The sequence below is a fragment of the Apteryx mantelli genome, chromosome 18 (assembly GCF_036417845.1).
Source record: "Apteryx mantelli isolate bAptMan1 chromosome 18, bAptMan1.hap1, whole genome shotgun sequence".
NCBI lineage: Eukaryota > Metazoa > Chordata > Aves > Apterygiformes > Apterygidae > Apteryx > Apteryx mantelli.
This window is the reverse complement of record NC_089995.1, coordinates 13160733-13231906: the sequence shown is the minus strand read 5'-3', so window position 1 is coordinate 13231906 and position 71174 is coordinate 13160733. Positions and strand designations below refer to the sequence as shown.

General features: G+C 47.5%; 1 protein-coding gene across 1 annotated transcript; it reads right to left on the bottom strand.

Annotated features, from left to right (window-relative positions):
• Positions 1 to 54580: 54580 nt before the first annotated feature.
• On the bottom strand, positions 54581 to 70841 carry RBM38 (RNA binding motif protein 38). The gene is made up of 4 exons (XM_013951435.2): positions 70501 to 70841; positions 69722 to 69845; positions 69056 to 69110; positions 54581 to 56021 (listed from the first exon to the last, which is right to left on the bottom strand). The coding sequence occupies exons 1-4, from the start codon at positions 70666 to 70668 to the stop codon at positions 55721 to 55723; spliced, it is 648 nt and encodes a 215-aa protein (XP_013806889.1). The 5' UTR covers positions 70669 to 70841; the 3' UTR covers positions 54581 to 55720.
• Positions 70842 to 71174: the final 333 nt, after the last annotated feature.

Here is a 71174-nt window from a genome sequence, read left to right as displayed (position 1 = left end):
GCTGCACAAACATGCAGCAATGAACATTTTGTTAGCCTTGGGACTGGATAACGGAGGTCAGTTCTTCACTGATGATTTTAGCGACAATTGTTTCCTGTTTCCAAACTTTGAGGCTTGTAAATTGGAGACATAATGTGCTTATACAGGAGAGTGCAATATATTTCCATGCTCACTGTTTTCAAAAATGCAATTGAAATGAAAATAGTAACAAAGATGTATAAATTACCAAGAAGATACGTAACCAACCATTTGCACGAACCTTCACCATGATTGTGCTTATAATAGTAACTGTGTACACAGAACATGGGGAAACCACCTGCTCTGAGATCGAGGCCGTATTCTTTATGTGCTCGAAAGGTGCTGAGCTCTGAGAAGGCAGGTTCACAGCCCTCCCCAGCTCCCTCTCCCTGCCTGATAACTGATGGCCCAAGGATGCACCTGCCAAGAGAGTTTAGCGCTTACAGTGCAATTTGCTGCAGCCGCTCTCCAATCCACCCCTTGTCCCCCTGATGCTCCAAACCACTTTCGAAAGACCAGAGCACAGTATAAGCTGTGGTGAACAGCTCTGTGCGTTGGAGTTAGGATCAGGCTCTGTCGTCCCCGGGGATTACATGCTTTCTTACGGGAGTTTTACAAATGGGAAAGGCTGACGCGAAATGGAAAAGCTAGCTCCAAAAATGTAATACTCGCGTACAGTCATCTTTGCTGATATCCCTGCTTGTGAGCCCAGATAAAACTAAAAGACCTAATTCTCTCCTCAGGTGCACGTTATCTAAGAACCCCTGATTCTGAGACTTTTATATGTCTACAGGGAAAACGCTGTGATATTTGTAAGGCTATATTAGTATTAAATAAAGAAACACTAACACCTGGACACCTTTTCCATCAAGACCATCTCACTCTAGGATGCCTGGTTTGTTTTTAATTTATCCTTAATAAGGAAATGTTGAAAAGGTCTGATTCTGGCTTTGCATGAAAGGCAGCGAAACTGTATATGTACATAGTTGTTTACAATGTGACAGAATGGCAATTTAAAAACCAAATGTATGTTGCTATTGAGTATGGCTTTTTTAGAAAAAACTGGTGCATAAATGTGTTTACAATGGTAATTATTCACACACATTTGGAAAGGAAAAAAAAAAAGAATGCTGAAAATATGAAGTGTTGTAAAAGGGATAGTGCCACAAGTCTAGAAGGTGATGCAGTGTAGGTGAAGTCATTTCAGAAATCCTTTTAATGTTAAGCTTATGAAGGTAAATTTTAATTTGCTTTTGGAAGAAAGATTGAGGTAAACCACGGGGTGATTGCCAAGCAAATGGTTCAGAAAGGAAGTAATGTGCATATGTTGACATTTCCTGTTTTTACATCAATTTTTCTTAAATAACTTATGAAATAGCCTTGAGTGGAATAATTGCATTTAATAGTGTGGTATGAAGACAATCATTTCTAGCATCTCAGAAGGGCTGCCCTGCATTGTACCTCTCTTCTGTTGTGCTAGATCATCCCCTTTGATCTGTGCCCAACAAATGCTTTTATTTTGTTTTTGAGAAAACAAGAAGCCTGTTGTCCAGGCGGAAACTGGGCAGCGTCTTGTACCTGCCATGCATGCAACCTTTTCCAGCTAGGGAGGTGAAATGTGAGTTGGACTTTGACCGCCTACATGTGGCCACCCACTTGAGGTGGCTCAGTCATCTGCCATGTCTCCCCAATGTGCAGATCTCATCTCTCTCTCCCATGGAGCACAACTGCAATTCATGAGTTCATTTCTGCTGCCCCTACCTGAGAATTAGATCCATGAAGCAGGTCTGGAAGGAGAGGAGGTTGGTAGGTTGATCATGAAGGAATATCTTCCTCCCTGGACCCTGCCAGGTGTTCCTCCATGCGGTCCTCATTGCTGCTTGCTGGATATCGTCCATCTCTCTGCTCCGGAGAGATTCCCTGGTTTTTCCTGTTGAGAATCTAGGTATCGCTCCTGAGCATCTCTCACATCAGCATCCTTTAGCCCTGCAAATAATGTAAATAATGTTCTGCTGTCTTCTTTTCAAGTACCATTTGAACACATGGTTTATATGGAGATGCTGATGGACAGCAACATCTGCTGCTCCCAGTCAGCTCATACACTCGTATTTGGATTGTAATTACTCCATTGACTGTGATCTGTGTCCTGTGTTTGCCCACTATCTGTTTCTGTCAGGTCTGCGTCTCCTACAAACTACCCATTATATAGTGATAATAATTAAATCTCGCCTCCACCAGGCAGGTCTGAGCAGGGGCTGCAGGGCCTGCCTTGTCCGTGCAGCTGCTAAAGAAGATGCAACTCATAATGATGCCTTAATCACCTGCCTGCTAGACAATGCACGGGACCACCTATTTGTTTCAAACAAGCTATTTTAGCAGCTGTCAGATGCTAATGGCTTTCAGCTGCTGACAACCTGTGCCCTATGCAAACCAGGGGACATAGCATGGAAATGTGCATAAATATTCATGTGCGACTAACAAAACCAAAAGTGTAAGTATGGTTATCAGCGTGCTTGCATGAATATATTGTAGCCTGCCCTGTTGTGTTGGTTTTAGTGTGATGAATGCAATGCAAGCAAATGTTTTGAAGTAATGTTGTCCTTTTACTTTTGTGAGGAAAAATCCACTGAAGGCAGTGGGGTTGCAGAAGTGTGTGAATAAGAGCAGAATTTGTGCCCCTGCATAATGTAGGCAGTTCTAGGTTGGCATCGGTGTGTGTTGTGGATGACGTATTGGGACTTTTTATTGAAAGAAAGGAGTTTCTTTGTTTAATCATTCTGTTTGCATTTCTGTTCCGAACCTTCATATGAAAAACTGAAAAGCTCTCACCAGACCTTTGCTAAATGCTCAAGGAAGACAAGAATGCAGTGACTGAGCTCAGGGTTTTGGTTTTTAAATTAATTCCCTATTTTCAAGAACAGGAAAGTATCTGATATGGTTAAGACTTGATAATTGCCCACTATTCTAGCACCCTGAAACAGCTTTGATATCAAAATAGAAATGTGAGTGCCTTAGACAGACTGCTTTAAAATTAATGCATGGGATTATTTTAAAAATATTTTATTTGTAATGTACTTTTATTTTCTCTACCAGATTCTGGATAGCCATGTTGAGAGGACACGTTCAGATTATAGCACACAATTTGGATAAAGAATATTCTGTAAGAATAGAATCAGTGGAAAGGCTGACTGTCCTTGTGAAACCTTTCCTTGGCAGGCAACTTTAAGGTAAGTAAGAAGCCAGTGATATGCATTTGCTCATGTTTCTCTACCATTATCAATAAGTTGCACGAATATGCAAAATCTCTAAAGTGGTTTTAATCAGTCTTCTTTAAAAGTAATCAGTCTTTTGGGAGACAAGGAAAGCTGTCTTCATACATCCGTTACGTTTTTCACCTCTACTGCCTTGAGTGAGTTTGCCATTAAAATTCAATAAAAAGTTGCCATCTTTAGGATTGCATAGAAGGTGCTGAGCTGGACAGGGATTAAAGGATCAATCCTGCAACCAGTTTGAACACAGCTAATTGTACTTATGAGAGCTTCAGTAGGAAAAAAATCACACTATGATTTAGCTGTGGTCTGATTCTCATCTGCACAGACTTAGCTATATTCAGCTAGAAAAGTCTAGGATTCAGTCTTCACTGGCACTGACCACATGAGAAAGGTTTCTTGTGTATGTGTGAACAAGGCACGCTCTGTGAGGACATCAAGTTGATTAGCTTCATCTAAATCTGAAAATATTGGTAATAAAATTGTTATAAATTGATGCTAGTATCCTAATTCCCTTGTATAACTACCCATATAGCCTGGGTTTGTATATTTTAGTGGGGTAGAGGTTTTGTGGAAATGGAGTTAATTCAGTGTTTCAGATATATAAGCATATTTTAATTAGAAATTGTCATAAGAGTTACACAAAAGTATTCAAGTACTCTATAACTTTGTATGAATAAAATATTAAATGATACAGGTGCTGTTCATGAACCATCAAAGACTTTCCCACTGCCACACTGTTTTATTAAAATGAAAAGAAGAAGAGAAAAGAAAAAAACAGAGCCATGTGCTAATCCTTTCCTTTGTTGCTTAAGGGAAATTTCAGTATAAAGTAGCAATTTCCATATCATTTGAATAGCAGTTGCAACCCATTGATGTTTAAAGTAAAATGTGCAACTACTATAATCAGCAAAACATATGCAAATGTCTTGTCTTTCTTTAAATGTAGTTTCCTCCTTGCAGTCTCAATTAGATTTAGAGGGGAAAACTTGATCAGATAATTAAAAATATACAAGCTATTCTTTCATTTCTTTCATAGTAATAGCTTGTTAAAAAGCAAGCTGTTGTTGCAGTGAGCGTGGCTAGATGCAGTGGCAGTGTGAGCGAGGGGCTGTGCAGTAAAACAGCCAGATGTCCCTTCCTGAACGCCAGAACATGCCATGCAGGTAGCCTTCGCTTGCAGGTGACAAAGGGACTCATCTACCCACCCGCCTGTTTCACTAATAGTTCTGTAGCTCTTTGGGACAAGAATGGCATTTTAGGTCTGTTTATGCCCAACAGCATTCCAGTGCAATTCCGTGCACACTTTTGTAAATAAGCAGTAACAAAAATAAATGGCATTTAGCATTTAGATCCCAGACCAGTGATTTGTTTTGTGTAGGGTACGGTGTAGCAGGTTAGACAAAATCTCGCTCAACTCTCTGAGCAATGCGGTAGCCGTTTTGGGTGTCTGGTATTATTCCTCAGAGGGCTTTTTAGCTCTAAAAAGCTGTAATGGTATGAAGAAAGAGTTTACTTTCTCTCTCATGTTTCCAAATTAAACAATGGACACATGTTGACAGTGCTTTTCTCTGTTTGGTATATCTAAGCTACTGGCATAATGACTAGAGCTGGCTAGGGATTTCTGTCAGAATGATTTCTGACTGAAACTGCCCTTCTTGGAAAACGGAAAAACTTCCATGAAAAGACTTTGGTTTTCCTCAAAATAAAAATTAAATTTCTGTTAGAGCAATGCAATTGATAACACCATGGCAGTCCACCTGGATAAAAGGCTCTTACCAATTTCTCTTACATGTCTGCTGATAAAATCCCTCTTGGGTCCAGGTCCGGGGAGCTGTGCCTGAGCTGGGGCAAGGCAGCGGGGTGCGGGGGACCCGGCCCTCTGCCTCCTCCTCGGGTCCTGCTGTCAAGCAGAAGAGGTTGCAAGATGAGAGGTCCAGGAGCTTCCCCGTCTTCTTGGAAGTCTCTTCTAATTATTTTTTCCTGGATGGAGAAAGAACATGAAATAGATGTGGCCTCCTAAACACGTTACTGACAGGATGAAAAAACATGGCTTGCTTCCCCTAAAACACTTTCTGGAAATCCCTTTGAAAAAAGCTGTGTATACGTATATACACACACATACATAATATATATATTTTTCCTAATCACGAGGCATCTTATGGAAAAGGATTTCCATCCTGTGGTCAGCTGAGGTAATAATACACTCCTGCTGGGACTCTTTTATAGCAAAATGTAATGTTTTAATAACAGTGCCTTTTAATAATGCTAATCTATTTAAGGCACTTGTGAAGGTAAGTGTTGGAGACCTCACAAAATCTGCTTGCATTTCTACTTGGGCATGTCCACCTATTAGCAGGTAACAAATATTTCAGGATTAGCCCTCTTCAAAAGGCCATTTTCAGAACAAAACAGAATTGGAAGAGGTATAATGTAAACTATTTAGGACAGAATATACAGTCTTGACTGAATATACAGTATGATGGTCTCAGGAGCCATGTACAGGAGCCCAGATTCAGAATGCAGCCATAGCAGAAGAGAGCCTACTGCTCCTGAACTTTTGGGAAAATTTGCATCCAGAGCCAAATTTTGTTGCTTGGACTGTTTTTTATTCCAGGATGATTCTTAGGCTTCGTACAATGTGATCATAACTTCATGAATGTACTTGTTCTTCAGGACAAATTTTGAAACATGCCCTAATCTAGAAATAGTAAAGTGCTGCAGGGTTAAGTGCTTGAGTTCACTGGAAAATCCATGCACTGTAATGGGAAAGATTTTTTTAAACCTATTAAAAGCAAAACAGATCTGTAAAGGTCACTTTAAATATTAAGTGCGGTGACTGGAGGGCAGAGAAAGCTGTGTGAGCTGGCAGAGTTAAGAGCTGCTGGTAACCAGGATCTAGTGTGGGTTGTGTCTCAGGTGCCCTCTAAATGACCTCTATCTTACAAGCATACAAATACAGGTGAGACTATAAAAAAGGGATAACCTCATTCTTATTTATACCTATTATTTTATTTATTCTGGTTATACAGTGTGATGCCACCACTGATTACACTGAGGGTGTTCTGATTCATGTCACTTAAGTGAGAGCAAGACCATACTTGCATATTTAGAAGGAGCTTTAAATAAGATCTCAAATCAAATACTTAAGATATGTACAAGAACTTTAGAGGTTCTTTTGTGTGGGTGTGGGGGGAGGCATATAACAAAAGATGCTGGGTGTACCCTTAGTAATGCCAAGAAGCTTATTTTCAGAAGCGTCTGAGTCTCAGTGAAAATCAGTGATTGCTAGCTATATTTTATCCAAAGTTTATACAACTGCTGCTGAAATCAAGCTGTATTCTTTTTTAGGAATAATAAACAAATTTTAGCATTTAGGTGAAGAATGAGGCACCATATATATGACTTATCTGACATAGTCTTAGGTAGGTTTTAAAAAGCAAAAGCAGTCTAAGCTTATGCTTTAAATGTTAGTGCAAAGAAAGTAGAAAAGAAGAAAAATTTGTGAACTCTCTATAGCATTTGGTAAAAATTGTTTTCACAGAAACTTGCTTCCCAAATTTTGCACATGGGCCTTGTTCTATTCTTAACTGAAGTCATTGGGAGTTTCTGCCATTGTTTCTACTGCAACACAATTGGATTTTTTATTCCTTATGTGGAAATACAAATCCTGGACCTTAATAACAAGAACTTAAGGAGAAAAATACTTTGTCTTTTTATTAAAAAAAAAAAAAAAAAAGTCATCAGAACTACTGGTTAGTTAAAAGCATTAAAAAATACTCCAGGTAGAACTTCCTAAAATAAAACAAATCTCTTATTTTGCTTTTTAGATCTTCCTGGAGAGGGCTGTGTTTATACCATTTACTTTAAGTGCGAGAACTTTATGTCAGATGGAGCCATTAGCAGCTCTCCAGGGAGCAAACAGTGAAGTGCCCAGCAAAGCTCTGGGTCACTGTGAAGAAATACAGTTTCTACACTTTCGTATTTCACCACAGGAAGAAAGCGATGAGGAGGAATTAGCAAGAGATAGGGAGGAGAGCAACTGCTAAGGCAGCGGCAGAGGAACCGGCTGGGCTCTGCTCGCCCCTTCGGGCTGCCCGCTCAGCAGCCGATGAGGCCAGCGGGCCAGGCTCCAGGGCCCTTGCATTCCCCCAAAATCAAACTTTGAGATTTTAAATATGTTTGCCTCGGAGGTTTTGGCTTGGTGCTTTGTTAGACATAACCCTGAAATGTGAATTATCCTGAAGTCTTTTTAGCGTTTGAGAGAGTTCGGAGACCTGGGGCCCTTCTCCAGTTTTCAGCTATTCTGTTAATAGCACTACGTGCATGGATTTGAATTTCTTCTTCAAAAGTTTTGGGAGTTCAGGCATGTTCCCACGCCTGTGTTTAAGCCGAATTTAGGGGCTTTGCTGGGCTTGTTGGTGAAGGTGCTGGTTTGGGGGTATTTGTGATGGAGGGATGAACATCGCTTTTTCTTCAGTTTATTGTATTGGTTCCCTGCTCCATTTTGGACTAATGACTAATTAATTGGTGCCTTTGAAAAACTTTGCTTCTTTACTCTGATTCTTTGGACCAAATAACGCTAGCTGGTGAACTGTGCTTGTTTCTGTGAAGCAGTGTTTGAATGTTTCTGAAACTGCCTCGGCAAACGTCCGCTTGCTCGTATTAAGTTGAGGTTTGTGCACACACTTGCCTGTGTTTTAATTTCAAGAAGTTTGCCCTGCGCAAACGAACACAGTGCCTCTGTGAGCTCTCGTGTGTCCTACAGTCCTGAGGATACGGGGCCGGGGACCGTCCTCCCTGCGGCTGCAGTGTCCACCCTGGAGAGGAGTGTCTGTGCGAGTGCCGGTCCCCTCTTCTTCAGCGCTTCGAACCGCGCCAAGGGAAGAACATGCGGGTGCTTTGTAGAGAGCTGGCTGACCAAACGGCCTGTTTCTTTTTCCTTTTATTACCAGTTGTTAAAAAATATCTGTAGGACGCTATCGAGCATGCTTTTGTTGCGTTACTTTCCACATAAAGGGCTGCTGGGGTCACCAAAGTGAGATGCTGTGATCACGGAGGAGCGATGGAGCTGCTCGCCAGGTCGGGAGCAGCGGGGAGGTGTCCCACGCGCTGGTGACTTCCAGCCACGCAGAGGGGCGCTGGCGACGCGGGGCCTCTCCTGGGCACGGGCTGGGCCGGGAGGCATCACGGGAGGCTCCCTCTTGGCTTGCGGTGGGCTCTTCTCGTCACTTCCGCCTGGTTCCCTTTGACTGACCAGCCCTTAGCAATGTTCCAAAGCTCTGTCTGCGGCTGCTGGTATTGTGAAATGATCCAGCAGGCAGCAGAAAAAATAAGTTGTTACCAGGCAGGTTTCAGTAAAGGGCAGGGCTGGAGAAATCATTAAGTGGTGGCAGCCAGGGCAGGAAACCCCACCGAGGGTGGAAATTCTCAGCCCGGTGCTCCAGAGCGAAGGGCCAGAATTTCCTCTGCCCGAGTGTCCGGCAGGAATTCCCCTGGGAGTGCTGCAATCCCAGCGCACTCGGGGGAACAGGGGTCCCGAAGGAAGTGACCGAGTTCCCAGGGCCTCGGAGCAGGGTTTTCACCTGCCTGAAACTCTGATTGTTTCTATGGACAAATATGGTGTGTTTTTTCTTGTTTTTTTCTGCGGTTCACAAGCTGGTGACATCAGGCTGCCAGCCTTCAGCAGCAGCATCCCAGAAATAATGGTTAATCACAAGTTTATTAGCTTATAGCCTAAGGCAAACCTGAAATCATTAACAGTCCATTTGTTGGGCTAATGACTCTTTTTTACTAGATGTATAATTTAATATATGGTAACTTTCATGTTTAATTATGCTCTTCAAAGCTTCTTTTGAAGGAATTTATTTTTCAGCAGGCATTTATTTAAAAGTTTTGGGAGCTGGATGGCTTTGTTCGCATGCTACTCTGTGTTTAAAAACTAGATAGTTTATTTGAGAAGACTTTAGTTTAGATAGGGGTATTTCCTCCTTTGCTTGTTCTTTCAATATTTTTACGAGTGCTTTAAAAATGAATAATGATGAATTACCAACGTGTTTAAAGTGCCATCATTTTATTTCTCATAACTTGCTACATTGTTTTGGCTGAGACATAAATCCAAAGTCCTGATCAACAGGGCCCATTGTTCTGGCAGTTTTCAAGTGAATGCAAATCTTGATCTCAGTGTCCTGGCCTCCTTCCAGCCTGGTTCACATTTACTCAACTGCCAGTCCCACTTCTGTTCTTACCAGCCTCAGTGGGAACAGAGACAGACCACTGTAAAGTGCTGTTAATCCCACGTGCCATTTGCATGCAGCACTTGTAAAGCATTCTGGGATCAGTTTGGATGAAAGAGGCTATGCATGTAAGATGTTTTTCATTGGCATCCCAAAACCATTACTCTATCAATGAAAGAAGATTATGACTTTTTCAATCAAGATTTTTTTTTGAGTTAGACAGTTGATTGAGAAGGGTAATAAAAGGGTGATTTTCTCTATGTGAGCTCTAGTGTCCCCTTCATGGAGATTAAAAATTTCCCAATACTGTTTTCAGCTTCACAGAGCAAGCAAAAGAAAATCTCCTGCTTGGATTTACTCGTACTGTTGCGATCCACTAATAGGATCGCCATACACTTTCGACTTAACGAGCACTGGGAGAGGATAATCCTGTTTATTCGGTCATCCAAAACACTGATGATCTGAGATAATCAGAGGGCTGAGAGCAGGGGAGGAGGGACGCGTGAGGTTCTCTTTGCCCGGATGGTTCATCTGGTTAGATGCTTAGTACTGGGGAATCAGCTGATCTGATTACTGCAGCCCAGACAGCATGGGAGAGCACCTCAAACACCCCTCACAACTCAAGCCACGTAGAAGCCCACCTAGTGTTTGGCAGAGTCTGATCCAGGTGTTGTGCTTCTCTTGAAGAATTCTAAATTGATCTTCTTGTGCCAGATTTATTATAGAAAGACTCAGCTAAGTGTCCAACTGGCCAGCTCAGATACTTTTCACCAAACGCTTTCGCTAGGAGGTGGTAGTGATTGTGTGGTAAATCTGTATCCTTACAACTGCTGAAGTTTTTGCTAGACATGAGGGACGCTGTTTTTTCTTAGGACACTGGATATTTGTACACTGGCGTTAGATCACTGTGAATGTAGGAGCACATTCTGCAAATCTAAAAATATATAATCTGTAAAATAATTTCCCTAGTGATCTAGAGATATGCCTTGAAACTGGGTTTCACAAAATCTCTTGAGAGAAGGCATGTTATTTGTATTTCAAAAGATTTTCCTTTTCTGTTCTTGTGATCATTAGAGCTTTGACACTTTATATTGTATCCTAGTCACTTGCCCATTAATTTATTGGCTAGGGTTACTGTGAAAGGCTATGTATTAACTTCTGTTTCGTCTCAGTCAACATGTTTATTTACCAGTCAACACTTTCCCGTCACAGACATTTTTGTATTTGTAATATTAACTCTTATACCTGACACATGATCTGTGGATTAACTGAAATAGTGATGTTGACCTGTAAGTCTTATCATATGATCTCTGAGCTGTCATAGTCCAGATGACAGGTTTATGGAGTTTGGGAAGCCAGTAGCGATGGCTGAGCACTGGTCTTTATAGCTAATGCACTGCAGCTAGGTGCAGAGACCAGCTCCTCACCATGGTGACACTGACAATATTGAACACATGTAAAATGATTCATAGGCTCCAGTATAATGCTTACTTTAATTAATATTTTACAAGATACTAGCTTTACTTAACCTTCCAAATGTGAATGGATATGGGGAGACAATCCAAAGAACAGAATATTGCCACGTAAAATTATAGGTACTCATGTTTGTGTGCTTATTTTTGAAATGAAAAAAAAAAAGTTTTTTCTTCCCTCTCTGCTGGCAGGTGTTCAGGGCCTGGCAAGTGGCTCTTGTGTGTTTTTTGTGTGCATAGTTGAAAGATGTGCTCCGTAAAGTGGTGTTCTAGCTTTCCTGTCTTCTTCCCTTCCTTTGCATTCAAATACAGTCGGTATTGCAGGACTGGGTTCCTCCTGAAAGTCCTTTAGGATACCTTGTGCAGAAAACGTGGTATGGTAGCACAGCCCGGACTGAAGGTGTACAGCATCACTATCTGCTGTAGGCAAGCAGTGTTGCACCCCAACCATCAGACCCTCCAGACTCAAGATTTAGCCTTATTTCCCTGAAGCACTTGCATGTTTCTGGCAAGTAACACCAGATTCTTTACTAGAGCTGGCAGGAAATAAATATGTAGTACAGTGGTTGCAGACACTTGGGGCTCTGTGGAACTTTTCCAAAGGGACAGCAAGAGGTAGCTAAGATAAACAAGCCTCTGTCAGTGGCTGTAGGTGGTTTTGCAAATGCATTAAAACCCTTGTCGGGTTTGCAAACTGAAAACAACTGATCTCAGTCCGTGGGTTAAGCAGCTTTGCTAGGCGATAGTAGTTCTTAAATCAGCCCCCAGGGAGCAGTAAAGCGGCACAGGCTCAATTTGGTTTCATGAGTCACTTCACCCACAAGGCTGGGTTTCCCCCTCGCATCACTCCTCTGGAATGGCTGTATCTGCTGGCCTGTAGATCCTGGCTGGCTGGAGTCCAGTCCTCTTCTCCGGACAGCCCGCTCGCACTGTCCTCTTTTCGTCTTACTGGAGAGATCCTGGTAGAGGTGGCTGCCCTTGATCTTCCTTCCAGCCAGCAGGTCCCTGTGAGCAGCCTGCTGCAGGACCGAGTGCCCCGCTGCCTGCTTGCTGGCCGAGCCTCCCCCTTCTTGCACATCCAAAGCTGCCACTGACACACAACCTAATAACATAATCTGCACCGCTGCTTTTGTGACACCAGAATCAGCATCTGGATGGAGAGACCTGGCTGAAATTGGCTGTTGCTGGAGACGTTGATCAGGGAATGCCATGCCTCCAAGAGGTCTCATCTTTTTTAACACACTGCAGCCTGCTTATTTGGACTCCTAATGCTATGGGAAATCCAAACAGCCGTGGCAGGAAAGTGTTCCTGAAACACTTCTGTATGAAATTAGCCCCAAGACTGTATTTCAGAAGTGGACCACTGTGATCAGTCCATTCCAGATTTCCATGCACTTTAACTGGCATTCATTGCACCTAAGAATAAATCTACAGGCCACAAAAAAAAAAGTTTCACCTGACAGAGAATGCAGCAACCCATCTACCTAGATGGTGGTCACACCATTCTTAAAATGATCATATCCTGGTATTTTCCCTTTGGCTATGTCCTAGCAATGTGAGACATCATTTCACATTCATAGCCATGACCTCTTATAGCAATGACATGAATGACCAACAAGGAGGAGGCTTGTGAGTGCATAAATGTGTAACTCACTGAAGAAAAGCTGTGTTACTCCATACTCATGTTTATATATAAATCTCACTTCTACAACTAAGAGTTCCCTTTGTAATTTTTTCCAGCCATAACTGTAAGCAAGCAAACACTATCAGATCCTTTAAACTCACCAGCCTTCTTCTGCAACACGGGAAAAAACAGCCCATCATTACTGCTGTTTGTCATATGGTTCAATGAAGTGCACATTAGTGCCTGTCTCAACCCCTTTTATATAAAATTGATAGCAAAGGAAAAATCCTGCATGAATAAAATAATAAACTCATCTTCACATTAGCACAAAATACCGTTATGTTGCTGAAAAGGTCTGGATTCAATCCAGTGTGCTTTTCCCCGTGTGTTTTGTTTTTGCATTTTTTTCAGCTTGGACGGTGGTTATATTAGTTTCACTGCCGTTCATAATCTATCTCTAGTTGTGGTTTTTTTAATTTCCAAATCTGGAATATAGCATGATATTACAAATTTTGGCTTGTGGCAGCTTGAGGAATATGTTTGTTTGTTTAGACAAAAGCTCTTTCCTTCCAAGTCTATTTTAAATACCGTGGAAATGTTTCTCTTAGTCCTGAGGTTTTGTTTGCCATTGTTAGTTATTAAAAACCTATGCTCAAGGTCAGCAGTGACCTAACCATCCTTTTCAGGAAGCATCGTGGTGTCCAGCTAGTGGCACCAGGGGAGTGAGGGGGGCACAGCGGAGGAAGGGTCCCCTTCCACCAGGTGTTGTAGCAAGCAGCGGATATCAAGGAGGGAGTGGCAGCAATGTGGAGGAGGAGAAGAAGCAAAGTGGCATAGTTTGGGGGTGGCTTCGGGAGGTCATGAAGGGGAAGATGGAGCGGACAGGGAGTTTCAGGGGTGAGAAGTTATTCTAGGTGATTTGAAAGGCTTCTTTTTCTCTGAAATGCGTGTTTTGAACTTGCAGAAGTAACCATGAGGTAGGAGTTGAAACTCCAAACTGTGCAACATTGAAGACTGGCCTGGCCCAATATCAGTGGACATCCTCTGGTGAGTTTTGTTCCTTCCTCTTTCTCTCATGGTTGGGAATATACTATGATTTAAAACCACTGTATCATTAACTGCCCAGTTATACAAAGCAGACAACTGAGTGATTGACCTCATCTGCTAGAACAAGTGGTTGAAGGTTGGCCAAAGTTCAAATCAATCAAAAGGTCGAGCTTGTTTAAGGCTGATTGTCAGAGCAATGAATGATAAGAGAGGGGATGGCTCAGGAAACTCATTCCCAGCTGTTGGAACAGAGCCAACCCGGCTACAGGAAAAACACCAAATAACAGAAATCCTGAAAAGCAGTGACAGCTATAAAACTGAGGGCTGATCTTTTTCTAGTCGAAGATAGTGAGCTGGAGGGAATTGCCACCACATTCAGCAGAAGAAAACTGGACCCCGGTGAGTAGAACTGTGGGAAGTTCTCCTGCCAAGACTTGGCCTGTTAGAGTTAAGTCATTGTTTCTTTAATTTGGTGAGGTTTTTGCCAGATGGTGGAATGGACTGTTAGAGGAGAATGTGATTTTCTCATCAAAAGATTTCTCCTTTTGAAGAAGGAGAGAAAGAGGTTGTATTTGTAATTAAGTCTGCTTATAGCACAGTGGCTCTCTGAAACAGCAGATATCTGGTGGCATCTCTATAGGCATAGATATAGTGGTTAAATAGAGATGCACAAAACTTCTGATTAGTTAAGAAAGTTGCAAAGGAAGCTCGATTTACCCAACAACCAGATTTAAGAGGATAGTTATCCCCTTCAGGAGGTATAGGAGGTAAGAGGAACCTTGTATCCTGCTCAGTTGTGACTGGAACACCTTTTTCCCACACCGTTGATGGCAGAATTTTTTCTTCCCAGTTTTCTTTTGGACACTAGTGCAGAGGAGAACACGGACTCTGTAGAAAACTTACCTTCCGGTTACATGCAGGGCTGCTCAGCACCTCCAGCAGCAGCTCTCTGGGGGTTCGTTCCACAGTTTGCACTGGCTGGTTCTCCCAGGATCTAATGACTTTATTTAAAACAAACAAACAAAAAAAAGGAGAAAGAGTGAGGACTTCTTATTGCATGTCCCTGACTTTTGAATTATGATGGAGTCCGACTTTCTAACTGGGGACTTAGAAAGCCCATTAGCCTCCATGGCATACAGCCATGCTTTCATAAGCTTGCAAGGGATGGACTTTTATATATACTTTTTTTATCAGAGGAAACATTCTCCAAGGGGTCACTGCAGAAAAAATCTCTGGCCCTTTCTGGCAGGATTCGCTGTTATTTACACAGCCCAGATATTCCCTGCTCCAGCTCTTATGTGTGACCCATGATCACAAAATATCCAGGGCAAAATGAGGCTCTTTTGACTCAGGGCTGAATCTGACCCTTTTCTCGTATGGAGAAGATTTGAATAATTCTATTGACTGATGAAGAAAGGTGATACTCTGGATGAGGAAAGGTGGTCCAGGCTGCTGGCCTTCACATTAAAAGGAAGGAAGGATTGTGGATCAAGCAACAGATCTGCTGTTTTGTGGGATCACCGTTGCATGTTAGACCAGATGGGAAGGGGGTGAGAAGACCTGCAGGGAGGATACAGCAGCTTGGGGCTGCACTGCTGGATGAACAGCAATTAATTTACAATATGGTGCCTTAGTCGTAACTAACTGAAAGTAAACAGAGTAACTGAATATAAAATGGCTCCTTCTATGCTCAGTTCTGTAAAAGCACAAATGCAATGCAGGTAATATGCATTTTTTGATATTCTGGGCCTGTTAATGTTCATGGTGGTGCTCTCACTTTGGAGCAATATAGTGGCCCCAGATTTGCCAAGCCAGTAGCCCTTGCACATTGGCTGAACCCTAAAATATTGCCATGACAATAAGAAATACAGAGTCTCCCTTGGGAAGGCAGGAGGCATCCCACACTGGGGACTGGTGAAGATGAGGCAGAGGTTCCTTGCAGTCTAGCTGCAGAGTGCATCTCCGTCATGCCCAAACTGCTCAGCACAGGAGTCAGGAGGGTGTCTGCTTATCATCGTCGTACTCCCTCCAGCCTCAGACGTTAGATCTGCTCTGCTTTATCCTTGCCTTCATCTCCACTGTTGGCAAAACCAGCATCAGCAGCGACACTGCAACAGAGAATCTTTTTTTCTGAGCTCTGATTCACACAAACCAGATGTGCCTGTGTTTTTTTCAAGCTCATTTGAATATATGCAATGCACTTTTAGCTTTGAAAAATCATCAGTTACCAGATGTCTCTTAAATTGCTGTACATTAGTCAGAGGTTAAAACTGTGTCAAAACAGTCACTGATAAGATTTATATTACACTTAAAACACACTATGCTTTCCTCTAGCTCTTTCCACTGAAAAGTTCCCTCATGGAAATTTCATGGCTCACGAAAGATTTGCCACCCACCCATCGCTATGGTTTCAATCCCAGCTTTAGTGATAAATGCTTTTAATAATTAACAATCCCAGTGGCTCTGCACCTCTTTCTGATAGATCTCATCTCTCTGGCATTAAAAAAAAAATAAAAAAGTCTCACTGTAACTGGAAGAGTCTGAAGGGCTGTATTCTGGTGGAAAATACCCACAGTGGTACAGTCTGGATCCAAATCTAGATCTTCTCCTGTGATTGAAGTTGTTTGTATGCAGAGTTTTGGCTTGGGCTCAGTTTTGAGCTCAAAATAGCAGGAGGAGCAGAGATACTTGCAGACTTCCTATGGTAAAGGAGGGTCGCGGGGCCCTACAGGGCTGGGAAGGAGGAAAAATGGGCAGGTTCCACCGCGAATTCCTTCTCGAGCTCTGCTCTCAGGAGTATCTTCCAGACTCTCTACTGGTTGCCAGAAGTACTGAGTGGCCATTTTGGGATAAAGCAACACTGAGAGTTAATTTAGAGATGTTTGGAGAAAAGCTTAATAAAACCGACTAATAAGGTTTGACATGCTGAAGATTAGAGAGATCCATTCTGAACATCTGCCCTGACTCAGAGGTAAGAGGCTAAATAGACACAGGCGCTGTCTCGCCGCCAGGATGCCCTCCTCTGGGTTGGCCGATGTGGCACGGCCCCAACACCGCCGTGCTACACGGACGGCAGTTTCTGAACTGCTGCAGCTTGCAGCTTGTGACGGCAAATCAGCGTGGATAAACTGGCACTGACTGTTTGCCTTTAAAAAAAAAAAAAAAAGGGCCAGCTATAAACTGTAAACTGTTGTGTTTCTGGAGCCACCCTGCGAGCGGCTCAGGCCCCTGTGCAGCAGGCGTTCGGCAGGCAGCCGGCGGTGGTAACTTCAGCAGTTGTCCCAGCATAAATCATCCTGTCCCTAAGCCCCGTCCCTCGTGCTCGGAAGGTGCCCCAGGCCGCGATCCGCGCTGTGCCGGAGGCGTGATCCCGCCGGCCCCTCCGGCCAGCTCCTCCCAGCTCCTCCGTCGTCGGCTGACACTGCCGAGCTCAATTTCTGCCTGATTCCGTTTGTTGCGGGCATAAGGGCCCCAGGGCACAGCTGCTGATTGCTTTGGGCTTTTAGCTTCTGTTTTTTTTTGTTTTTTCACTTTTTGTCATAGGACCAGCCCAGAATAGAATCATGAGATCGGTGTTTATAACTTCCAAATAATCTATACACTGTTTTTAGTGCTGACACTGTATATGAAAGGCTGTCACCACTGTACTCATGTTTCCATGTGACACTCAAGCTTACTGTTTTCTCCCATTTCATAACTAATAAGTGAAATGAGCTTGACAGCCTTGGCTTAAGCTTTAGCTTGTTGGTTCCCATGTCACAGCTAGGCTTTGTTAGCTGCAAATTCTTGTTCAGCAGAAGAGAATTACAGTACCAGCGTCCTGTGCAAAGTTTTGCATTCTTGACCAAAGTTAGATAAAGCCAGCTGAAACTGTGATGTTTAAAATAGCCTATCTATCATTCTCACCAAAAATACCTAGAGTGGAAGTATGTCCCTTATTTGCATCCAAGCACAGAACAGTTGAGCTCCTCTGAAGAAAAGAATAAACACATTTTAAATGCTCCACTCTTTTTAATCTGGGCAGCTCTTCCTCTCCCTATATATGTGTGTGCATGCGTGTGTGTCTACTGATATATGTATATATGTATATGTATCTACCTTTAAAAGAAAGAATGATTGGTTTCCAAGGTGTAGGAAAACTAACTTAATTAATTGATATGAAGAAAAAATGTTCAGCTCTCTCACAGGAGTCAGCTCAGAGTTGCAGCCTGAGTGCAGATGGCACTTTGATATTATCACAGTTTTGCAATGAATATGTGCTGTATATCCTGCTATTAATCCTGCGATGGAAGTCAGCTCTTCATAACACCTGGTGCCAAGGCAAAGGCATTTGCCTGAACCTAGCAAGAATGACATGATTTCAGTTAAAACATATGCAGCCTCACGGTCTGGAGCTGTGGATATTCTGGCTTGATAAGTGAACTCTAGGCACTTTCTCCAAATTGTGCAGAGATCCTGCCTCCTTGTGTCACATCACTGCTCCGAAGCCCTGCTCTGGGATGCCCAGCTGGGTCCATTTCAGCTCAGCTATTTATCCGAGCTCCGTTTTTCTGTGCGCGTTGGGGACTGCTCCTCCTCTCCGGGCACACAGAAAGAGGATTTGTTTTTAGACAATGTTTTTAGTTATAGTTTCCAGCAGGATGAGCTATCTCACATCGCAGCTTGGATGAGGGAGGAACAGCATGTGAAATACAGCAGCTTCTGAGGTCAAATGAGGAGCAAGTGCCTCTGGAGCCGGGAGCGCCGGGTTGCTCCGCCAGTGCCCAGCACGTCAGCTCTCCCGTGGAGGCCCCGGGTTTTATCAGGGCACTGCTATTTACTGCGCCTCCTGACTCTGGCTACGCAGGGAATGTGACTGCTGTAAAAACTGAATTCAAGTGTAAACTCCCAAGGTTTTTGTCCACTTTGAGAATTTTGTGCAAAAAGGCCCTGTTCTGTCTTTTTATGAATTTTCTAGAAATGGGATGAAAAACTTAAATACTTTGTTTTTCTGGAGGAGCTTTTTGGGTAAAAGTTAACTAATTCTATGTTTTTAGATCTGAAGGGACCCTTAGCCTGACCTCTGGTATATAACACAGAGTATTGAATTTCAGGCACTTACTCCCACAGTCTGTCCAAGCACTTCTGGCTGGCCACAGTGCTTTCCTAAGGGAAAAAAAATGTTCTAAAAAAAATAAAATAGACTGTCCCCCTTTTTTTTCCCAATCATTTCAGCATTGTAGAAATGTTTCTTATTCCTAATAACATGCTGGTAGCTAGAAGTCACTTGGATTTTCAAGAAGGTCTTATGCAAAGATTTACTCTCTGAGGCTCTCTCTGCCATCCCCTTAGTTTGCCCGAATTGCATCCTGCCTGGTGCTAGTGTCCTCTCCTGGACGGGTGATAGGGAAAGGTTGTGCAATTTCTTCCTCCACTTCCTTCGTATCAGGGCTTTGTCTGCCCCTGCTGTGAAACTTAGTTTCCAGTCTATGATTTTTTAAAGGCCACAAGTAGGGATCCTTGTCCCAAGCATTGTTTTACCATACCGGAGCACAGTGATTCCTACCCTGCAGCAGACTATAAGGGAAAGCAAACAGAAGCCTCTGAAAGATATGTGAAAAGAAGTCTTACAAAGTTGGGCCTATGCCCTTTCATAGTACAGTTTTGTTTTTTAAGGTCAGGCTGAGAGATAAGTTAAATAAGCTAAAGGATTAGAGGGGCAAGAGGTATTCATTTTTGGAACATAAGGAAGGGGCGGTCTGGAGGTGGGGACCATTAACCCAGCTCAGCAGCAACTGGGTTAATCTGACCATGCCCTACATTTGGGTGGGAAACTGTCATCTCAAAACATGTATTTATTATTCCACACAGATGCTGGCAATGACATATGAGCTGTCACTGTTTTTCTTTGCCTTGCAGTAGTGCCATGAAGCAAACTGTTGTGCTAGGCACTTCACCAGTGCAGGACCAAAGCTGTCCCTACCCCAAAGATGTTTCAGACTCACAGGGTAGTTACTTATCATTTTATATTAATTTCCTTTTTTTTTTCAGTACCCAGATAAACCCCAGATAATATCAATTCTCTCCCAGACTCTCAAAATATAATGCCAAATGATTTCAGGTAACCTTCTGAGATAAGAGACCTAAGATAGGCCAGTCTGCACTGACCAGCCTGAGGTAATGGAAGATTGGCCAGATTCATGTGGGGGATGCAAAGATCTGGAAAGCTGTAGCATGACCTTTCTAAAATGACACAGTTGAAGATATTCTGGAGATTATCCTCCAAAAACCCAGTGGTCAAGGGCATAATGACTCTTAAATAGCGGTCAAATGTCTGCTTATTATCAATCACCTATTGCCAGTTGAACTGCATTAGTGAAAGTTTCGTGATAAAAGCTGCCTTATCATCCGGAACTGAGATATCCAATCTAATGTGCTCCAGCAATACTTCAGGAAATGCTCCTTTTAGCCAGCAAAAGAGACGATGTGTTGCTTTCATGCCACTGAATTAGACTGAGTCAAATGGTAAGCCAATCATTTAAGAAAGCAGCAATTTCTTTCACCTTTTGGTATTAAAGGACTGCTTTATCCATGTGCAGGAAAGGATTCTGGCTGCATTGCGAGAGTTTAGAGTCCGGGCAAATACACCTAGCTAACCATTCGCATTTGCTTAGGCTGATGGCCACCGCACTGCATCAGCACTGTGCACCCTGAAGGGAGAACACAAGGGAGACTGGATACCCCTCTGCCTTAATCACTTAGCTCCCTGGAGAAAACTGGTTGAAAATGGTCTTTAAAATTGTTGATTAAGACTTTTACAGATTTATTACCTGTGGTTTTGTTCCCTGTTTGGCTGCCTGCTCCCCCTCCATCTGCCAGCTCTGTAATCCACCTCCTCTTATCTCAGCTCCACCTCTTGCTCATTTTCATTTTATTGCCTAGCTAATCTCATCCTCCTGCTTTTCCTGATGCTGCTCCCCCCCCCCAATCTGTGGAGATTAAATCACTGCTCCTTTTGTTTGGTGCCACTCAAAATTCCCTCATTTCACTCGGGCTTTGGGATGCTTCCAGGCACTTTTGCTGTTGTTGCACACATCCGTTCTCCTGGCACAAAAAGGCCCGTCAGCATCTGATGGAAGCTTTAGTGAGTCCTTGTTTCAACTAGTTCTCAGGGATGTCCTGAATCTGAAATGTAGCTGAGCTCAGCCTGAGACATACGCAGTGTAACACAGGTAGCTATAGGTCTGGTTATTACAGGAACAACAGCTGGCTGCTTAGGACAGCTTGTGGTGTCAGGACTTGGAAGCTTATTATTAGTTGAGAAAATCTGGATCCAAGACATGAACTAGAAAGTCTCCAAACTACCAAGATGTTAAGTTGCAATTGGGTGTCAGTAATTCCCCATCTCCCTATCCTGGAAAATTCCAAGGTCTCATCCTGTTTTGTTTCCACTGGCTGCCCCTCACTGGTTATCAACCACTCTTTAACAACAGCAGTGTCTTCACCCCTTTTCCTGACTGTTCCTGCAGGAAAAGAAAATAAAACAGCAACAAAAAAGAAACCATGTCCCAAATCTTGGTCAGACTAAGGCAGCATTTCCCAAAAATCTCCGGAGAAAAAGACACCATAGGAAGCCATAGTATGCACATGGCACATAAGACTATGTCTTCCTCAAAATTTTCAAGTGGCATCTGGAGAAGAAGCAAAGAAGGTCATGGATGCCATCATATCAATGGAAAACAAAATACAATCAAAATATCATGACTGTCAACATTTGGTAGAAGGAGGACAGAAATGAACCTGGCAAAGGGAGTTACAAAGATCTGAATGAAAGAAAGGTCTTAGTTCTTTCTTAGGTCTTAGTTCAGGAAAAAGGTATTAGCAGCTCTGATGATGCTGAGGTAATTTTGGAAGTGGTTTCTTGTATCTTCTGGTAGGTGACATATCATATCAGCGTAGTCAACCCATCAGCCCCATTTACAGCATCTAGTGACACGCCAATATTCATGGCCTCAAACTTCCCTCATTTTAGCTTACCTTCTGAGATTTGCTGATAGTTTTAGGCTTGAACTTGAAACCAGCCTCTCTGTTCAAAGGTGCTGAATACATCCGGGTTTGGGGTTTGGTCATAACTGCAGGTGTGGGTGGGGAGAGTGGATTTTCAAGCCAGGTGTTTCTGGCACCCTACCACCTTCCCACAACTGAGAGTAGTGCTGGAGACTCTTACCGATATTTCGTGCCAGCATATCCTGTCAATAGGCATCTCACCCTGGCCTTGCCTGTCTGACAGTGGTGCAAGTCTGCTGACTTTAGTGGTACTAATCTCAAATCAGAACTGGAACCAGTAGAGCCATTTGACCACCTGGCAAAAATAAGAGAATTTCAAATTGCTTAAAGATGAGAAATCAAGTTCAGTTACTGATGGGAAAGTTGTTCCCTTGCTGCTTATCTGCACTTCGTTAGAGAGCTGTTCACTCCTCATGGCTGCTTGTCTGTTCTCCTGCCCAGCTGCGCCCACCCGAGTGTGTTTGCTGCCAGGAGCCTGATGAGAACAAGTCTGAAAGTCTTGATTCAACTAAACCCCCCTTGGGTGCCTGGGAGATATTCCCCTAGGCAAAGTTCACTGCCATTTCTCCCTAATGGTTGAGTCCCAGGAGATATGTAGGTATTTGTTTTTAATCTGTTTAATTTTTATCTCCTGCATTAATTCTCAACTTGTAATGCCAACTGTGATGCATTTGCTGTATCTCCCCTTGCTACTTTTATCTGCCAGCATGTTTAAAATAAGTTTAAAGTGTACAAGAGCTAAAAAAAAATCCAGGCAGCTTAAGATAAAAGCCAGCAGCATACTTTTAAAAATAGAATGGCCAGTCCTGTGAGAGATGCCGAGTAAATGGGTGCTCGGGAAGAGAACGGAGTGGGCTGAAGAGGCACTGTTTAAACAGAAGGTAAATAAGTGGCAGGGGGAGCTGCAGTTCATTTTGTTCCCTTACGTGTTGTTCAGATAATGCAACATATCTTCAGGCAGGCTTGTGCTAAAAATGGATGCAGCTCTTGGGTTTCACTGGGTGACACCCAGGCTGTGGCTCTTGTACGGACTCTCCTGCTAAGCGTCTGAGGGAGCGGAGCAAGTGCACGCTAATGAAACGCATATGGAAGCATTTAATGTTTCAAACCCAGCAGCAGTACTCAGCTCTCAGCACTGGTGCTTTAGGGAGAAGATGGCTTTTGAAGTGAAGAACGTATGTCTGTGTGTTATACTGAGGTGCCTGATGCAGAAGGGACTGTATATAAATCCCTGGGGTCAGGCAAGCATTTTGTTAAAATTCTCTTTGCTGCTATGGTTGACCTATGAAAACAGCGGCCTTCTGACAATGATGACCGTACTTAATTGAAGTGTCCCATCCAGTGAGTAAGTTCACAGAAGCAGAGTTTACGATTGAAGTTGGTTTAATGTAACCATTGTCTCGAAAGCCTCTTTGGCATTTTAATGGTGCTTTTCTTTGGACTAAATATATATGAGAAGTTTAGAGGATGTGTAAACCTGAGTGGGGAACAGAAGGGACCAAGAGAAAGACTCAAAGATCTTATCCAAACTCCAACCTATTATGCAGCTGTGTGAGCCACTGGCTCCCTATAGATACAGTACAGTAATCCTCAGCCCAGGGACCTGCAGTAGTGACCATTGCTCTTTTACTGCTCCAGGATGAGTGTTAGTGTCTTTATCTTTTCTTTTACCCTCCCCTCTCCTGCCCTAGTTGAGCTCAGCTCAGCTGTGAGAAGGATGAGTATTTGTTACCTTACAGTAGCTGTGGCGATGACCACCCAGATCTCTATCATCTCCCATGCTCCCAAGGGGACTGTGTTTGAAATGGGCACTTGTTGCTCACTGGCATGAAGAAGTCTCCATTTCTTGGCTAAATGAGTCTTCTCAAACTGTCCCTCTCCTATAAACACAAAATTCAGGAGAGAAAGGGCAGCACGACTCCTTGGCCCAACACCAGTAAGCAATTGTGTTCTCATTATTGCGGTCTATACTCTGCTCGAAGGGGCAAAGTGCAGCCTTCCTCTTGAAAAAAGAGTGCTCCCTTTTAAGATTAGGGGCTGTTGGTATACAAGGTTAAATAGCTGTAGGAAATGAGCTAAAATACTTGGGTGTAATGAATCATAATGAATCATTACATCGGAGGAGCGACAAACTAAATTCATGCATGTTTTCAACTTGTTTTATTCAGAATGGGAAATAGTGCTATGCATTTTTCTATCCTTTAATTTCTAGATGTCAGGAAGTTAATCGACATGGCTTGAGTTTGTCAGGTCTTGCAATGTGTGATTACAGAACTTTTAATCTCTCTCCTGAGTCCTAGAGCTGGTCCAGGAGCAGCTCGGTTGGTATCAATACATTTGTCCCCACCTTCAGTAAATGTGATTTTGACGTATTATTGAGAAAACACAATATTGAGAAAACTTCTCCTAAGCTACAACTGAAAAAATATTGTTTTCCTAATGCTGTGAGTGGTGTTGGTTGTTACATGGCAATTCTAATGAAGGTGTAGCACTCATCTAAGAAAGTGCTGAAGTAGATACCTAATGGATTCACCTTGCAGAGCAAAGTAAGTCAAGATTCAGCTGGTTCGAGGTTTGAGGAGCTGTGGGATGCCAACAGCAGGCGGATCTGAGGAGAGTTCGCAGACTTTCTTTTAAATAGACCAGTGGTTCCAGTAGAGTGAGTGGGACTGCTGACATATTTAAAATCTTTGCTGGATATAGGCCTTTGGGATTGCTTGACTGACAAATCTTTCTTTCTCTTTAAGGTGCACATTGTTGTCAGCCCCGAATGTGACTGCATGAGGCAGACTATTGCTTTTATCAGCCCTGGGAGAAGACATCTTTCTCTTTCATGGAACAAAGAGGACTTTGGGGATCAAAGACAAAACTGAATGTGGTATTGTTATTAATTATATGTCAAAAAAGAATATAGGTTAGGACTAAATCAGTGCATTTCTCCAGATGTTTTGGTTGTTGCTCTCACTGCAACACAATGGGTTATATTCCGGGCTGCTAGCTACTCATACAGGTCTTTCTCATCTCCACTGAGGTGGTCGCTCCCAGTATGATCAGGTGCAGAATCCCACTTACTAAGTGCTAAAAAAGGCATCATTCTGAAACAAAGTGGAAAACTCTCCGTAGGGTGCACGGCTCTTACAGGAGGCTGTCAATGGAAGTGACTGCTAATAGACCTGGCCCCGTGCTTTGAGATGTGAATTTATATACAATATCTTCTGTGAAAGCAGCTATTCTTGCTCTTGCCAAACTGCCATGAAGATCCATACAATGATGTTAATTGTAAACCACAAGCTGGCTCTTATCTTTGAATTGTTTTTCTCTAACAATTTTAAGAAGAGCTCAGCGTGTTCTCAGTAGGAGCTGATAGATGCTGAGCACTTCTGAAATCCTGCCAACTTCACTTAGGTTCCTAAATGGGAACTGAGTGCTTTTGAACATATGATCCTAAGGGTGCGTTTTATACCACTAGGGCTCTGTCCATATCGTTTCTTTGCACTGTTGCTGTCCCTACGGTGCTCCCAGCAGTGGCAATAGCAGCAGGAGCACTCGGCTAGTCGAGACTTGAGTGATGTCTCGGTTATTATGTCATCTCAAGCAACTCTGAACGGAATTAAATGACAGCAGTTAAAAGTCTGGTGTCTCTCTGCATCTTCTCTGCAGTAGAGTTACCATCACTGCTATCAGCAATAGAGATGTAACTGATATGGCTATAGTGGATTTATATATATATATATATATGTACACGTATGTATGTATGTGCATGTATATATATGTATGCATGTATATATGCATGTATGTATATTTTAACAAAAATCTAGTGCAAACTCTGCCTTCTTTGTCAGAATATTTCATCCTGTGTTTCAGAAGATATACACTGTACTTGACAATTCTCTGAGCCTCAATTTCAGGATGCAGATTTTCTCCTAAATAGGTTCTTGGGGCAGAAATAATGAATATTTTGGGGAGGTATGGTGGGGGAGGCAAGAGGACAGGCCTTTATCTGAAGCTTTTTCAGCAAAGCTACTGCATGGAAGGCATCTGTTTTGGTCCTGTGTGGCCAACACCCTCTCCCAGGGGACTTGGCAGCAAGGAGAAAAAACACGTCAGAAAATCTGGGGGCTGGCCACATGCTATGGACAAAAGGATGGCAAAGGGTTTAAACATTAGAGTCTGATGTTGGCGGGCTGGTTAAAAGTGATTAGCACAGCTCTCTGGAATGTGGAGTTTCAATAGCTGCTCCAGAAAGATCTGCAGCCCCATTGACTTTTGCAGCGTCAGGAAAGAGCCCTTGTGCTCCGGCTTTTGCTGGTTTGAATGGGTGAATGTGCAAGGCAATGCATGCAGTGCTCACAGCAAGAGCTCCCTGGTCTGGCTGCTCGCAGGTCCGTATGCATCGTGCTCCATGTGCCTGTAGACTTGGGGCATTTTCCTTTGCTCCAGAGAAATCTGATGCCCCATTGGCTTACATGGCTAATGGGGTCCTTGCGCGTTTCCAGATGCTACATCAAAATCTTTATCAACGTTAGGCCAAAACTTTGTGTAACGCAGCTGTTTGTTTATGTTGGGCCAAAGCAATAAAAGCCTTATTTGGCTGTGAGCTGCCTATTGCTAGCTGTGCATTCAGATTGTGTGTCAGTGTGGTTTTGGGTGTTTGTGTTACTGCTGCCTAGGTTTTGGTCTCTTTGGGAATGTACCCAGCAGGGCTGAGTGTGTGTCTGTAGTCAGATTCACTTGTTTCATTTCCTTTTCTTTTTTTTTTTTCCTTATGATTTGTTGGTAGATAAATCAAAGTATGGAACCAGTTAAAAAAGCTGGGTAGAAGGCCTGGCCGATATGAACACATACATTTAGCTGAGGCGGGAAAAGAATGCACTCATTCAAGCCCTCATTTAGGCCAGGGAATTCCCTAGCTTTTGTCTAAATATGGCATGCGAGAGCAGAGTACAGGCAAGGCAATACTTCACTGAGTATTGTTTAAAAGGGTGTTTGGCACCAATCAGCAAGTAGGATTCTTGTAAAAACATGGCACAAGGAGTTGTTTGACAGATCTGGACATAGCAAAGTCTTTACAAGAGGTGAAAAAAAAATAAAAGAAAGAAAAGAAAGAAACTACAGTGTACGTAAAGCCAAATGTATACTCTCTGCCCAGGAAGAATGTAAAATAAAAGGCACTTAGCACCAAGTCATACACTGCGTGGTATGTTGGTCTGATTAGTGATTGATGGCACTGAGTTAAAAACCTTGCCTGTCGTCAGTCATTCAGAAGAAGTGATGAAAGAGAAGCGAGAACTGGAGAAGAGATTGCTATTACCTGAATTCACTGACCAGGATCTCTGGACTCTCTCAGAGCACCTGGTTGAATTAACCAGTCCTCTGCTGTCCTGATGTGGCTGTGCAATGTTTCACCCTGGAGGGTAGTTCAGGTAGTAGATCTCTGGGTGCGATTCTTAATAACGTGCAATCCATTGGTTTTGGCAGGTTTTTTTTCTTTTTGCAAAGCTCATGTGGGATTGTGACTGTGAATACCCATCGCAGCAGTGAGCAACGATTCATGCCTGGAAAAAGGCTCACCTCCCTCAGCCTCAGCCATGTCTGGGGACTTCATGAGTCTCTCAGAGCAGAAAGGACTTTACACATCTCAGCAATGAAGATTTTTGTCTCCAAAGTTCCTAATCTGTTCTTGAACTGTGGCCATTATATGAGTGTGTTTCCTGAGAGAGGGAGAACTTATCTGGGATTCAGTCCACTATTAGAGGCCCCAAATGAGGCGTGAGACAAGCTTTTGACATCCACAAGTGTGCAATCCCATACTAAACACAGAGGGGACATCTTGCTCACTGGGTCTGTTATTGACACCAGCTACACAACTGTCTGTTTAGCTTGGACAGAGGCGGTCTGGGCGCAGACTTCACTGTGTAAAGGGAAGCCCTTCCCTGAACTATTGTCTTGAATGCAGCATCCATACTTGATCAGATCAGGGGCTTATTCACGTCAAAGTTGAGACACGCTTCCCTACGCTGGTTGACACCTGGATGGTGTCTCGCAGTGTATGCTAGGATGGCAGAGGAGACAAGTACATCTGTAATTAGCACATAACCTCAGGCAGTTTTGTGGTTCCTGAAGCTCTGTTGGTCAGGTTAAATGGCTGCAAGGAGCTAAATCCTGCTCTGTTGCACTAGTATCAGCCTAAGTAAGTCCATTGGCCTCTCTGGATTTGTACTAGGGTAACTGAAAGCTGTTCCCCAAGGGCTGCAAAGCTGTCTGATATGTAATGGGAACCAGGGAGATGTGAAATCCACTCTCATAGGCTTCCAGGGCTTCTTTCAGTGAAACGAAAGAGAGGCCCGGCAGACGTTTTAATGTGTTGCCCATCAGATACAGTCAGTGGCAAAGCATATAAGTCTGAGAGTTTCTGATTCATCTTTGCCAAGTTCAGGAGAGAGAACAGACACAGGAGTGCTCCCTTGCCCTTTCTGAGCATTTCAGTTGATGCTGTTAATTGTAGAAGAGCTGCTGCAAATATTTCTGAAGGCAAATATTTGATGTCCCCATCCAGTAAAAAATAAGTGGGAGAACCAACCGCCTGCCTACTCACCAGGTCATCTCAACAAAGCCAAGCCAGGGCAGAGAATAAATAGCAACGACTCCTGGGCTTTTGTAGTCAGCTTCTCTAAGAACAAGAGCTGTGATGAGAGAGCAAACAACACCTGCCCAGAAGGAACTAAAAGCGGGCTGAACAAAGAGAGCAAAGGTGGTGGGCAGAGACTGTTTGTGCAGCCGTTGGTCTCCAGGGTGGGGCTGCTGGCAGAAGTGGGAGGAAGATGATGTTTCTGGGGTCAGAAGCCCATGTTCATGCTGTGCTGATGCAAGGGACATAGTGAGCCCGGGAAGCCTGGAAGCCTCTGTGCAGCCCTGGAGCAGGTGCAGCAAACCTGGGCTGTGGTTTACGTGCTGAAACAGAAGTCAAACGATCTGGGTTTTCCTCCCAGCTCTGCGTAACTATGAACGAGCCACCCTGCTTCTTTGATCCCCTGTTAGTGAAAGATGGATAGCAGCTCTTCCGTGCCTGCCAAGGCTATTTTAGCAGTGAACTGGAGGGGGAATTGTGCTCAGGCGGCCCCCCAAGCAAGTCCTGCTCTGCTCACAGGCCCAGACCAGTCTCTGTCCACTCCTGGGGCACTAACAGGCAGCTGGAATAAGCCAGTACCAGCAGAGCCTGTTGTGCTCCCAGCACCCTCCTTCCTGCAGCTCCGTCCCAGGGATGCAGGCAGCGCACCAGCTGAGCTGCCATTTCCCAAGAGCAGGCTTGTGTGTATGCACTGAGTTCATGCTTGATGAACCCAAGACGGAGGAAGGGCCACAGGGCTTTCAAGAAAGGCTGCGGGACTGTCTCACCAGACCGTTTCACCAACCTGGGAGAAAGGGACAGGCCGTGAGCCCCATGCACTACCCTGGGAGACTGTATGCAGTCCGTAATGTGAGCGTCTCTGTTTCAGACCACGAATCATGGCAGTGCGAATTCTGCTGAGGAAACCAGTATAGCATCGCTGCAGCTGGGAAGCAAGGGAAATGGTCATGTTCTTCATGTGCGCCAGATAGGCACGCATGCATCCCAAATGCCCATTGTCTGGGTGATCTGCTTTCGGGTGCTGGATTCTTTATATATTTTTCTTTTTTTTCTTTAGCCTTCTGAAAGACAAACTTAGGATTCATCAGCTGGAGATGATCTCAGCACATTAGAGATTCACTTTCCTGGGAAACTAAACTTCTGGTGTAATCATGGGAAAGTTTCACCTTCCCTTTTTATTTTCCTTTAAGTAAGTTTCTAATAAAATTAGCTTGGCAAGCTAACAACTCAGAAGCTAAGAGACAAATAACAGCCTGTTGTTACTATTATTGTTATGGTTCTTTTAATCTCATGATTTGCTTACCAATTTCAGGATTTTGGCAACTTGGCGGATGGTTTTTGAACATTTAATGATATAGACCCAAATATATAGAGGAGGCAGACCTCTTCATAATGTGGCGCTGACATTTCACTGACACAGTAGTGTGTTTGTCCCACTGCCAAGGAAAAATATAAAGAAGCAAAACCCAGTAATTAATTACTGCTCAATCTCTTGTTGTTTTCTCTGAGCTGCAACACTTTCTGCATGTTCACCCTTTTTTCCGCCTCTTACAAATTTTTTGCACAATCGGAAACCCAGCTCAGTGAATCAAATACAATATCACCATAGTATAGCAAGGAAGAACTTGGCTCCTCTTCAAAGAGAGCTTTTATCAAGTGTTTAGTGTGATGTGACAAAGTAGGGAAGTGTGCCATGGATGTGATGCTTCCAAATCTCCCCCTTCTACCTTGATTAAACTTGAAAGCGATTACCCTCGCCAGGGTGATGAAGCTCTGCCAATGTGCATCTTGTTTACAGCTGTACTGAGTATTTAATGTGCTTTCCTGTTCTTGACAAGAACAATGAGCTTCCACTTTACACCCTGAATAAAATCCCATTTAAAATAGTAAGTTGCTAATATTTTGTCACTAGAACCGTAGAAACTAGAAAGCTGTTTTTATACCACTGGCACCCCAGCCTATATGAGACACCCCGGGACAGCATTGCTCATGTGCCTAAAGTTAAGCTTGGGCCCAAGCAGACCTGCCAGGTCCTGTTGTAAGTGCAAGAAAGCTTTGGATTAGGCCAGTAGACTAGAAACTAAAAATATTCGGACTAGGACTGTTTTCTTGTGCTGGGAACAAGAATATACTGTCTGGTATGAGTAGGCTCCAGAAAGTGCTGTAACACCAGTAATAAAACTAACCAAAAATCTCAGGAAAGAGAAGATGACCCTATAAAAAAATTCCAGCTGAAATTTGCATGGCATTTGCTATTAATTTTTCTCTATTTTATTTTGTGTGAGTCCTTCTCATTCCTAGATTCTGCTTAATTCTAATTTTGATAAATTTACACCTTTGTATAAAAGTCTTATTTTTGCCATGTTTATGGCAAAACATTTCTATTTTATCTATTTCCCAGTTGCTTCCAGCAGTCACTTTAAAATGGCTGCATTTAGCTAGTTTTGCTTGAAATTTTTCTTTTTTTTTCTCCCCCCCACAAGAACCAGGCCACAGAAACACAGAGCCACTTTAACAGGAAAAAGCACTTGGTGAAATTTCCATGTTTGGCTTTGAATCTGTCAGATTAAGGGGAGAAAAAAAAGTCGTGAGTTTTTAAGTTCAGTGGCTTTGTAGTTGGTGTTCTTGCTTTGCCCAGTTTTGGTAAATACACTGGAGGATAATTTTCTCCCCAGTGTTTCCTGCATCTGCCCTTTCTTTAGCCAGCTGGTTGCATCCCATTGCTCTGTGCCCAGCCAGCCGACTGGCTCCCTCTTCTTTTTCTAGATAATCTTTTTCCCTCTTTTTATTCACTACAATAACAAGAAAAACTCTTTCAGTTGCAGGAAAAATCAAGATTTTGATATCGATGGCGCTGAATCTTTCTTTGCCACTGACTCACCTGTTATCTCTGAAGTCATTCAAGAAAGGAAATGGGAGACGAGAGCCAGCCTGTGGTCAGACTTGACTCTCTGCCCTGACTCCGAATGAGACACGGCGTTGCAGCTGCGTTTGCGGCACGGTTGGCATGGTGAGCGCAGGTACAACATACAGCGTACTTCTGTGTACAAAGGTGCAGTGAAGAGGGCTTTCTGGCAGGCATAAGGCCAGCTCTGCACTGAGGCAGAGCCAGCTCAATTCTTTGTTGCTTTGCCCACCTCATGTACAGAGAAAAGTCTTTGGCTAAGCCTGGGCCCGATCTACGTTTAAGCGTTTGGAAGGGGGAACTGCCTAATTGCAGGTTTGTACACATTGCTTGGTAATAGCCTTGGCTCTAGGCCAGCCCAAAACAGGGAGATGACAAAGCTGTCTTTGATGTATAGGCTCCTATTCAGTGGTAACTCTTGGAGGGATGACCCTGTAGGCTGAGCCCTGTCGGCTGTCTTGCGGCCCTCTGGCAAGCTGTTTCTGTTCTTGCTCACCACGGATGCAGCAGCCCACCTGCTCTCTGCCACCATCACAAACCCTGTGCTGGAATATTAGCCTGTGTTGGTGCCTCGGCTCTGTTGTTTCAGGCTGCGATGGATAATTTTTAATCCCTCTATTCAGACTGTTTCAAGGAACAGGAGGAGAAACATATGGCATATGCTCACCTCGGCTCCCAGGAGGTGTGGGGGGATCTGTGTCCCAGCAGCTGCTGGGGGTAATTCTTGTCCTTCTGCCCATGTCCACATCCGAAAGGTGTGTTCAGAGGGCCTGGATATTACTGCGCAAGCAGGTGGGCTATACAGACTGGGCAGAGGTGAGAAGGCAAAGTCCCTTCCTCCCCATTGAGGCCCAGCTGAGTCACGGGCAATTGCGTTTGCAGAGCTGAGAGAAGAGGGAAGGGAATCCCTCCTTCCTGGCTCTCCTGAGGGCAGACTGGTTCCTCAGCAGCTTCGGGGGTGCCTAAAAGGCACAATTTATCCCACAACTGCCATACTGGGGCAGAGGCCATCAGGATGTGGAGGTCTTAGTGGACTGGACTTTGGGATGCTTGGTGCAATGGAGAGAGAGAGACCAGTTACAGCTGAGGGCTGGACTGAGGGGGCTCATATTTGACCAGATGGGATCGATGGTTAAGATCAGGGCTGGAAGCAGCTGTGATTGCGAGCAGGCTGTGATGAAACATGGATCTTCTCTATAAGATAACTCAAAGCATATGAGTTACCAACAATGGTAGTGGCTGGGGAGCAGGGGACAGGCTGCAGCTCACAGCTTCTGGTACCATGCCTCCTATGATTCCCGGCGTCTTTTCTTTTCATCAAGTCTCCAGCACATCATGCTTTGATGGTCTGTCATTGCTCAGTGTCCTGGGCCTCATTGTGACCATACAGCAGTCAACAGGAATTGTATCAGTGGAACCAGCATCTCCTCTTCTCTCTTCATTTGTTCCCTTCTGCCTCCCCTCCTTTCTGCCCTGATCTCGTTCTCTCACTACATTGCCTGCTCTGGGCACCATCTGGTGAGTTTTGGTCTGTCTCATCTCACCAACTGTCGTTTGTCCTGGCTGTGGTGTAAATGCACTCACATTTTGCATCAAAGGACCCCTAAACCATTCACTTTGTAGACCAGCCGGCCTGTCGGAGAGGAGCCAAGCAGTTGGCACTCAATAAGCAACGAGCATTAATAAAAGCATTACAGTGAGGTTAGTGCCTCATTAAAGTAATGCTAACGAACCGGCTGTCTTCCAGAAGTATGAAATTTTAACTAACAGTTCCTCCTTCTAATTTTATGTATAATTAAATCTTCCTAGGGAGGCAATATTGAGTCCTCCAGGCTGCTGCATTACAAGCAAAGCCAAATTCAGAGGAGTTACTCTGGAAATGAAGCAGTGCTCTTGGGAACAGACTATGGCCCCACACTGCAGTCTCATCGTATGTGGTGCAAAAAATCTGTAGAGCCGTGTTTTGTTGTCAAGGCAGTACTCATGAGCTCACTGCACCGTGGGCACCCCCCACACGCTGCTCTGAGGCCAGCGGGGTGAGTTCTCCAGTGCCAGCTGATGCAGTTGTGTCTGCAGCCCTCCCTCTCCTTCGGTGTTGGATCGGGGCTGTCTCTGCCCTGGATCTATGGCAGGTATGATGAGCATGGATTGACTCTAGGCCTAGGACCCAAGTGTGCAGCTCTGGACCCACGCTCCAAGCATTTCCAGCGAGCCGCCGCTCTGTGGGGCTTTTGCCACAACCAGCACACCCTGATTAGCCAAGAGCAGTCGGGAGGGACCGCTAATTCAGACCCAGGCTGGCATGAATCTAGCCCTAAGTTCATGAGGTGCATTCATTATGGCTCTTCTCAGCCTGCTGGAAGCGGGGTACGGCCGGGAGTCCGGGCCAAAATCTGTTGTTAGCTTGCAGAGATACACTGAAATAAAAGTATGCACAGCTTGTGCCTCTCTGCTTAGGCTCTTTGCCAGGCGTGTCTGGGAGGAAGGATTCCCATGTCTGGCGTGCAGGAGCTGAAGTGCCCAGTGGTCCATGGGCGCTTGCCGCCCTCGGTAGCCTTTGGGTCAGGCTCCACAAGCAGTACCCAAGCTTTGCCAGATGTATATCATGAGTTTTGGGGGCTAGGTACTGATGTGCTTTAGCTGAGCGTCTAAAATGGGAAGCAGCGGGAATTTGTATTGGAGGGGTTTTGCTCTGGACCCTCCTACAGCCTCCTCAAGGAGCCCTTGGAGCTGGCTCCAGGTGGAGCTTCTGGCTCTGCCTGCAGCCCCTCGGCTCAGCCAGCTCGCGCCTGGGTCCAGCAGCCACCGAAGTGCTCGCGGAGCCCCACGGCTCCATTGTAAAGCAAATTAATTCTCCCCTGCACTGAGGGAATAACCATGCTCTCAGGAAGGCTTGGCAGCAGCAGTGAGGAAAGCAGCTGCTCCAAGATACACAGCCTTTTTCTCATTCGCCTGGTTTTAGCAGCAAAATGTTAGCATGTGACAGGCATGTGAGCAAAAGCTCTGCTGGACGCAGAGCTACCGGGGCGTCTTGCTGGACTTAGGGCTGAAGCTGCTGTTATCTCCCATTCGTGTGTGAGCGTGCGTGTGCGTCTTCTCTCTGCTGTTCCTCCTCCTCTCACCCCCAATAGGGTTTTATTCGCATTCTCTCTTGGAAACTCGCTCAGAGGTTTCATTGTTAAAGGGCAATGTTTGATGGATGAGTCCCTCTCTTTCTGGGCCAGCTCCTTTACCAAGCCTCCTTGCCTGATGGGGAGGGCGTAGAGTAAACCCAGTGTTTTTAATGATAAACGCTACTTCCTTGAACGGAAACAACAAATAAACTTGGTTCCTGCTCTGTCTAGAAGCTCGTTTCGATGGTCGGCCCCGGGGAGCTGGTGTTGTTGGGATGCACTGTGTTGCGCTGCTGTCTGATTTTCGACTTGTTGCAGAGACTGAATTAGAGCGCAGAGCAGCTGCGGGCTTATGCTAAGGATGTTCCCCTGCTGTTTCCTAAGGCTTATGGGTTCGGGGAACTGCACTCAAGCAATCACTGGGCTTTTGTGTGTGTGCACGTCTGGGGACGGCAGCATCTGAGGTCACTGGGAGACCACAGTCTGGAGGGGCTTACTTCTGACTGCAAAATTTCCTCTTCATCATTCAGGCATTGTGGCATAGATTTTTGCTCTTGCAAAGGCCCCAGCTTTGCAAGCAAGCACTATCCCTGCTGCAGCTAAGTTAATAGCGAGGCTAGGGGCAAAGGTAGGGCAAAAGGAAAACTAAAGCATGTAAGTAAACGTTTGCAGGATTGGGACCTTATTCAGGCATAAATCAGGTAGCTCCAGCCAACAATAGAGTTACCTAAGTGTAAAATCCCATGTAAGCCAGTAAGATCAGCTCCAAACCAGCTATGAATTTGCTTTTTGTTTCCATGCCAAGAATATATCACTTCTAACTGCTGCAATCAGGTCTGGTCCTTTTTATTTTTTTTAAGTGCTTTTGGGCACATTTACTTCCCGTCACCAGCAGATACACACAGAGCCTGAACCTCCTCTTATTGGGCATGTCCCAGCCTGCTTTAGCCCACAATAAGTTGTTGCTATCAGGAGCTTTTTTCTTTCCCTTGCCTTTTCTGTTACTGCATTTGATAAACAAAGGGACACTAGTGCGAATCTAGAACTATTCTTTGTATTTGCCTGGGAACAGAGTTAACAATTTGTTGGTCTTTTGTTGTGATTTTTTTGCTTTTTAAACCGGTGACCGTTTAAATGATTACTACTGCCTGTGGCATTGCAGCAGATATATTTATATTGCAGGACGGGTTTCCAGATGGCACTGCGCAATTGTGAAGGCTGGAATGAAGAGTACAGTGAGCTGCACGTGGGAGATATCACACCGAACCAGAGGTCCAGGGGAGTGTGGTCCCCACAGTCCCTCCTAGAGAACCTGAGACTAGGCTGCAGGGTTTTTGTGATCGTTGTATTTGCCTCAGTTTCCCCAGTTCTCAGTGCGCTGTTTCGAGATGGTACCGCAAGATGAGGAGTCTGGGGATGCTGGCACCTTGTTGCTGAGTATGGATGAGACCAGTTGCTGCAAATGGGCTGGCCAAAATGCCTGGGAGAAGAAAGCCAGAGACGGACAGTAGAAGCAGGAGGAAGCTGGGGAGTACTGCAGTCTCTTTTAGCTTGAGGGCAAATTTTTATTGGTCTCCCCATCCCTGGGGCCTGAGCAGCAGCAGAGCAGCCCGGGACGGCAGCAGCTCTTCCTGGCAGACAACAGGACAGCTGTTGCAGCTCCTTTTCCCATCCCTGCCTGTCTCTCCAGCTATAGTCCCAAAGAAAGCATGCTCAGAAAGCTAGTGCCTCCCCCTGCTCCGTTACTGCTGCACAGCATCAGGGCTGGTTCAAAAAAGCAAAATCTAGAAGCATCCTAGAGTCCTGCTGGTGACTACTGTGGCTAAATATGGTTGCAGTGAGGTAATGGAAACCAGAGGGTGAAAAAGGCTCAATTCCAACCCTTGCCAGACCCTGCGGGAAGAGAGCTGTGGTGGGGACGCCATGTGGATCTCTTCTGGGAAAGCTGTGTGAATCCTTGTTTTTTCCAACATTTTGTCTCTCAGAGTGACTCAGCTGCTCGACGTGAGGCCATCAGTATGTGCTGAGGTCCTGGCAGGCCTGGTTACACTGCAAAATACACCCGTGAAGCATGTGAAGGTTTCCTGCACCCCATCCCCACCAGGACAGAGCAGTACCAGTGACAGCAACTGTAAGAAACAGGAATTAATCCAGTGTAGTGCTTTCCAAGAGCAGTGACATTTAGGCTCCTAAATCACTTTTTGAAAGTGGCCCAGAGGGTCCCCATTTATATACTGTAGAAAATGCTACCTGTGACCTGCTTTGCCTTGGTCAAAGACCCCATATAATGATTCTTTATATGCTTTGCCTTCTCATTCTTGCATCTTGAAACAGAAGCAAAATCCACCAGGTAAGTACAATTGCTGTTCCCACCTTTGTGTTTTCCCCGTGGTATAAAAACTAATCTCGGCTTGATATCTTGGGTATGTCTGAAATGGGAGTCCTTCTACAACGCTGTAGAAGACACGGCTGGCTGCTGAGAAGAATAAATCACTCTAAGCCGGAGTTGTTTAGAAACCATTATTTCAATAGACCGCAAAAATGAAGAAGTGCTGAGGGGAAGCCATGTGTGACTCACAAACGGCACACAATGGCGCGCTCGCCGGCGCCTTCTGCAGTCGGCAACGTTTCGCTTTGCCGCTGCAAGTGCAGCTGGACCCGGCGCCTGAACCAGCAAGACCAAACTGCAGGTCTGCAGCGCTAGCGTTGTCTCGCCGCCTCCGCGGACGGCGAACCTGGGCCGGGAGGACCCTGCGGGCAGGACTCTGCTCGCTGGCGTTGCCATATTGCAGAGCAGCTCCATGGTGGTGTCTGTAGCGCAGCAGCTTCCCTCTCCCCTCTGTTTCAAGGAACCTTTTGAAACCCCAAGAGAATTTCAACTTGTCACGTTCCAGTGTGGAAACGGCCCGAGAACAGCAGTTCTGCGTTGCTGCAGAACCTCTTCAAGTTTTTCAACATGCAGTTTTGTTTTGTGGTAGGGCGAAACCACAGCCCTCTGAGTGGGTGTGCAGACAGTGCCACGGCATCGACTTGCTGCTCCGGAGCAGAGCTTTCGTCTCACCTGTGCCCCGGTGGTTTGTGCATGGATGGGGGCTGTGGGAGGTGCTGGTCCCAGTCAGAGCAATTCGTCATCCCTGGTAATTCTGGAGCAGGGAACCTGCTCCCCTTTGTCCCCCAGCCATAGCTACCATGCTGTAAAACAAAATCCCCTGCAGGGAAACATCCTTGTGAGCCATATGGCAACATGAACGCTTTGATTGAATTGAACGAAGCCCAAAGCAGCCCGACAGGTTGTACCACGAGACGTAGCAAGCTGGGCTGGGGATCTATTGTGCCCTGCTTGGCCTGTGGATCTTGCCACCCCTGTTGTTAATGGAGCGTGTTGGTGTCTCTTGGACACTGGCGATACTGATGAGATCATGTAGTTCCTAAGTTGTTGTTCGTGGCTGTATGGTAAAGTGAGACAAGTGAAGGGAATAGTGGGAGAATAAATCTCTCTCAAGCTGCCACTTGAAGCACCTGGCAAACAGAAGGTGGGTCCAGATGAACTTGGGGATACAGGTTGTTTGCTTCCCTAAACTGCTATAAATCCAGGCCAAAAAAAGCCATGATTCAGACCCCTTCTCAGGACCGAGAAATACGGTTGGCCCTGCTGTGCAGCTGTGATTTGCAAGGAAGGCAGAAGAGTGCTAACCTGAGCTCTGTGCTGCTTTTTCAGGTGAGGATAAACAAATCCTGTGGCACATCTGAAAGAAAAGTCCATATAAGTCCGGACCGGAGGGTCCACCAAAACAAGTCCTAAAATCCACAGAGGCAAAAAAATTGCAGAGGAGAATTGCTCCTAGATGTTACCTCGCACCTTGCTGTGATACTTTGCGATGCTCAGAGTTTGCTGTGGACAAATAAGCAGTCCAGGTCAGCTGAATCTAACACCTCATTGCTGTCTGTTCTCCAGGGCAGAGACCATCTTTCTATGCCATCGGCCGGGCTCAGCCCTCAGGCTTGCACGTGGCAGAATTAGAACCACTTCAAGGAGTATTTCTGCCCCGCAGAGACACTGCCAGGCCAGGAGGAGGGCTGTGTGCCATCCAGCCTGGGCTGGGAGCCAGGCACTATGGTGAAGTGTGATTCATTGATTTCAAGCCATTGGCAAGAAAGGGCAAGAACCTGGTGCAGAAGATGGATGTTTAATGCTGCAAAGGTTCTCTTGAAATTTGATATTTTTATATAATGGGAATTATATACCAAACCTTTGGAGTTTGCTGTGAAAGAAAATAGGGGGTAGAGGGAGGATTGTTTCTGCCAGATTACAGATTTATTTTTTAATTCTGGACCTATAACCTGATATAATACAAAAAGGTTACTTATTTCAAAATGAACAATTGAAACATTTTTTCTGACACTATCTAAAAAGGATGCTTCAGTATTGCTGGGACTTCCCTTCTCTCCCACCTCTAATACAATACGCTGATGTAATCGATGCAGCGCTTGGACTTTGATAGCAGTCAGTTGCATCCAGTTTCTCCAGCTAGCTCTGAAAATCCTCCTGCAGCCTTGCACAGCTACAAAAAGGTACGTAAGCTTACTCCCCCTCTTTCTCCCTCTCAAAAGGAGGAATTGAAATTGAAAAAATTCCTCCGATTACTCCTCAGAGGCATTGAGGCAATATGGTTCTATACAAAATGGCTCTAGCAGTAGACTCTCGCAGCAGCTATGTCTACTTGCTGGGCTAAAATTGTGACCTTGGCTATTGCAGCAGATGCTCTCTGGAAGCTCCCTGCAGATTAAATCTCTTTAAGTAACAATAGCAGAACTGTTGGAATAATTTATACATCAAAAGTGTTGGTCTGTCTCAGGGGAAAAAAAAATCCTGTGATGCTTCTAGGGCTTCCTTGGTGTACATCACTGTACAGGCTACAAGTCCAGCACCAAACAGCCACTCTTGCTAATAACAGGAAAGTTACTGCCTGCACTGGTCTTTACTGTTAACAGGCTTTACCTTAGGAAAAAACATTCACAGAACAACTGGATTTGTAAAAGTAAAGCAAAAGAAAATGTGGCTGGAATTATTTGTTGATCACCAAGCAAATTTTTTATTCCTGAAATGGTTCAGTGACATTTTAGAAAGTCTTGATGGACAAAAGTGCTGAAAATCTGTAAAATGTCACATCCCACCTCCCCAAAGCCACCCCTCGCCCGGTTGCCATCCCGCTTGCCTGCTAGGTCTGGGCAGCAGCGGGTTGGGAGCGGGCAGAGGGAGGGCTGGGAAGGCTCCTGGAGGCCGGGAGAGGCCGGAGCCCCGGCTCAGCGGAGCTGCAGGAGTCAGTTAAGGATGCCCGCCGTACCCTGCTCAAAGCGAGGAGGAAGGCTCGTTCGTTATGCAAATGTCTGCTTGAGCCTGGCGTAGCCAGTGGAAAGCTCTTGAATTATTTTAAGCAGAGGACAAAAGTTCTTTCCCTCCCCCTATCATCTTGGATCCTTGTAAAAACAAAACAAAACAGAAACCTCTGTGTGAACCATCTGACAATGATCAGTGCTCTGCTTTCCTGGCAAGAGCACTACCGCCAGGCATACACAAGCACATGAAAATAGAACAATTAAAAAAAATGTATTGGGAGCAGCCTGCATTTATTTTGTCTTGATGACAGCACAAACTAATCATCCACTGCCCTTATCTTCTTGAGCGTGCTGGCAGACGTAACAGGCAGGCTCCAGCCTGTTAAAGGGCTATCCCTGGGCGAGCAGCGATGCAGACCCTTTCTCCTTGCTGCCTGGTCCAGCCTACCTGAGAGCTTCGGCGTCGGCTGCCTGCTCAAAGCGAGACTCTCCCAGCAAGCACAGGAGGAGGCTGGCTATTTTGGATGCGCAAAGCGTGCTGCAGGCCAAACGTTCAAGCGTGCAGACGGGCTCGTGCGGGAAGCCCACCCGTGTGCGACGGCGAGCCCTGGGCGCCTGCCGCGGCAGCCGGCCTCTCCCAGGCACGTTCTCGTGCACGGGGCGCCTGTCTGCCTGCTTTGCATAAGCAGATGTGCGTTTCACAGGTGCTTAGAAATTACTGCACGTATTTACATAATGTCAAGAGGCACCGAGGCTACGAACCTGAGCCTTTCCCGTTGGGAAGGGATGTGCAGGCGGTGGCTCTGCTTCATGTTGTTCTTTTACAGTTCATGGGGAAAGCCTTGGAAAGCAGCTCAGCTCATCAGAGCACCAAGAAGCTCTCAGCATGGCTCCAGGGCTTTCGGGACACGCAAGCTGAGGCCAAAACCAGGGGGACAGGGGAACGTGGGGGGCTGTTGTACAGATGCCCCCACCCCCAGAAGGCCAGTCGCAATGCCCAGGAGGTGCTCGACTCGCTCAGCGTTTCAACGGCTCATCCCTGCTCTCCTTGCCAGCGTTAGTTACTGATCAGCCAGAAAGCCTCTGCCCTGCAGACGTGCCTGTGAGTTATTGCATGAAGAGCAGCCAAACTATTGTGCTGGGTGCTCCCGGCCCAGCAGCCGTGCTCGGGGTGTACCTGGGCTCTCTGCCTCCCTCTGCCCTTCCTCTCCCAGCTGGAACAGCAGCGAAAGAGGTTGCCTTTCTCCAGAATTTTTTTTTCACTCTTTTTCTGGGGTTAAGGTAACATTTCCCCCCCGAACCAAATTTTCCTGCAGCCACAGTAGCCCAGTGCAAAAGCCCTGCTCAGCAGCTGAGCTCTGGCTCAGCAGAGCTTGCAGAGTCCTGGTTAAATTGGGGATAAATCAGCTTTCAAATATCCCTGAAGTGGGGAAAAAACACTTTGACGAAGCCATTGCCCTGCACTGGCCTCCCCGGCCGGGTACCCACACAGGGGTGAAGCACCACTGGGGCCGGCCCTGCAGACGGAGCCTTTTCTCGAGGGCCCCGGCACAGCAGAAGGGTTGGGAGCATGAGAGGTTTAATAACCCCTTTTAGGGACCACTTGACTAGTCATTTCTGTTGCTTAGGAAAACAAAAATCTCTCTTGCTGTGACGTGCAAGCGCCCTCTTTTCCTTCCCGAGCCTGCGCACGGTGCTGGCAGGCAAGGGGGAGTTTTGTGTTTCCCGGTGGAACCACTTGTCCCTTGTCGGAAAGCAGCTCGGTCCTGCAGCCGCATGGCCAAATGTGGAGGTAGCAAAACAGCCTTTTTTAGTGTCTTTGGCTCCCTGCCGTGCTGGATTTATGCTGTCAGGCACTGGCATCTCCCTGACATGGCCTCGTAAGCGTTGCCGGCTAAAAGGGGGAAGCCTCACTTTTTCCATACCGTGCACGTCACAGGCGGGTCATTTCCGGAAATTCCTGCTCCCAGCTTTCTCACAGTCCCACTGCCCCTCTGCTTGTCCCAAACGGCTGCGGCAGCACGGTGCGATGCACTGGGGCATTAGCTGCACCGCACTATGCACAACCTGGTCTCGGAGGTTTTACTAGTGTAACTGAATGAGATGTGAGAGGCCAGGGAGGCAGGAAAGCCCTCAAAAAACCCCAGCCAGCCTTGAAGAGTTACGCTTGAGCTCATGTGGCCTCTCCTGGCCCCTCAGTCCTGTGCCAGCACGCGGCCCGGCAGTCTGCACGACCGCGTGCGGAGCACTGGCCTCCCACACCTCCGTTAAGCAAAAGCTCGACCTGCAAGGCCGCAGCGGGTTAGTGCTGCTGTTGTTGCAGCGCTGCTGCTTTGACTGTATTCTGTTCTCCATTGCATACGAAGAACCAGATGCACTTGGCCCTTAAATGGAGCATCCACCATCACATGTTGAGTTGAGAGCAGCAAGGGAATGAGACCTCGATGCTGACTAATCCCCAGTCCCACACTGTCACCCTGCCTCGCTGTGGCAGCCCCGTCATCCTGTGCAAGCTCTCTGGGTGTGGAAGAGGAACCACTGCATGCATTTGCTTTAGGAAAGCTGAACAAAATCCCACACCATCATCTGCTCCGCAGGAGAAGAACGAAAAGGCTCGTTCCAGGGCCATGAGATAATTGGAGTGAGCTCAGATGCTTTTATTAGTCATATCATGAATAAAAGAATTAGTGTCATGAATAAAAGAATTAGTGTCATGAATAAAAGAATAAGCATGATTTGCCACAAGAGAGCAGTGTGACTGGGGTTGTGATGCTGCATAATGTGCACCAGAAATCACCACCCTCGCAACCATCCTCATCCCCCAGCCTGCCATGACAGACCTGCTTTTCTGGCAATGAGAGAAGCACCTTGGCGTTTGGTGTCTGTCCATCCAGCAAGAATGGCCTGTGCTGGCCTGAGGGTATAAGAGAGCATCTCACTTTTAGCTACAGGAGGGGCCTAAAGAGACATCCAGCTGCATTTTAGAGAGATTTTGCAGCACCTGGCAGCTCCCAGGGACTGTCATAGCAGGAAGCCTGCATCTGGGGACTTCCACCACCAGTGGAGGAGATTCAGAGCATCTGGGGCGAGGTTGCTGCTCAGACATGCTCTCTTCTCTTCTCAGGGAGGAAAGCTTGGCCACTTGCACTTAAACCATGTCTATGTGCCAAAACTCACCAGGCTAAGCTACCTTGAAGGTCTACTGATATTCATGGGTGCTGAAGACCTGCTATCTGCCTCCATCCGTCTTCTCCTGGCCCTACGTGTTCTCAACTTCTGCAGCAGGATAAATGGAGACATGGCACCACAGGCACTCTCCTGCCTGTCCAAGCCCACGTGAACTAGGGCACACATAGTCCTCCAGAAGGCTCTGTAAAAAGATACGTGTGTATTCAGGGACAGTTATGCCAGCCCACAGCTATTTGTGTCTTTACGGAAACAGTTTGGGTTATTTTGTTTTGGGATCCGTAGAGCTATAAATGCCTGCCCGGAGCCTGCTGGGGGTTGTGAGCTCTGGGGCAGCCCCTGAAGGTGGCTCTGATGATCCTGTTTCTGCTCTGTCCCCACAGAGGGGTGCGTTCCAGTCTCACGCTCAGTTAGCATTTTTTTCCAGGTCCCAAATCAGCTACTTGTGCTGCCGGCCCCCTTCTCCTGCTCTGTCCCATGCTGTTTCGTACCCTCAGCCGGGTCCTGCGAGCGGTGGAGAGTAAAGGCAGCACAGCGAGTAAGCGCGTGCTCAGAGCCAGAGCCATGGCTGGGCAGGGACACAGCGAGGGGGGTATCTAAGGGCTGCTAAACGCTGGGGAGTCTGCACTGATTCCTAAAAGCTTTCGATTAGCGTCTTTGAGGCTGGATACCGGTGAATGGCCGACCTCAAACTAACCCCTAGGGTGCAAAAAATGCCTGGTGGCTCACTCCACGCGTTTGTCCCATGTCAGAGTCGTTTTCTGACACAGGCTGTGTTAAAAGCAACAGAAAACCTGATGTTCAGGCAGGCCTGGTGCCAAATAGAGCTTGTGCTGTCCTCCTCCCCCTTTCAGCAAAAGTCAGTGGCAAACTCCAGCTACACCTCAGCTTATTTACAGCCCAACCTGGGGCTGGCTTTTGTAGGAGCAGTCTGAGCAGCTGAGAAATGCAGCTGTCCCGAGGCTTTGCTTCGCCCTGGAGCAGAGACAGCATGGCTGGAAACTTCGTGGCCTCTGAAACCCTCAACACTGAAGTGCCAAAGCAGGTTCAGCAAGGAGTCATCTCCTGGCTGCTAAAATGAGATGAAAGCTTCAGGGTGAGACTAGGGCAGTGATTTAGTGTTGAGTCTTCAGGGACCTAATTCACTTGGGCTTTTTTTTTTTTAATATCACAGGCCCAAAGCGTCCAGAGGACATCAGCTCCTCTGAATTGCGACCCTGGCAGCTATAATAACCACGTCTGTTACCTTGCTGCTTGGGGGTCAGGCTGCCTGGCTGCAATGTTGAAACCCCACCACGGGCCAAGGTTGCTGCTCCTGGGCAGCCCCGCGCTGGCGCACTGGCAGCAGCGCTGTCCCCAAGGGGCACCGGGCAGGAGGCGGTCGCCAGCACCTCTGTCTCTGATGAAGGGCCCCGGGCTGCAGGATAGAAATGCTGTCAGGACAGTGTGGTGGGAGTATTTGCATGTTAAGCACATATGAAAACAGACTCGGTGAGAGATGGTGCCAAGGGAACCTTTCAGCCTGTCACTTTGCAGAGCAGGCTCCAGCCCTGGGTCAGCGCGCTCTGGCCATGGCTCTTGCACCCGGCGGATCCTGGTTACTCCATTTCTAGCCACCCCGGGGATGGGCTGATGCCAGTGATTTACACTGTGCCCTGGGAATCCCCCCTCTGTATTTCCCCTCTTGTTTCTGCGTATTGGCGTGTTTCTGGAGCTGGCGAACACGGCTGCGCTCCAGCTGCTCGGCCCCTGGGGCACTGCCCGCCGCCAGCTGCAGCCCTCCGCTCTGCGCTGCCTCAGCTCCACAGGTTCAAGCAGTTTATACTGTGGCTGTAAGAGGCTGAGAGCATCACTGAGCTAAATCAGGGGGCACGGGGCATGTGTTTATAAGCTCTGCTTTGTTCCTAGGTGGAGGAAAGGAAAGGGATGCTAATAGCCCATAACATGCGTCTGATGCTGTGCACTTTGCCACCTGGGAAGCCTGCACGAGCGTGCGTGGGGACGACCCTGCAGTCCTTTACGGTGGCAGGAGTCACCCAACCGCTGCAGTCTGCATTTCCAGGTAGAGGCTTTGTTCCTTGCAAGACATCAAAGCTGGGATGCCAGTGAGATACCTGCAGAGCAGGCAGTGTGGACAGGAGGATTCCCCGAACGCTGCCTGAACCTGTATAACAAATCTGTGAGGCAAATGCACGGCAGAGCAGATGGGATGATTTTCAGTGGCACTGCCACTGCCTGGCACGTGATGCTTGTAGGACTTCCAGAGTAATTCAGATATGCCACTGTTGTCAGCAACAGCTGCTCCTCTCCATGCTGGTGTGCTACGAACTGGGTGTAATTCTGTTGCAGTGGATGGAGTTTGTCTGGCTTTGCATTGCAGTAGCATGTGGACCACATTTTCCTACATACGTAATGCTTGATTTCCCAAGTACAATGTCTATGCTACAAATTCTTCAGAGAAATTCTTAACTGCTTTAAAAAAATTGCTCTCTTGGGCATTTTTTAAATTGTTAGAAAATTTGTGTGGGCATTGCAATGTTTGTTTTCTTTAGAGACTATTTTTATCTTGTTTTTCCATCAAAGAAGTTGATCAAAATACGAATCGACACTGCACCTTTAAATATGGCATGCTAATAGCCCCACAACAATAAAAGCAAACTTGCAAGTGCTTGAGCATGTGCCTAAAATTTGCTGGAAAAGGCTAAACCCTTTTATTGCACTTGCTTGCCAGCGCTGCTAAAAGCACAGGTGGTGAGGAGCCTAAGGACCAACGCCACGGTGCTGTACCGCGCCCGGCTGGCACTGGAGGGGTTAAAGAGCATGTCCCCAGCGCTGCAAGGGCTGGAGCTGGCCTTTCGCAGAGAGGATGCTGGCGACTTTTTTTGCACATGCTTCACAATGGCATTCAGCTGACTTTTTTTGCACATTTTTCTTGACGGCATCCAGCTGACGCAACCAGGCAAAGCAGGCAGCAGCCCAGCTAGCAGAGCCCTGAGGGAGGTGCTGATATGAGGGAGAGGGAGAAGAGCTGAAGTCATGGAGGGGGGGGACATTTAACTTTTATGTAAGGTTGCTTTTACTGTTGGAGAAAAGCTCTCTGGAGAGCAGCGCCCTCCCCCAGCTCCTCGCAGTTGGCTGGTGCGTCACTGGGACTTGCCGCTTTTGTTTTTGAGCCATGGATTTGGCCAAGCGACGCTCGGCCCGAGCCAAGAGAGCCAGGGCAGAGAGGATGCAGCGTCCCCCCTGGGCGCACGGGCTTGGCGATGCTGGGGCGCTCAGGTAGAAACGGGGTGCTCGGCAGCTGGGGTGTGCGGGGCAGGCGGGGGGGTCTGGCCAGACCTGAAAACGGGGGTGGTTTTGCTCTGCAGAGATGGTGGGCCCGTTTCAAGCACGGTATGGTGCCACTTGGAGAATGCAATGTGCTGTGACAGAGCCAGCCCTGCTCGCTGAATAATACATGGGCTGCTTGAGTTTTCACGAATCAAGCCTTCCCACTAGGATGCTCATGCCCAGAGCTGCGGGAGGAGGAGGGGAGAAGGCAGGATGTGGAAAGTGCAGTGGCACAGACCCTAGTGAATGTCACTCAGTTGGAGAGCTATTTTAAGATTTATCTTGCCGCACTCTGACAAAAATGTGCTTTGGAGCAGACCTTATCGCGGGTGTGGACTTTGGCACAGGGGAGCCTGCTGAGGGGCTACCAAAGCTATCTCTGGAGCTGGGGGAGAGGGGCACGAGGAAGACTGGCTGGATACAGTGTGGGTGAGCACACGAGCCGTTGTGCCAGCGTTATGTGCTGCTACTGGTCCAGCTAACACCGAATATCCTGGCCCATAGGTGGCCACAGCTCTGACCCAGCATGCCCATCTGGGCAGCCCTCCAAAGGAGCAGATAGAAAGTGGGTGTCTTAGCTGAAATCCCAGCTAAGGTCTGTCCTTGGCTCCCACGTGGCTCAGTGATGTAGAGAAGCTGGGAGGAGAGCAGAGGCCTTTTGCTCCCCTAACTCAGGCCCAGCTGAGCAGATGAGCGATCTAGGCAGCCACCAGGCAGGGACCATCGTAAAATGGGTTCATTTGGTCTGCCAGGCTCTATGTCTTACCTAGTTTCAGTCTCTAAACTTTGGATCTTCCTAAACATGACATTTTCTTAGACAAAAGACCATCGCCTACTTCAGATGTCTTTCATGATGTTTATACCCGTGGGAGAACAGCGCATTGACTGCAAAGGCAAGACAAGCATGCTGGGATATGTTTCCTGCGGCAATGCTGAAGCTTGTGATTCTACCTACTTCTTGTTTGCTTCCAGCTCATCCTTTCTTTCCTCAGCTCCTGCCTCCTCTGCCTCCTCGCAGGATTTCTTGCAGCCCACAGGAATCGCTTCTCGCACATGGCCTTCCCCGAGCTGGTATTGCTGAAGGAGCATGCATGTTTGCTGTGCTTTTTCTTTAAAGCAAAGTTAACTCAAAGATTTGTTAAGTGTCAAAAATACTTATTTCACCTTGTTCTCTCTTTGCCTGTCTCTGTAGAAGACATTCTGATGGCAAATCAGAATATGAATGACTCCTCAGAGTCACACGTGATCTTGCAGGCTGACGGCAGAAGAGCTGGACTTTGCTGCAGGTTTGCTGAGACCTTGGCTAAGTCACTTCACCCTCCTGGTATCTTACATGATCCAGCTGCTTGTAAAGTACTTGTAGACCTTCAAAGGCCTAAAACATTTCCACCTTAAAGGTGCTGAACGGCACTTCTAGGAAGGCATTTCCCATGTGGTTACTAACAGGAAGAGAGCCTCAAAAATGCTTCATGAAGAGACCGAGTCTTAGAAGGAAATACAGTACTGTGACGGGAAAAAGAAAGCATGATTTGTATGCATAAATATAGGGAAACCAGAATGTTCTTCACTAGTAGCTCTAATTAACTATTTCAGAATTCATGTCAGGGTCCTTCACTGGCACAGACTTTAATCTCTTGCTCTTCCTCAGGGGGACTGCAAGTGTCTGCCCCTTCTGCTGGGGCTTCAGTAATTTAACCTTTTCTGTAAGCTGACATTTGGTGCATTTTCTGTCTGCTGTTTCACAAATGCAGTACGAATCAACAATAAAGCCTTAGAGAAGCCTCTATCTGTGGGTTGCAACAAATGACACTGCAAATCTCCAGTGCCATGGACAAGCTGAGGCAGGAAGGGTGCCTGGTGGCCCAAGCCCCCTTGCTCTGTCACATTGCTTCCCATGCTCTGTGCAGGCCAGCATCTCCCTCACCAACGACGTCTCGTGGGAGCCTCTGAAGATCCCGGGACCACGCGGGGAGGCAGCAGTCTCTGTTGTGTTGCCTGAACTCCTCTTTTGGAGTTTATGAAGTCCACAGCTGGATTTCGGCATTGAGCTGGCACTGATAGCGGCCCTGGAGTGTAACTTCCCGGGTGAGGGCAAATTTGCAAACAGACCCACCTGAAGCAATGTCAGCCCTCCTCTCCTCCCCCCGCCCCATGAAACTGGAGGTTAATGCGAATTATCACTGTCGCACTCTCAGCTGCTGGGGCCGGAGATTAGGAAGCTGTTTCTTATCACGCTGGCAGCTCCGCGCTGAGCCCAGCATCCCTTCGCTCAGCAGGGAACGGGGACCGAGCACAAGGGCAGCGAGGCTTATGTTTCGGTTTTGCTCACTGAAGAAATGAGTAAGCAGCAGTTCGCCTTTTCGTAACCGTTGCACTGAGATGGCTCTCAGGGCTCAGGTTTTGCTTTGTGTTTTTTTTAACTCATCTCAGTGCGTGAATCTTTTGCTGCCAGGACGCTGTCCTCTAACACTGCACAGGCGCATCCGCGGGAGCCAGCGCTTGTGCAAGCAGCTCTCGCTGGAGTTTGGTCCCTTGCACATGCGGAGCTAACAGTGTCAGCTGGGGTTAGGAAGAGGAAAAACTGTGTGTGTGTGTGTGTGTGTGTGTGTGTGTGTGTGTGTGTGTGTACATGCACACGTGGGGGTGTGTACATGTGCATGAGAGAGAGAAATCAAGGGTGCTCACTGTGCCGACAATCTGGCAGTGCCTCACTCATGTGGAAACCCCATACAGCCCCCCAAAAGCTGAACTTCATAGCCCACAGGCTGCGCGATGGTTTGGAAACCAGGTCTGTTTTCCAAACCTGGCCACAAATCTCGTCTGTGTCCACCTGCCGAGCTGGTCTCAGCCCTCGTGCCCCAACCGGCCCCACCAAGTGCCCCTGCGGCCACTTGCCCTGGTGCCCAGCCACAGCTTGCGCTCCTTCAGCGGGGTCTGCTCACAGCAACCATTTCTGGCAGTTCAGAAGGTGGCTACAACAAAATATTCACGCACTCTTCATCTTTATTAGACTCATGACCTGGATCGTGCCAATGTGCATAAACATTTGGATTCCATTTATTATTTTTTCTGCAGACTTTCCCCCTACAGCAGCGGGCAGGTTGGGCAGGCCGTTGGGCTCGCTGGAGGGGGACACCGTGTGGTGGGGCAGCTCCCAGGGAGCCAGGCAGAGGGAAAGGGCTAGGAGTGCGATGCTGGGTGCTGTGGGGGGGGGAAGCGGAGCCTGCGGCTGGCCGCGGTGCTCTCCGGGTGCCCGGACCGTGCCCCGCCGCAGCTGGCAGTGCCTGCGCGGGATGCTGTGCTGATTGGCCTCGTGGGCTGTTGCAGCGCAGCCAGCATTCAAACAACTTTTTCCATTCAAGCTTGTGCAGAGCTCCTGGCAGGACCGGAGCATTCATCCGGATTGCAGATGCCCTACATATCTGTTTTCTTGACAGAGCAAACTGAGACTGAAGAAATCCTCATGGCTGGGCACAGCTTAGGGGCTCGGTGTTTGGATGGGCAGCTCTCCTGCCGCCCTGCCACAGCAGAGGCTAAGCACTGCTGAAGTGGCCAGCAGGCTGCAAAGTGCCCTGGGCTTGGCGACAGCACTGTCCCCAGGGCTGCGAAGGACCCACTGGGGCCACAAACAGATCTGCTTTATCGCAGCACTTCTGTCGCAGCCATTTCAGCACTGCTGGCGCTGCATTAAATCGCTGGGCTCCTACAGCTCTGCAAATCCTTTGTGAACCATTTTTGTGTTTTTGTGTGTGATCAGCAAAAGGAGGATGTGCTCCTGTTTTTCTGAAAGAGGAAAAATCCAGGGCCGCAGGAGCCCACGCGCACATTCAGCACACACCAGCCGGGCGAGCTGCCTGCCCTGCACCGTTCGTTGGCCCTTCCCTCCGCGACACGTCTGAGCACCTGCAAATCCGTCCTTGCTGCCGTTGCTATTATTAAATGGGCCTCAGCCTAAATTATCTTCTAATCTGCAATTCATCTGGCATCTTCAGCATTCAGGCTTTGTAAAGCAGAAGTTAAAAATACCAGCTGAAATAAATATTCATATATAGTCTCTTATTCATACATACACCTATATATATATGTATATATACACGTATATACATAAATATACACACAGAGATATGAAACAGAACACAGTATTAGTTTGCTGTACTAAAATTGCATGAAATAAAGAGTAGCATGAACTGTTGAAAAAATGCTGTGTGGTGTTTTGGTGTTGTTTCCCTCCCTTTTGGGCTTGTTCTACCATGTTTATGTCTAAAATTGACAATCTGCTAATTTTAAAGCCAGATCTCAGAAAATTAATGATACCCTTTATTTCATTTTACTAAGCTCAAGCTTTACTTAATTATAAGGAGCTGAAGTAAACATAACCAAATGTTATTACTCAAGAAAGCAAGTGGATCTCTGTATCTGTCTACATTAAACCACCAGTGTTTATCTAAAGTAGAGATTAAATGGAAACTGCTCAAGCATGCTTAGTCTGATTTAAAAAAAATCTTTTGAGTGTTAAACGTAATAAGATGCTTAGTGCTATTTTCAAAACAAGAAATGTTTCTAGCTCACTTAGAAAATGCCGTGCTCTCTGGCTTTACATGTCTAAATACTTTTAAAAATCTGGACATAGGATTTTCGGGCTCATTGATTCAATGGGACTTAATGTTCAGTTTGCCTGAGCCACTTTGGAAAATGGGATTTGAGCTCCTCTCTTGTTTCAGTCCCTTATATTATTTCATCTTAGGTCTCTTCAGCTCATTTCTGTTTAAAATCGGGTGCACTGGCTCTTGAAATACGATGAAAAAAGCCTTTTGTAAGGGGCCACCAATACTAACAGCACACGTGTGTAATTTTTATGACAGCTTGTCTCCCCTCTCTGCTGTAAAACACGAATTAGGTGTTTCGGGGCGTTTCTTTCACGACAGCAGGGTGCCCAGCAGCGTTTCTCAGCCCGTGCTGGGGGCCGGGGGCGGGAAGCGGAAGGCTCCCGCTCCCGTTCGGCTCTGTTCGCTATTCAGGTCACAAGAAGAACCGATTTCTTTTGTATCAAAGGGAGATTTTTATTTTTTTTTTGGTTCCCCCCTGCTTTCTGCAAGTTTAGGAATGTCTCCGCAGCACCCCCAGGGGAGAGCATGGCCATTTCAGCGCCGGGGCAGCGATAACAGCCGCCGCGGGGCTATCAGGCTGACCAGAAACTTTTCCGGGAGCTATCTAGTAAAACACATGACGGTTCCCCCCCCCCCGGCCTGGATGCTGATACGTGACGGGCATTCACAGCGCACCGCGCAACAGTCAGTTGACTTTGTTATTCAAACTATTTTAGTGATGGTTTTTAATCCCAGGCTTAAGTTTTTCTTTTTCTTTCTTTCTTTTCCTTTTTTATTTCCCCCCCTCTTTCTGAACAAGGGAATCTCTACGCTGGCAGGATTTAGAGAGGCACAAAGGAGGGAAAAACAAGTTTCAGCCAGAAGGGGGAAAGAAAAAGAAAGAAAAAAACAAAAAAGGATGCTGTTAGCATTCCCTGTGTGTGAGGGGGGGTAAAACCCATTTTGCTGTGAACTTTGTTTTGAAGAGTAAGTGCCAACAGCAGCCCAGTTGCTATGCAAATAAACACCGTACTCGGTCTTTGCCTCTCGGCTCTCATTTTGGGTTTTGGCCTCCTGTGGGGGGGGGGAGGGATTCGGGCCGGGGTGCTTGGCACAGGGCGGCATGGCAGGCCCCCGTGGGCTGGGGTTTCGGCCGGGCGCGAGGCGGGCGGCGTGGCGGGGCCGCCGGCTGCGGCAGGAAGCAGCCGGGCTGCCCGCGTGGCCTTGCGAGATAAAGCGCACGGCCGCGCCGAGGCCTCTGCCGCCGCTCCCCTCCCCTCCTCCCCGCCCCCGGCCCGTTATCACCAGCTAAAAACGTCGCTGTGAGCGGCCCACTTGTGGTGGATGTGGGGCCGCCACAGGCGACAGCCCTGTCTGTCCTTCGCCAGCAGCCACGCGGAAGGCGGCCGGTGTTTGGGCCTGTCTTCAGGCCGGAAAGATGGCGCCTCGGCCCCGCCACCCCCGCCAGGGAAGGGTGCCACAAGATGGTGGCCGGCCCTGACTGGGCAGCGTGGCAGCACCCACCGCGTTAATGTGAAAGCTCAAAGCACGGCTCAAAGTCCGCCCTGCCACCTGGCATGGTGGTTTCCCGGGAAGAATTTGAATTTTCCATGCAAACGAGGAGGCACAGCAGCCTCCGGAGGGGGTCGGCCATCACACGGCCGTGCCCCGGGCAGCGTAGCCGTCGCTCCCCCTCACGGCACCCGGCAGGGCTCCCTCTGCCTCCGTTCAGGAGCTCTGGGGGCTGCGCAGTGCTACCTCCGCCGCGGTGCAGCTCTCCGTCCCTCTCGGCCGCCGGGGCCTCCCCCAACTGCCCTCTCGGCAAAGCGCCGGCCGCCGCGCTTTCCTTCCCCAACAATTTTCTCCAGCTTTTCTCCCGGCAACGTGGCAAGCCACAGGGCTCTTGCCACCCTCCGTGCCCAGCGCCGGGGGCCTCGCCTCGCGCGCCCCCACGTGCGGCGTGAGCCCATACCCACCCGGGTGGCGGCGGCGGAGGATTGCCTCCTTATTCTGCCCGGCCATGCTTCCACTGCTGGGTTTTGGCCAGCAGGAAGCCGGCAGGTTGGGCTGTGGTTGTGGTTGGTGGTTTCTAGAAACCAGCCCGGAGCAAAACTGAGCCAGACCCAGGAATTGCGCTGGACAACAGCGGGGAGGATGTCCATTGGAAGAGGCAGGCGGTACAGCCCCTCCTGGCCCTCGCTGGCTGCTGGCTCTGGCCACAGCTCAGGAAATTACAGGCAGCTAAATAGAAATCACTTTTTTTTTTTTACTTTAAAATGTACTGGACACGTTTTTCAACTACAAATTAATCTTCAGAGGCCTCGGTCTCCCTATTGACTCGGGGAGGAGGAGATTCCAGCTGAAGACAAGGGCCGGCACTCGGCACCAACGTGGAGTTCAGTCGCGCTCTGGCTCCATGAGCCTCCAAAACCTGCCCCCTCCCTCCCCCTCTAAAACAACTGCTGCATAATCTCCAGCCCTGGTAGCACTTCAAAGCAAGCGCTTTCTCTGGCCAGGATGCTCTCCCTGTGAGCACAGCGCTGGATGCAACGCCCAACTGTTACTCCTTTGGCAGGCCCGCAACTGTACACAGAAAGTAATTACTTAAAAAGGAAATAAATGTCACCCGTATGGTTGTAAGTAAATCCCCAGGCAGGACTGATGGAACAGCATCACAGTCTGCATTCTCATGCAATATTAGCAAGGCAGGAATGAACTGTTTCCATTCATCTAGATGGGCTGTTTACTCTGAGGCCTAATGATGACACTACCCATGCCCACCGTATCAGTCTGCAGTAAGTGCTTGCCTGTAGCTTCACCAGGTCAGTGGCTCAGACTCAGAACTGTACTGCCACTGCTTTCAGTCCTGGGGCACACTCTCCTCCCCTGATGGCTTCAGGCAGCATCAGCATCTCAACAGTAACACACGCTGGTGCCAAAGATGCAGGGATTTCTTGGCACCAGTTCTGCAGTAACCGATGAAAAACCCAAGACAAGATATAAAGTAATAAAAATCCTCCTATGCTTTTATAGAGATGAATTAGATAGCTAACATGTTTAAAGAGAATCCTTTTATTTACTTTTAAAAACACATATTTGAAGTTTGTAATTGTCAAAATCTGAAAACCAAATGACTAAAGCAAGTTGGTGAGGGAAAGTCAAATGCAGCCATATGAGTAACGCAAAGGAGGCTTGGGGCATGAAAGCACCATGCCAGAGCCTCACCGCTGCCTGCCCGAGCCCTACCAGATCACAGGGGCCCTCAGACACCCAGCCCTTAACCAAGACAGCACTTTGGTATACCACGGACTTCTGGATGGATTCAATTTTGAGAAGAAAAAACCTTTTAAACAATAACAAAAGGAAAGTGCTTGGGGGTGGGGATTTTTTGGCAAAATCTTGAGAATTCTGGGCGAGATCCTGCTGGCACCCACTGTCTCACATCCAGGTTTTACACCTGAGCTGTGCAAGGTGTGCTTGTAGGATGGCAGCATTTTACACCGCCGCTCTGCACTGGTGAGGCGTAAGCAAGCGCCCAGTGCTGGGACCACGTGGCTCCCACATCAGGGTCTAGGCTCAGGCCCCATCCCGGGCGCTCAGCACCCCACGGGCATCGCGCTGCCCCGGGGCTCCTACTGCGCTCCGCTGCATGGGGTGGACCCCTGCTCCGAAACCGCCCTGGCACCTTCCCGGGCAAAGGCCCAACGCAGCTGAATCAGGTCCATTTGAAAGTCGTCCCTAACACACTCTAGCCAAGCAAACATGGTGTCATACATTATCAAATCATTTTAAAAGTTAAAATATTTTATTGCTGTTCTTTGTAGAAATGCACTTAACTTACATTGTCTGTTCTCTTCCTTTATTTGGCTGTTGCAGTATAGGCATAAAAAGGTTACGTTTACCCATTTGTTCAATGACATAATACCTTTTTCTTTCCTTTGCTTCATTCTTGATAGTCTCCTAAGCTTTGCTGGCCAACAGCCCCAAAACTCTTTTACATAAATACTGTAAATGTCTCCATAGGTTGCAGCATTATAACAAAAGATCTACCGAAGTAGACAAAATGTTCGGTATTCTTGGTTGTTTTTTTGCATTTTAAAAATATACCTAAATTTGAGATAATCTTAACAGAGTAACAATTAAAATAAGAAAATAGTACAGTGCGTTGACTAAAGGAATATTCCGCTCTCCTTCAAGCCAATATTCCCTTTTGCATGTTGAAGTGATTCAGCAATTACTTAGGAACTTTTACCTACATACAATAATTTAGTAAAATGAGAATTAAACAAGGCAGATACTTACTACTATTCTTCTGTCTGCAATTCACAGCTCATGCGAATAAAATCGCAATAAATATTAAAAAATAGTTTTTCTTTTTCTTTTCTGTTTTTTTTTCTGTAAGGCATCTCTGAGTATTACAAAGTTTTTGTACAACCAAAAAATAAGATTGCTTTTTTCCATGTTCTCCGAGTACCTCTGTACCTCAACAGTAAATAAGAGGATTGCAGGTTTGATGAGGAGGGGAGGGCTGACAGGGCAGATGGGGTAGGGGCTGGAAAGAAGACAACGGGGGATGGAAGCAGACCGCGAAGTGTGCAAGAATCTGTAGTTTTCCTGTAAAACATTTCAGTCACTTTAAGAACATCTTCATGACAATATCTGTCCAGATTGGAAAAACTTACCGAAGTCCTTTTTCATGAGAACAGTCAGACTGCAAGGGTTTGGGATTGCCCTTAACACTATAAATAGCTTAGGTATTGATACGCACCTAAATAAAGAGGATAAAAGGGGGGGGATTTTTTCTCTTTTTTTTTTTTCCTGTTTGTTTCTTTTGTACTTTTTTTTTGTGTTGCTTTTGCCGTCAGAGTCGTATCCTTCCACGGTAAAAGATTGTCCTAGGCGGCAAGCGCGCGGGCAGGGCCCTTACTGCATGCGGTCGGGTTGCAGCTGTTGGGGCTGGTACTGAACGAAAGCCGTGGCGGGCGCCGCTGGGGTGCTGGCGGTGAGCGGTGGCTGGACGGCGCCCGTGTAGCCGTATCCCACAAAGCCAGCAGCGGGAGAGGCAGCGTAGGGGTACTGGTCGTAGGCAGCGGTGGTGTACTGGGAATAGGCTTGGCTCGCGGTGGTGTAGTCAATGTAGGGAGACGTGATAGACTGCACGGGGGTAGGGATCACCACGCTGGGCTGAATGATAGCTTGAGGGTAAACATAGTGAGGCGTGAGTCTGTGGAGTCAAAGACAGAGAGTCAGCGAGGCTGCTGCCCCCCAGCCCGCACCCGCGCCCCAGACTCGAGCGCGTCGGCTGTGGAAGCGGTGCCGCTCGGCAGTGCTGCCCTCCCCGCTCAGGGTGGGCGCAAAGAAAGCAAAATGCCCCTAAACCCAAGGTTAAAAGTAGTGCAAGGCGAAGCGTGGGCTGCAGGTCCTCCAGGGCAGCTCCCGCACCTGGTGTCCACTCCTTGCTTTCCAGTATGGTCCCTGCATGTCTTTTATCTCCTGCCGCCCAGGCTGCTGGTCTCAAACCCACCCCCCTGCATAGTCGCAATGCACAACCCCTGTCTAACCTGCTCGCCGTGCCTTTTCGGCCCTGACATGCCCTGCCTGTCCCCATCAGCGCTGCCTCCTGCGCCTCCCTCGTCCCTGATGCAACCAGCGCTCCCCACGCCGGCATGGCAGGTCCACACTCCTCTCACTGCGCAAACCCTCCTGGAGGCTCCCCAGGATCCCCTCAGGAAAAAGCAACCACCAAAGACACGGAAAGGGCCTCTGGGGCGCTCCCAGGGCCTCGGCCCTGCGGTCCCTGGGATAACCGCGGCCGCCTCCAAACCAGCCCCGTCCCCTCCCGCTGCAGCTGGTGCCCAGCACGTTTCCGCACCAGAAACACGAGGTGCCTGGCGTGCATGTCCCATCAAGATAGCGCGCGCTGAGGGACGGCCGGTGTCTTCAGGGAATAACTGAAGGCTTCCCAGCTGTTATCATTCGCTACACATTTACGCTGGTGTTTCCATAACATCGGATGTTTAGGGCAATGCTACAGGGGTGTTTGTTGTAAAACAGAAGATATTAATTCTGGTTTTCTTCCCCTGAGTAATACTCCTCAGCGGTTACTGTGTCAACAGCCCCTCGCCACTCGCATGCCCGGTGACCTTTCTGTCTGGCTTTTAGCGGTGGCATGAATGCCTCTGGTGCAGCGGAGAGCAGCTGACCAGCGAGAGAGACGGCAGCTCCCTCCGTGCAGGGACCCCCGACGCCACCTCCGAGCGATCGGTGGGGCTGGCCTCCGCTTACTCACATAGCCGTGAGCTTTGGGAAGCTTTACGGCCTTGCCACGCCAGCCGCTGCAGCCAGGCGGTCCCCGGGCATTTCCTCTGCCCTTTCGGTTCAGGCCCTAAAGTGTTGCTTTTAAACAGCCCAATTTGCCCCAGCCATGAGGTAGCTGGGCTTCTGCGAGTGATTTAATAATGCCACAGTCAATTAAAATCCGCAGACTGAAAGATCCTGCAGATGATTAATGCAGGATTGCCTACTAATTTGCTAGAAACTGCTAATGAGGAGGGGAAAAAAAAAAGAAAAAAAGGAAGCAAAATGAAAGGGCTAGATTTTCCCAAAGAGGCCACAAAAAGTCAGGCCTCATAGAAGAGCAAAAACTATGCAAACCTGAAGTTTTAAGTCTGTCTGCACAAACTGCCACAGTCCAGACAAAAATGGGTAATTGAATGCATAACTCTAGAGTGCAAACGGTATCGGTGTGCACAGCTCTCGATAGCAGAGAACTCCATTGTGCACAGGCTTGACAGATTTCGGGCTTGTTTAAGAAATTGCTGGTGGCAGTCTGCACACCCCTAACAGCATGCGACCACTGAAATATCAGAGCCACGTGCACCAAAAAATGCATGCTATGGAAAAGGTCCCTTTGGCCAGCTGCTTGCTAAACTGCATAACGCAACAGCGGTAACCAAAAAACATCCTCGGGAGATAGAGTCTCATTCCACCCCCCCCCCCCAATTTATTTTGGCAAACTAAAAAAATCAAGATAAAACTTTGTAAGGAGCTTATGCAGATCCAGATATCTTTCAGATTTTTGTGTTGATTTGTGTGACAGCACATTTTCAACCATGACCACTTTTAAAAGCCTCCTACGGGCTTTTCACAAGACATAGGCTCGTGCATGCCTCAACTGCTTTTTAAAGCAGAGCTCAGCTGCTCATGAAAAGGATATCTTGCCCACTCGCCCATCTGATCACCAGAGTTAGAAATACGAGAAGATTCCCTGGACAACTCAACAGGAGGATCAAGTGCTCTGATGCTGTATGGAGACTCCTAATCGGGAACTGGAAATTTCTGGTGGAAGATTCACCGTTTTTCGCAACTCCATGTGACCCCTGAGCTTAGCTGTCCTAGGTCTTAGCCGCTACCTACAATGTACCGGGATCTATGTGGGTCTGCGAGTGTTACGGGGGGGTTAGCTCCCTCATCCAGCTGTTACAAGTCTGTCTCCATTTGCTTTCCAGCCAGTGCTGCATGGTTTAACCCACTCTGCAGGCAGGAGGCAAGGATAAAGGCTTCCTGCAAACAAGTGCACATTTGAGCCGAGTTTTCCATTGTTTCCCCACTCAGATCCAGACTTTGATCTTTCTTAAGGCAATTTTCATTATGACAGCACTACTGCTAATCCCTGCCCATCACAGTAACTGCTGCCTCAGAAATCAGTCCTCAGACAAAACAGGGCTGCCTCAGAGTAGCGCCACACCAGCACCTGGGACAGCAAGAGGAGGGGTGGCTGCGAGCATCTCCTCGATTTTGGGCTGACTGGAAGAAAGAGCATCTCCAAAGGTCACAGCCATCCGAGGCTTAGTGCACAGAGAGAGACCTCATGGCCCTTCATCCCCAAATACACACTACTCAACATCGCTGTTGGACTAACAAGAATAAAGTGAGGTGACAAATTTGTTGAATCTTTTTTGGTTTAGTTCTGATCTAAATTAAGGCCAACACGGCTGAATCAGAACATGAGGTTATGTGCAAGGTCAGACCTAGGGCTCATAAGGCCTCACACTCTCTCATCAGCTTGCAGCAGGACAAGCCTTTTCAGAAGAACTGACCCCAATCCAAACCAGAGGTTCCTTACACGTGCTCATTTAGGGTTTTTTATTGTTGTTTCCATTTTGTTTAAACAATGCACAGATACGATATTGCCCTCTGAACCTGTCACAGTCCGGGCAAAGGCTCCCCAGTGGCTCTGATACAACGTCAAGTGCTGATGGAGTGTCAGAGCCAGCAAACAACAGGCGGGAGGAAGCGGCTGTCTGGCAGCGTGGGGCTGGAGCGCGCTCCGAGGAAGGGCCGCGGGGCCGGAGCGTGAAGCTCGCAGCTTGCTCTCATGCCTGGGGGAGCTGGGCTCGCACTTGCAACTCGCCCCAAAGAAACGCTGCAAATTGGTTTTGCTTTTAAGTACACAGCTTCTCCATTATAGCTCCCAAGAGGTGCTCCAAAGAGACAGCAAATCTGCAGCGTCCTAAATTACTTTCTTTCAGCAAGGAAAAATAATCTTCTCTTCAATACCACTTTGAACAAAAAACACTCTTAACTAAGATAAGTATTCTTGTACTCCCTTTCCAAAAATAAATCCCAACCCAAAACATATATAATAAATCCATGTCAAACACCATACTTTATTGCACTGAAAATCACACTCGGCAACTCCAGATTCTGCTTCTGTTTAAAAGGGAAGGCTCTTTTGGTTTGTGGATTTTTAATAATTTAGATAGGAATTTCAATCAGGATATTATGCAGTTTGGACTTCTGAATTAGGGGAACAGATGGCAACTCATTTAATCAATCAAAACAGAACATACAACCCAAGGTAAGGTCAGCTTTGATTACTAGCAGCTACAAAGAAAACATGAAACCAGTGCAGTATGATGAAGTTATCTGCTGGCTACATTTAGCATCCACAGAAACGTCCTGCAATATTTTCTCCATTATTTTTGAAGATCTTTCAAAAAAGGTTTTTTTTGCGTTCTTTTTCTAAAAATCACCAAGCTCTAATCTTAATTTCTAGAACGAGTCGCATCTGTGTTTTAAGATGCCTTTCCCTTTCTCCCTGCAGCTTGCTTCCATTTCTCACAACGGGCCCCGCAAGCCAGAAGAGAACTTCATCTAGGATACACAACACAATTATAAACATCAATCACGTGATTAGCAATCATCACCACACATCAAAGTCATCCCGTGAAGAGCAGACATACGAGATGCTTACGGCATTACGATTAATCACTGGCAAAGGCCACAAAATACAACGAACGTGGTCAAACCTAAGTTCAGAGCCAGTGGTGCCTGCGGGAAGGACTCGAGAGGGCCATCGCGGTGCAGGAGGGCAGCAATCAGGACCGCGACGCTAACCCACGCTCCTAACTACGTGGCACGATGCCACACTTGCCCCGGCAGCCAAAATTAAAAGATACAGAACAAAAGACATGGTTACAGAGCCGTTGGCAGAGGAGATGCAGACTCGGGTTCTGCTTTTACTGTGCAAAATAATAATAATAATAGAACAAAAGCAGCTCGTTTTCGATGCAGTCCTCGGTGGAGACATTTGAATGCATTAGGTGAGGCTTGCCGCTGGGAGTGCATTTGGCTCCCCAGGAGGTGCAGCCTCCTCCAAGAGGCAAGCGAGGCTTGAGGAGAATTTGAAGCACAGAGGGCTGTATTTGCAAGCAGACTTTTTAAAAGCTGCAGTTGCCTGGTTCTCCGCACAGCATAGCAGGGCTGGAGGATGGAGTGCCACAGATCTTGGGTGGCTGGCAGGCAGCAGCATCCCAAAGGACAGCCAAGAGGAAAGGACAAATGTCAGGTGGCCAAGTGTCCCACACCCCTTCCCAAACAGCAAGGACAAGGAAGGAGCTTGCGAGGCACTCGCCCATCCCTGCCCACTAGCAGCAGCTCTCTCCGAGAGAGCACATCTCAGAGGCACTTTATATATTTGAGTATCTTAGGTAAGGTTTATACTGGGATGCATTTTAGCTGCACCTTCCAGTCCATCCGGTCTCCCCCATCCCGCATGACCTCCTATGCCAGGGCCACGGGTAACTCCTGCACACGGCATAGGTCCAGGAGAATGGTGGGGGAGGCAGGAGCTCCCCACCTCTCAAGCTCTCCTGGACACCTTGGCAATCAGTTTTGCTGGTTCTGGAGAGGTGGGAGACAACAGATTCCTTTGCTGCAATCCTCTGTCACGAGTGACAGGGAATCTCACAAATACCTGGAAAATGGGAAGGGGGAGGCAGCGCATGGGCCTCCCTCCCGGTGTGCCTGCAAGGAAGAACGGGCTGCCCTGCAGAGCAGACCCCCACGCCGAAGTGCTCCATGGCCAGGAGCACGTGGGGAGGCACCAACCTGCCCACTGCGCCATGGCACAACGCACGGGGCTCTTGGCAACATCACAGAGATCAGCACACAAATGCCACCACCATGACCAGCCTCTTAATTTCTCGGAGAATAAAGAAGCAGAGCCCTTTGTGTTTGCCAGTGACGGCATGAACTCTGGCATTTGACCCTAGGAATTTGGCCTCCATTTCCACTAGAGTTGATGTGTTAGCTGCTACAGGGACACCCACACTGCCACAACATGCAATGGCAGCACTGACAGATGTATCTGAGCTCGCTGGACACACAACGCTATAGTTGATGCCAAGGCAGATGATGCTGGGCGTTTTAGTTGGTAGGTGGTACTGCAGAATGAGCTGAGCACAGCTACAACAGCAATACAAAAACTACCCACCTATGGTGAAGAAACACCTCCAACCACAGTATGGATGACAGACTTGAAGATATATTTGGAAGTGGATTCAAGAGTTTAAGGGCATCAGTCAGAAGCTGCAGGGGGAACCACACCACAGCAACACCAAGGAAAGCGGCAGCAGGTTCACAAACTCTATACTTGTATTAGCAATACTCCAATGCCACACTAGTGCTAAGTGGTGTTCAGTCACATCCTGCCATAACTTACACCCCAAGAACACAATTCCTGAAGGACGCTCCCAAACCAACAAGCATTCACCTCAGTAGGGCCACCTGGAAACTTTAAATAAGCCTGTGGGGAGGTGTTTGCAGGCATGGCAACACATATCTCAGCCCAGGCCACATCGCCAGGGTGCAGCCACGGTGAGAAATGCAAGTCCTTGTTCTCAAGTCCAAACATGATGTGGAAGGGCTACAGGCTGGAGTAGAGGCCAAGCCAGACCCCGTCTGCCAACAAGGACTCCTGTGCTGGGAGGAGATTATATGGGGTTTGCTCACTAACAGTTTGGTGGAGACAGGGCATTAATTCTGCCCAGACCACTCCACAATTCATCAGCATTTACTGACATGGGCTGGAGTTGAACCATTGACAAGACAAACTTCTGAATCCTGAAGTTTCCCTATTAAAGCTGATTAAAATACGCACTGAAGTGTCAATGGCTTCTGCATCACCAGCCAACTACCTCAGCCAGCTAGAAGTAAGATGAGGGTAAACTCCACACCTCCCATGTGGTCCAGTATTAATCCTGGCCTATTATACCTTGACACAGACATCATATAGCAAAACAACCAACCCCTTCAATTTCTTATCTTGTAACTAATTTGCCTGTCTTCTACTCTTCCTTCTCTGGCCTCCTGGGAAGATTTACACAGCGGCCTGGGCAGGCAGCTACATGACCGGGTTTCCTGCTTCCCTGTTGGGATGAGGACATCAACGCACTGGTGGCAACCACAAAGGAACAACCTGCTGTAAAAAACTATCCCAACTATGAATCAGTACAAGAGAAAAAGCAAGCATATAACAGGATTCAATGATAAACTCTACTAGTTGCTGAGCCTACCTAAACCACTGCTTGAGAAATACAAATACCATCATAAAGTAAAAGAGCAATCCATGATTTCAATCTATTTTAGTTTTGGCAGGAGATCGAAAATTTAGGGATGTGGAGGCACTACAGCAGCTGAGAACCTGTCATAGCCCAGCAATGCCATCATTTTATAGTTTTAGAGCATCTTGACTTCATGACGCGAGAAAGTAATTGCCTGTAGCAGAGGAAGGCGCATCCCACGGAAACAAATAAAAAGAAATGCCACCTACACCTTCTCCCAGGAAGCAATATGGGTGGGGGGAGAAGGGGGGCAAGCCAGAGATGAGAGCACATCTTCTCACAAAGATCTAATCCTCTTCCTCAGCTTAACCAAGGGTCTGAGAGCAATGTCCAGAGCTCCACCACAAGTTAGCTAGGCTCAACACATTTACAGCTTTATCCTCTGCATCTCACTTCCTCTACACCCAAGTGAAAAAGGAAAAGGAAAAAAAAATCCCAAACAAAGACATGCTGGGCCAGACCAAAAATAGTTTTGGAGAAGCAGGCTGAAAAGTACTCAGGTAGCAGAGCTGGAGATAACATCTGCCTGAAACAAGAGCCATCTGGCACCAAGGAAAAAGCAACATGGGAGTTTATCTGCAACTAGTCAACTACACAGGGAGAGAAAAAAGCCCTCCCCTTTCAATTTATCAGCACAAAAACAGAAAGGAACTGACAGAAAAACAGAACATATCCTATACCAGGATATTACAGGAATGCAGAGCCCTTCAATCTCAGTGCGAGAACCTCAGGGTGTCAGACTCGCACTGTCGATACAGCAGAACTGGAGGCTTACAGAGATCAACCCGAAGCCCCAGGAACTCTGCCTTTAATTAAGCTTTCCAGTTTTCTTCTGCAATTTGTAGAAAATCAGAGGCTGCAGAAACATCTTCAAAGTCTTCTCATATACCTGAGAAGTTTTGATACTAAATATATATTAAATTGACTATTTTCAACTTGTTCCATTTTTGAACCGGGTTTCTCTCTTTACATGTGCTCCCTTCCACTGATCTTTAATCAAAATTATCAGTATATTTATCAAAAACTTTTTCTATTGTATGAAGTATTTTGAGGTAGAATGTAGAATGCTTTAAATATGGCAAAAGCAATGAAATACCTGTTTTTAATCAAAAAAAAATTACATTGATAAAACAGGTAATTTGTCAGCCTGGAAAGAAATTCCGTTTTAAGAATTTCAGCAATCTCTACTGCCAGTTGTGCCTTTCTATAGTGTCTAAGACATCTCTCTCTCTAGGTCTTCCCACAAGTCAGGATCACGCAGGGAGCTGCGGCAGTGCCGCTGCCCTCTGCGTGGCTTTCCCAGGCCTCCAGAGCTGCACTTCTTCGCCCCCAACGGAGCTAGTGGAAGCTCAGCCTACGACACAGGAGAGCTGAAACACATAACGGTGGCAACGGGGAAAGCACAGGGGACAGCCACGGTCCTGTTTACAGGATTTACAGAATGAGGAATAGGAGACTCAGTTTTAACTCTGAGGTGCAAGACTTTTCATCTTTTGTGATCATAGAATATATTTAGCTCTGGTATGTTGCCTGCTCCCATCTGTGGGGAACAAGTTCTTCATCTAAGTCATATTTAGAAGTGACCCGGTGTCCTTGCTACTAAATTATCAACACAACAACTGTCTGGTTCCCTTGCTGGTGTCCCCAGCTCGGAGGGGGGCTGGTCAGAGCTGCATTTATCATTCGAATTACTTGGGATGAGTTTAATAGTGCAAAGTTATGGTCCAGTATGCCAGTAGCTATGCAAAAAAAAGAAGATGAGATCAAGTGCAAGCAGGACTGCTCTGAAAACTCAGACACGTGCACAAATCTGCGGCAGTGGGATTAAAGTGGCACCAGCCCAAAATAGGAGAATTTTGCATCTGCCGCTCCCCAGCGCTCTGCAACAAGGGCAAAGAACATGGGTCTCTACTGCTAAAGTGGCTGCTCTCACACTGGCGAGGATAGAGCAAAGCCACCAAAGGCAATGGAATCACACCCAGAGAGGACAGTAAAGTCACGCGTTAAAAAGACAAAGTTACAGCCAGCTCCGGCTTGCCTTCCATCACACACTGGCCTGCCCCCGACTCCACTGGAATGGCACATGGCATCGTTAATCAAGGGTCCGTCCCCTGCAAAAGGTTCGGTCCTGCCCTGTGCTCAGCACACCAGGTATAGAGCCACTATAATGCCGGTGTATCAGACTGTGCTCTCATTTTGCATGGTCCCGTGGATCTATACAAAATGCAGGACATCAGTTAATTGTGCCCAAAACAATGGTATCAAGCCCTTGGGTCTGATTCCAGCGTTTGCCGCCTCAAAATAGATGTCTAAGAAAAACTGCAGAGCCACAAGATCGGCTCATAAGTACACATCCTTAAAAAAGGAGCTCTTCCTGGCTGGCAAGCATGTGGTCTGAGCAACAGTAACCATGCCTGAAAATTAGCAGCCAAAGCCATTTGGAAAATGGATTTTAATGTTTCTGAGGAAATTCCCCCAACCACCCCCCCCAAAAAAACCTGTCACGTTATTGGCACACGATAAACAACAGGTGCTGGGTGAGCCCTCCCCACGGGAGCCGCTCGTGACCGATGGGGCAGCCTGGGCTCCTGCTGCAGGCCAGCTTTTGGTAAGTGGTGCAGGAGCAAGTCGGAGCACGGGGGATGCCAGCTGACAGAGGCTTAGCACAGCAAGGACAGCGCACGCCTTTTTACGAGCATAACCACAGAAAAGATGAAAGTTTGTTTCCTTTTATTTTTAACCCAATAGAGAAGTTTTAAGGATAAACAGCTGCGAAGGAGGGGGGGGCTGACACAAAGAGGGACTTTCTTCACTTCCTAACTGCAGCAGCATCAACGCGTGAACTTTCTTACTCAAAGAGACTTAACTATTTCCGACACTGCCTGAGACCAAATGCAGACCAGAACCAGCTGGCCGAGTGCCACTAGGCTTCATGGGTCCTCATCGCCCCTCACCTGATAAAGTCATAGTGACAAACACGCCGTGCTACCGTGCTGCTTTAGTGACACTTTGCACCTGTTACGCTGAAATAAGCAGCTACACAAGGACAGAGCAGCGGATGGCTGCAGCAATGACATCCAGTGTGCACCTCCGGGAAGAGCTGGATGCTGCTGCAGGAGACAGTTCTACGTTTCCAAGAGCTCAGTCACTTACTCAGCCCCTGGTAGATCTCCCACACAGATAGCTGCCTCGCTGAGGCACCGCCGCAGGAATGCGTGTGCCTCGCTGCTTGCGCCCAGAGCAGAAAGCACAGCTGGAAACAGGAGACCAGGGAATCCCCGTCGCCCGCACGGGCTCGTGCCTGTCTAGAGCCCCAGAGGAAAGGACCAAGAGGGGGATGCAAAGCAGCTCTGCCACATCACCGTGGCTTCCCAGTCGAGTAGTAGCTTCAGCGAAGTCTCACACATTTCCCAGATTTTCATAAGAGGGACACTGCTGTGTGGGAGACTGCTCCATCTGGAGAGAGCGCTTCTCCCGTCCTCCGATCACAGAAGTGCAGCTCTGCGCTGGCCAGTAACCAGGGGCAAGAGCTGGAGCATTCCCAGCTGCCTCCAAGCAAAGCACAGCCTACGAGCTAAGCCTCCAGGCCTAACGTTGCTTCCACAAACTCAGAAGCCTGATCTCCGAGGCACCCTGACGCAGACACATCCCTTGCCTTGCGTTACTATTAAAATCTCTGGTTACAACAAGCTAGAGACTACTTTTAAAAACAGGATGCAGACTCCGTGCTGTCTGTTGAGCGTGTGCATGCCCTGCCAGGACAGCAGGAGGAAGGAGAGAGGCTCTTTATGGTTTCTCTTTCTGTTCCGCATACCCCAGACAATATTTACAGCCGCCTTTGGGACTCTGGTGCTGGGGGGAAGCCTTCAGTTTATAAATAATCCTCAGTGATGTTTGGGTAATTTTCATAGTTTCCGTTCATTTAAGTTTCACCAAAACCTGTATTTTTGTGGCTTGATTGCTTGAACACGATTGGGTTGCTGGTTTTCTCTTATTTAACTGTCTGGCTGTTGATGAATTGTTCATTCACTTCTTTCTTGCCAAGTCCAGCTCGCACACCTGGTACCCCATGTCCCATAATAATTGTTTTTTAGAAGACCAGGACAGGAACATTTTGCAGAGAAAGGAACTGCGGGAGAGAGACCCCTGCGATGCCTGACACTGAGAGCAAAGCAGATGAGCCCCAGAGTTTAATTCGGGAAAGGTTAGGATCCACTCCACAAGGCGCAGAGTAAATAGGCAACAGCAAGTTGATCAAGCTTCCAAAGAAAGACAGACCCTGATAAACTCCTCATCTAGCTTCAAATCCCACAGAGGGCCAAGGAAATCACGGGCACGAGGCAACGCAGGAGGGGAGCCTGGCAGGCCCGTACTCTCGTTGACGGTACCGAAGAGACAGAGAGGGAACGGGCAGCCAAGCCCCACTGCTTGACTGAGCACCTGACGCTTTGCTCCGCAGCCACAGAGCAGCCCTAGCCACGGCGCTCAGGTAAAGGGCTCCGCGTTTTGCCAAACCCACATTTCCAGTGATTCTGCTCCAGCAATGATTGAATGCCTTGAAATTCTTGTTTACTGATGCTTGCAAATAATGATATATAATCCCCTCCCTCCACCCCTCCAGTCTCCTGGTTCCTGTCTCTTGGCAACTGATAAATAATTTATAGTGCTCTCTGCTGTATGTGCTAACTGCAGCTCTGCTGGTTTAATGATGAAACCAATGCCTAAGAACTGGAACAGTAACTGTCTAGATCACAAGGAGCACGTAGTCAGTTGATCCCACACTCCTCTGTATGCGAAACTAAAAGCAAACTGCTCAAAAAGAGAAAGCTTTTTTCCACAGCTGCAAAGCTGAAACCGCTGTGCAGGAAGGGCTCACGCAGGAGCGGCCGATTATCTGCAAGGGGAACAGGCGCGAGCTGACGCTCCTGCCAACACGAGGAGTTTAACACGCGTCACCATTTTGCTCTTTTCTGTCACTGCGGACTGAAAAACCTCGCAACATGCTGTTTTTATGATCAGCTTGTATCATGCACTGCTGTGCCATTTGGAAAGCCTCTGGCATTCACATCTAGAGATACCTTTGCTGCCTACCTCAGAGGCTAAGAAAGCTGCTGAGAGGAGAGCAATCAAGCAGCAGCAGCTTGTCTACCTGGACTAACGTGGCTCTCGCACCATAAGAGAGACTCTTCACTTCATGACAGATATTCTCTGAGTCTTTCCAACAGAGCCGTAACCACTTATGAAAACCGGCATGTTTGAACCGTACACAAGAGACATACACTGGGCGTGCACTATTGTGGCAACAGAGTCTCTTACATCCATAAACTCATTGGAATGAGATTACCCAGGCAGTTGGCAACTGCAGGCGTGAGGGCAGAGGAGAGAAAGTTTCTGTTTTGTTGGGTTTTTTGTTTTTTTGTTTTTTAAAAAAGCTATGAACTGAGAACAGGGAAGGAATGAAATATTTCTGTTGACAAAGGCCAAAATCCCATCTATTTCTGTTAGAGAGCCGTTCAAAAAGCACAACAGAGCAGTACTCAAAAGCTTAAAAAAAAATGCACCTACTTTCTTAATGCTCTTAGAAAATAATAATAAAACCTCCCTATCAATATTCACTTTCTGAAATGGTGTAAAAAAAGAACTGCATCAATCATTAAACAGTTAAATGAAGGCAGTATGACAGTCACTATTGTTCTCATGAAGCACACTTGTCTTTTCCCGAGCAGCTGCCAGATCCTATTAGATGTATAAAAAGAGGACTTTTCTAACTGAGTAGGGATGGTATAAGCTATTGAAAACAGCAGACAAAAGCCCACTTTTGCAGACTATTCAAGCCTTGTATAACATCTGTCCAAAATCAATTTTTGACCTAATGTTACTTTCATTAAGTAAAAGACTTTGTTTCCAATGCAATTTGTTTTCTAGGATAAAACTGTATCCTAAGCATTCTTACGTGGGAAACAGCGAAGAGGAAGCAGAATATCTTATTTGAGAAACATGAGAACAGAATTTGCTTAATTGTTTTGACACCTTAAGTCCGACAATAGGGAAAATATTTTCCATTTATTTAAATTTTTCTGAAATCTTGAAGCTGGCAAAGCAGCAAGCAATGTATTAGGTTTATTATGATTAAGATTTACTTAGGATAAAGGAGGATCTTTGGGAATTATACAAAAGCTCACAAACACACAAAACTTCTGAAATCTTCACAAGAAATAAAGCACTCCGAGCATTAATGGCAGCTGTTGAAACTGTCCACTCTTTATGGCTTTTCTCATACATTTTAAATAATGAGGAAGTTGATTTATGAATTTGATTTCAAACTGACTGTTAAAAAAATATTGGCACTTACCCAAAGGGTCTCTGAATAAAGGCTGGATGTAGCTGCTGCACACCTATGGTAAAACCTGAAAAAGTGTTTAGAAAACTAATATTAATAAAAGGCATTGATTGTACCATGCAACTTGTAATACATGCGCACAACTACACCTCAGCTCGCATGTGCGTGGCAGACGAAACGCGTGCATGTGAGCAAATTTAGAGCCCCATTTAGAAGCAAGTTAATTTTAATATGCATATGTGATATGTACAAAGACCAGACGGGAATTCAGACTACAGAACAACGTGAGAACTCTGTTATCAAAACTGACAATGGACTATAATGCCTTATTTTACATACTGGGTTCTGTGGTCACTAAACTAAAAGGCAGAATGATTAAATGGACGTTATTGTTCATACCGACGTAACAAAAGGGAAGAACAGGAAAACAGATTAGCTGTTGTAGAAATCAGCTTTAACTCCATTATAGGAGCTTGGATGCATAGCACTGGTGTAACAGGTACGAGTAAGAAGGTACGGAAGCGAGGTAACAGGACTACACAGCGTCCTCACTCAGCAAGCAGAACGGTGAGGGATAAGCACGGATCATCAGAACAGATGAATCCAGCCCGAGTAACTCGCTTCCTTGTCCTGCAAGTTATTCTAATAGAGAGAGACAGGATCGCCAGGGTGCCTCACCAGTTTGAATACTCCTTGGTTTTGCTCCCAAATATGCCAGGTTCACATTCGCTTTCCTGCCATCAATGATGGGGTTGGGGTCTTTGCATGCTCTTTCAGCTGCAGCTCGGTCTGCCATGGTCACCTGGAATTAAGCACAGCCTTGTTTGTGGCAACGGTACTTCGCAAACTCTCTGGCAACGTGCGCTGAGTGGAGTTTATTTATTGTTCTATTTTGAAACAGGAGCTAAGCTCCGCTTCTTGAAAATCCCACTTGCATAGCAAGACGGGAAGGTGCCCGAGGGCTTGATAGAAAAGAGGGCTCCCCCCCTTGCAGAGTTACTCTGCTGGGCTTATGCCAGGAGTTCTCCCTTGCTTCCCCCGCCCTTTTATTTTTGTTTTATGCACTTATTTGTTTCAAGAAGTTGGCGGAGCCAGTCCCAGCACTCCGCGCAGCAGGGGCCGCTCCGAGGAGCTCGGGGGCAGGGACACGCTCCCCCGAACCGTGCCCAAGATGCGGCACGCTCCGCTGGAGCCCGGAGAGAGCCCGGCCGGCCGGCGGGGCGCGGGGAAGCGGGTGCCGAAGGCGGCGGTGAACCGCGCCCGACCGCGCCGCCGCCGCCCTTTGTCTGCGCGCGGCTCCGCGCTGCCCCCCGCCGCGGCCGGCTGCGCTGCGCGGCGCTGCGCGGCTCTGCTCGGCGCTGCGCTGCGCGCGGGCTCCCCCCGCGGCTCTGCCCGCCCGGGAGGGCGCCGCCGCCGCTCGCCGGCCCGCGCCCCTCACCGCCGCGCCGGGCACTTACAAACCCATATCCCCGGGATTTGCCGGTCTGCCGGTCGGTGATCACCACCGCCTCCTCGATGTCGCCGAAGACCTCGAAGTACTTCCTGAGGGAGGAGTCCGTGGTGTGGTAGGGCAGCCCCCCGACGAAGATCTTGGTGAAGGTGGTGTCCTTCTGCACCGTGTGCATGGTGCCGGGCGCGGCGGCAGCGGCGGGCGCCCGCCGCAACCAGCATCCACCCCGCCGGGCGCGCAGGGGGCCGGGGGAGCCTCCGCCACCGGCGGCGAGGGGTCCCTGCCCCCCGCCGCGCACCCGAGAACGCCGCGAGCGAGAGAGGAGGAGGAGGAGGAGGAGGCGGGCCGGGCCGCGCGGCTACCGCGGGGGCATGCCGCTGCGCAGCGGGCCCGCGGCGCGCTTTGTCCCCATGCAGCGCGGGCGGCGGCGCCGCGGCCGCGCCCTCCCGCCGGTGCCGGTGAGTAGCGGCCGCCCGCCGCCGCCGCCGCCTTTGTAGGGCCGCGCCCGCCCCGCCCCGCCCCGCCCCGCCCCGCCGCCGCGCAGGGCCGCTCGGGGCGCGTAGTCCGGCCCCGCGCTACCTCCCGCCCCGGCGGCGAGGCGGCCGCGGCCGCGGCGGGCCCCGCGGGCACCCTGCCCCGCCGGGCACTGGGGATCCTGCCCCTCCCGGGCACTGGGGACCC

What these genes read in the sequence shown, in the direction of transcription:
- RBM38 (XM_013951435.2), bottom strand. Translation starts at nt 70,668, where the DNA reads ATGCACACGGTGCAGAAGGACACCACCTTCACCAAGATCTTCGTCGGG. An exon ending in ACCAAGGAGTATTCAAACTG is followed by an intron (nt 69,111 to 69,721) that starts GTGAGGCACCCT and finishes ACACTTTTTCAG; the next exon opens with GTTTTACCATAGGTGTGCAG. An exon ending in TTTATTCAGAGACCCTTTGG is followed by an intron (nt 56,022 to 69,055) that starts GTAAGTGCCAAT and finishes TTGACTCCACAG; the next exon opens with ACTCACGCCTCACTATGTTT.